Source organism: Nicotiana tabacum, chromosome 15, assembly GCF_000715075.1.
Source record: "Nicotiana tabacum cultivar K326 chromosome 15, ASM71507v2, whole genome shotgun sequence".
In the NCBI taxonomy this organism is placed as follows: Eukaryota; Viridiplantae; Streptophyta; class Magnoliopsida; order Solanales; family Solanaceae; genus Nicotiana; species Nicotiana tabacum.
Window position 1 is genome coordinate 21,914,207 of NC_134094.1, and position 69,630 is coordinate 21,983,836.

The 69,630-nt window shown below is 38.0% G+C and overlaps 3 protein-coding genes and 1 long non-coding RNA gene across 5 annotated transcripts; 3 read left to right on the forward strand and 1 right to left on the reverse strand.

Annotated features, from left to right (window-relative positions):
• The first annotated feature begins 3,755 nt into the window (after positions 1-3,755).
• Positions 3,756-8,509, forward strand: LOC107765640 (cytoplasmic 60S subunit biogenesis factor REI1 homolog 2). Its single transcript, XM_016584306.2, has 5 exons — positions 3,756-4,006; positions 6,646-7,242; positions 7,324-7,493; positions 7,800-8,018; positions 8,098-8,509. Exons 1-5 carry the CDS (start codon positions 3,902-3,904, stop codon positions 8,255-8,257), a joined length of 1,251 nt encoding a protein of 416 aa, XP_016439792.1. The 5' UTR covers positions 3,756-3,901; the 3' UTR covers positions 8,258-8,509.
• Positions 8,510-9,596: 1,087 nt separating this feature from the next.
• Positions 9,597-33,129, reverse strand: LOC107765639 (protein KAKU4). The gene is made up of 11 exons (XM_016584304.2): positions 32,743-33,129; positions 29,945-30,000; positions 27,397-27,473; positions 18,563-18,681; positions 18,311-18,438; positions 13,451-13,624; positions 10,813-11,029; positions 10,655-10,734; positions 10,431-10,518; positions 10,198-10,291; positions 9,597-10,125 (listed from the first exon to the last, which is right to left on the reverse strand). Exons 1-11 carry the CDS (start codon positions 32,996-32,998, stop codon positions 9,810-9,812), a joined length of 1,605 nt encoding a protein of 534 aa, XP_016439790.1. The 5' UTR covers positions 32,999-33,129; the 3' UTR covers positions 9,597-9,809.
• A 4,385-nt stretch (positions 33,130-37,514) lies between these two features.
• On the forward strand, positions 37,515-41,872 carry LOC107765638 (uncharacterized). 2 transcript variants are annotated; one of them, XR_001643473.2, is made up of 4 exons: positions 37,515-37,684; positions 38,007-40,025; positions 40,184-41,079; positions 41,150-41,872. It is a non-coding gene; the product is annotated as an uncharacterized LOC107765638 (long non-coding RNA). The 2 variants fall into 2 exon arrangements; XR_001643474.2 differs by having other exon boundaries at positions 37,516-37,684; positions 40,223-41,079.
• A 4,846-nt stretch (positions 41,873-46,718) lies between these two features.
• On the forward strand, positions 46,719-50,612 carry LOC107765637 (U3 small nucleolar RNA-associated protein 18 homolog). The gene is made up of 2 exons (XM_016584303.2): positions 46,719-46,957; positions 48,752-50,612. Exon 2 carries the CDS (start codon positions 48,770-48,772, stop codon positions 50,429-50,431), a length of 1,662 nt encoding a protein of 553 aa, XP_016439789.2. The 5' UTR covers positions 46,719-46,957; positions 48,752-48,769; the 3' UTR covers positions 50,432-50,612.
• Positions 50,613-69,630: the final 19,018 nt, after the last annotated feature.

A 69,630-nucleotide genomic window follows, 5' to 3' on the forward strand; every position in this document is an offset into this window, starting at 1 on the left:
AAACTTTTCAAGCCAAATTCCTCTACGGACCTCAAAATAATATTCTGGACACGCTCATAAGTCCAGAAATACCATACGGAGCTATTGGAATCGTACAAATTCAAATCCGAGGTCGTTTACACATAGATCCATATCCGGTCCACTTTTCTAACTTAAATTTTTAATTATGAGACTAAGTGTCTCATTTCACTCAGAATCCTTGCCGGACCCGAACCAACTAACCTGGTAAGTCATAAAACAAGTATAGAGCATAAATTAAACAGTAAATGGGGGAACGGGGTTATAATACTCAAAACGACCGGCTGGGTCGTTACACCTGATTTCTTTTTTTATATCTCTAATAACCTAACCTCTTGATTTTGACCCTTTTATTATATTTTACGTCAATATTAAAGAATACTAAACATGTAACGTTGTGATATGTCTTGCTTGAGCATATTATATTATATTATTTTAATAAAATTATTATTACCACTTTATTTATCATCTCAAATTCAAATAAGTCTTATTCTTCTACCTTTTTAGACATAATTGTTTCTCTTTTTTGTTCCTTACTTATAGTTTTTGTATTATTTATTATTTAATATTGTTATACTGTAATGTGATGTTTTATTACCCTTTTAATAATTATCAATAAATGTAAAAAAATTATTCTTGAAATTTAATATATTTTACACTATTATCCTCTTATTTCGATATCTTTCATAATTTAAATCTATTAATAATATTTTTTAGTATTATTTAATAATTTTATTTATTTATTTTTAAATAAATCTAAAAATATAAGTATCCTCTCACTATCTCTATTTTCCTCTATATACATTCTCTTCCCTACTAAGAAAATTTAATTAGCTTTTTACATAAATATTTTACCTATACTCAAAATAATATCATATTTTATTTTCAAATATAACTTTGAATTAGTCTAAAAATTAATACATAATTTCTTTTATAGTGTTTCAAAGCTATTAAGTTTTCTTATAATTATTTTTTATATAACGTGCATTTATTTTATTTTCCCTTTTAGTTTCAAGAAACAAATTTGACTTTTAATTTTCATTTGTGAAATGACCTACATGAGATATTTATTTAGTATATTTAAATTTTTAATTTAGTATCAAAATTTTATTTTTCTTTATCTAGCAAGACTTTAATTCTGTGGTCATATCCGTATTTTGAGCATTTTTATCGTAACTTTAAGAACTTTTTAATCTCAAGTTCAAACAGTCTTTTCCTTTTATTTTCAATATAGATTTTTTTGAATTTTAATTATTTTTTCTTTTATCTATTAGACTTTAGTTATGTGGCCTTATGCACATGCATGTCATTTCTTATCATACTTAAACAAAACTTTCTCATCTCAAATTTAAATAAGTTTTATCCTTCTTTTTTTGTATGATAAAACATTTGATTTTTCTCTCTATTTGTTCCTTAGTTTGCTATTATATTATTCAATACTTAATATTATTACATTGTCTTGTAGCTTTTCATTAGCTTATTTAGATTTAATATCCATTTTTACCATACTCATTCTAATACAATACAAAAAAATATAAAAATATTTCAATAGTAACTTTGATTCTATTGCTCATATTTCAAAGTGTGATTTTTCTTATCATATTTTTTTATAAAATAAAATCTTATCTCAATTTTTTACAATAGTGGTTCCACTATCATTTATTTCTACATAATGCTTCCAAAAATAAATAAAAAAAATATGGAACGGAAGAAAACGGATCATGTTGTTAGTAAATAATTACTAAAATAGAAATTCTTATTTTTGAAAAGTTTTGGAATCTATTTACAATGAAAATAGGAGTCAATCTTAATTGATTTATACCTTTAGATTAAATTTGATCAAATCTGATTTGACTTAACTCTTATTAGATTTTGTCCTAAAAGTACCAAGTGATTTTTTTCAGTACGCCACTTAAGTTTATATTAGCTTGACTACCGTCTTTTTAATATAATATAGATATAGATATTTACTTAGCTGCAACTTGGATAATCTTAAATATATATATATATATATATATATATATATATATATATAGAGAGAGAGAGAGAGAGAGAGAGAGAATTAATTATACTTTATGTATATTCTTTCGTATAGTAATCCATTTACCATTTATCCAAGTGTTTAAAATTTGTTCTTGTTAAGTTTAAATTTTTAATTATATAAGAAATATTTATTTACTTATAAAATATTTGTTTTCCTGATTTTTCAATATTAATGTGACTTTATTATTCCTTCTATTAAAATATTTTTAATATTTATTTAAGTTTTTCTCTTACTTTATAAATAATTTTTATATTTTATGTAAGATCATATTTTTGTGCTTGAATTTTTTTAATTTTTAAAGTCTTCAAATCTTTGATATCTTAAGTAAATTTTAGTTTTATTAACCTACTCTAAAGTATAAATAGTCATGGGTTATCTCAACTTACGTCTTTCTATTTTTCTTATTTTTTATTATAGTTTTTAATTAATTCTTTACCTCCATATTTGTAGCTAATATGAAAGAAAATCTATGAGTGGATCAATATATATATATGGATAGGTATAGATATAGATATATGTATATATATTAAATTTGTCTAAGGTATATTTCATTCAACTACTTCCATTAATTATGTTCCATTTATAATTCTTAATTATTAATGTTGTCCTAAAATTGCCAAGTGGCTTCTTTTTAGCTTGTCACTTGGCTTAAACACAATGCATACTACCCTCCTTTTAATATAATATAAATTTTTAATTATATAAGAAATATTTATTTACTTATAAAATATTTGTTTGCTTGATTTGTCAATATTAATAAGACTTTATTATTCTTTCTATTTAAGTTTTTCTCTTACTTTATAAATAATTTTTATATTTTATGTAAGATCATATTTTTGTGCTTGAAATTTTTTAATTTTTAAAGTCTTCAAATCTTTAATATCTTAAGTAAATTTTAGTTTTATTAACCTACTTTAAAGTATAAATAGTCATAGGTTATCTCAACTTACGTCTTTCTATTTTTCTTATTTTTTATTATAGTTTTTATTAATTCTTTACCTCCATATTTGTAGCTAATATGGAAGAAAATCTATGAGTGGATCAATATATGGATAGGTATAGATATAGATATATGTATATATATTAGATTTGTCTAAGATCTATTTTATTCAACTATTTCCATTAATTATGTTCCATTTATAATTCTTAATTATTAATGTTGTCCTAAAATTGTCAAGTGGCTTCTTTTTAGCTTGCCACTTGGCTTAACCACAATGCATACTACCCTCATTTTAATATAATATAGATAAGTAACTTAATTGTATTAGTGGTGAGCCGAGGGTCTATCGGAAATAGTCTCTCTACCCCAGGATAGGGGTAAGGTCTGCGTACATATTACCACCCTCCCCATACCACATTAGTGAGATTATATTGGGTTGTTGTAACTTAATTGTGTTAATATTTTAAAAATATTATGTTCGCACATAGACCTTATTTCAAAATTTTGAAATAGTAGGTGGAGATCATTTTAGTTAACTTCCAAATACTATTTTTTAACTTAATTTCAAATAATACAATTTTTTCAAATATCATCCATTTTATATCCAAACTCAATAAATTTCAATGAGCTAAATTTGATAACTTCCAATTGTTTGGGATAAATTTAATATTAACTCAAAACACAAGGACCAAAAGTGCCAAAAACCCTTTCCCCCGTAGTATCTGGCAAATACGTTTGTGCTTGCGACAGCATTTGGTTCAGAGTATCTCTTCCTTAATTTGGCCGACCTGCGATCAGCCGATCACCGCCAAACAACTCCTTACGCTGCTATATATGGAGCCTTCAATTTCAAAACGGAATTCGACTCAAACAAAGAAGGAAATAGAAAAAGATTTCAAATGCGGGGCTTAGCTTGTAACGCCTGTAACAAGGAGTTTTTTGATGAAAATGAGCAAAAACTTCATTACAAATCTGAATGGCACCGTTACAATCTTAAACGCAAGGTACTTCTAATACCCTTTCTCTTATTGTTTTTTTACATAAAGATTCTTTCTTTTTTTATAGTTTATTTAATGGGATTTCTTCTTTCTTTTGTGTTTTACTGCCTGCAAAAACTCTGTTTTGTTTGTTTGGTTTTTGTTTTTTTTGTTTTTTTTTACTTTTTAATGACTGATTATGAACCTTATCATGTTTGCTACTACTTGAAAATGAATACTAGATTTGGTTCTCTTGGAGTTTTTGTGTTGATCATTTTTTACTTGAATTATCTTTTTGCTCATTTAGAATGATTTTTCTTGCATAAAGATTCTTTTTTTTTCTCTGTATTTTGATGGTATATTTTCTTTCCTTTTTGTTGTACTTTGTTGAATGGTGTGATTAAATTTTTAGATGAGAGAATTAAGTTTTTAGGTGAGGTGTTCTGTTTTTGCTATTGATGCAAGTTGAGTGAGGAACTAAAAGCAATGATGATTAGAGAATTGCATTTTACCAAATTAGGATAAGTGTTGCATTAATCACCCGAGATGCACAGGGATTTCGGGTATTGTAGGCGCACAAGAGTAGTGGAGGTCGAGGGGGTTATGCGTAAGATGCACAGGGGTAGAGCTACCGGGCCAGATAAAATAACTGTGTAATTTTGGAAGAATGCGGGTAGGGCAGGTTTGGAGTGGCTCACTAGGCTGTTCAACGTCATTTTTAGGACGAAGAAGATGCCCGATGAATGGAAGTGAAGTAGGATGATTCCTCTGTATAAAAACAAGGGCGATATCCAAAGTTGCAATAATTATAGGGGGATTAAGCTGCTAAGCCATACTATGAAAGTTTGGGAGAGGGTGGTCGAAGTAAGGGTGAGGACCAGTGTGTCCATTTCTGAGAACCAGTTCGGTTTTATGCCAGGGCGTTCGACTATGGAAGCCATTCACATTGTGAGGAGATTGGTGGAGCGGTATAGGGAGATGAATAAGGATGTGCACATGGTGTTCATTGACCTAGAGAAAGCATATGACAAAGTCCCGAGAGAGGTGCTCTGGCGATGCTTGGAGGCTAAAGGGGTCCCGGTAGCCTACATTAGGGTGATTAAGGACATGTATGATGAAGCTAAGACTCGGGTTAGGGCAGCGGGAGGAGACTCGGAACACTTTACGGTTATGATGGGGTTGCACCAGGGATCAGCTCTTAGTTCATTCCTATTTTCCTTGGCGATGGACACTTTGACGAGATACATTCAAGGTGAGGTGCCATGGTGTATGTTATTTGCTGATGATGTAGTTTTAATTGACGAGACACGGGGTGGTGTTAACGAGAGGCTGGAGGTTTGGAGGCAAACCCTAGAGTCTAAGGGTTTCAAGTTGAGCAGGACCAAGACGGAATACTTGGAGTGCAAGTTCAGCAACGGTACCCAGGAAGGGGATATGGAAGTGAGGCTTGATACGCAAGTCATCCCCAAGAGAGATAGTTTCAAGTATCTTGGATCTATAATACAAGGTAACGGAGAGATTGATGAAGATGTCACGCATCGTATCGGAGTAGGATGAATGAAGTGGAAGCTCGCTTCCAGTGTCTTGTGTGGTAAGAATGTACCGCTGAGACTTAAAGGTAACTTTTACAAGGTTGTAGTTAGACCGACTATATTGTATGGAGCAGAGTGTTGGCCGGTCAAGAACTCTCATACCCAGAAGCTAAAAGTAGCTGAGATGAGTATGTTGAGCTGGATGTGTTGGCATGCCCGGTTGGATAAGATTAGGAATGAAGTTATTCGGGAAAAGGTGGGAGTGGCCCCTGTGGAGGATAAGATGCGGGAGGCGAGGTTGAGATGATTCAGGCATGTTAAGAAGAGAAGTATAGAAGCCCAGTTAGAAGGTGCGAGCGGTTAGTCTCGGTGGGCAGCATGAGGGGTAAAGGTAGGCCTAAGAAGTCTTGGGGAGAGGTTATTAGGCGGGACATGGCGCAGCTGGAGCTGACTGAGGACATGGCCCTAGACAGGAGGGTGTGGAGGTCAAATATTAGGGTAGAAGGTTCGTAGGTAGTCGAGCGTTTCTCTTTGTCTTACTCAGTTCGCTAGCATTAGTGTTAGTATGATATCTTTTATCCATAGATGGCTATTAATACCTAGAGTTTGACTGCATTCTTGGATTCAATCTTATTTCATCTTGTTGTTATTCCTACTTGTTGCAATTACCTTTTCTTTTTCAGTCATTCTCTAATTGAGGGTCTATCGAAAACAGCTCTGCCCTTCCAGGGGTAGGGGTAAGACTGCGTACATCTTACACTCCCCAGACCCCACTTGTGGGAAACTACTGGATTTTTTTTTTTGTTGTTGTTGTTGTTGTTGTTGCATTAATCACCCATTTTAGAATTCTTTAGTCTAATGGTAAGAGCGTAGCTCGTGATGTGTGGGTTAGGCGCACATCACGGGTTCAAACCCTGTTTTGACCGAAGGTTGGTATTTACATGAAGAAGAGTAGAGGAGCGGACTCATTATCCACTTAGTTTCGAACTGTGCACTAACTGGCTCTCGGGGATTACCGGTATAGAAAAAGCGCTTTCGTTTTAGAATCTGGCGAATAATTTGTGTCGTCGCCGTTATTTTTTACGTTGTGCACGGATAAGAACTCATTGTTGTGTTCCTTGACTTTTATCTCAGGTTGCCAGAGTTCCTGGGTTGACAGAGGCACTCTTTGTAGCCAGACAATCTGCACTTGCAGAAGAACTTGCAGAAGAAAATAGAAGATTAAGTGAAACTCCGGTGCTATATAGCTGTGGTAATTGTGGCAAAGAATACAGAAGCTGTACGGCTCATGCTCAACATCTGCAATCTAAAAGTCACCTAGCACGGGCTTCGCGAGAGCTAGGTCATCATGATGAGAATAGCTCTATCATCAAGCCTCTTCCACGCCAACCTTCACGTGAGCCTTCCGACAAGGCAGACGAAGATATTAGCGGAAGCGATGAAGGCGAGTGGGAGGAGGTCGATTCAGAAGAAGAGATGGTTGGTGGGGCGACTGCCTCGTTGAATCAATTAAAGATGAATGGAAGTACTCCTAATGGTACTATTGATGAAGATAGTGATCTTGATGAATGCATTGATGAGTTGGGTCCGTGCTGTTGTTTCATGTGTGATTTAAAACACGATACGATAGAAAGCTGCATGGTCCATATGCACAAGAAGCATGGGTTCTTCATTCCTGATGTCGAGTATCTGAAGGATCCTAAAGGCTTCCTCACTTATCTTGGTCTCAAGGTAAATATTTTAGGTATCTTTTTTCTTTTCGTTTCTTCAAGTTTATTTTGATACTTATGTATGCATTCTTTATGCCCTCAGGTTAAAAGGGATTATATCTGTCTGTATTGCAACGATAGATGTCACCCTTTTTGTAGTTTAGAAGCAGCTCGGAAGCATATGGAAGCAAAAGGTCATTGCAAAGTGCGTTATGGTGGCGGTGGTGATGATGAAGAAGCGGAACTAGAAGAGTTTTATGACTATAGCAGCAGGTATGCTTGGTGATAAGATAGTTTCCAAGAGGGCAATGCAGCCTATATTTAACGGGTTCAAGTGAACCCGATATTATCAATATCGACACGCAACATAGATATATGTGAGAATTCGCTAAAATTTCAACTAATATTGATTCTGATCCCATGATTTCAAAAAATAAAATGTGTTAAAGTGCCAAGAACCTTAAAAGTTGAACTCGTCAAATTTAAATCTTGAATCCACCTATGGATTAGAGTATCATGCATGTAATTTTCATTCTCTATTTGTTGTCTCTTTGCTAAGACTTCTATTTCATGTTCTAGCTATGTGGATGCAAATGGACAGCAACTTGTTTTGTCCGATGATGTTGACAACAGTGTGGAACTTGGAAGTGGTGGATCTGAACTCATCATAACCACAAGAACTGATGATGGAGCGTCTGTTAAAGCACTTGGATCAAGAGAGTTTTTGAGATACTACCGCCAGAAGCCAAGGCCTACGCGCGCTAATGATATAGCTTTAAGTGCTGCCTTAGCCTCGAGGTATGTATTTGACTTGTTACATGGCACACATTGACAACTAATATTAGTCGTTTGAGCAAACAATCTTTTCTCGTCTCAGGTATCGAATCATGGGTCTAGCAACCGTGCAGTCGAGGGAGCGCATGGTTAAGATGAAGGTGTTGAAGGCCATGAATAGATGTGGCGGGGACGCAATGCTCTCTAAGATTGGCATGAAAAGCAATGTCATTCGTAACCTCCCTAAAAATACACCATATTAGTCCCTTCCATATGAATGCACCATATGGTTTATTTTGCAATATTTCTATGAGTGCTATAATATTATCTAGCAAATACTGGTTTTTGGATTACACCATATAGCAATGTTGTTTTTCCTTCTGAGACAGTTGATTGGTAGACTCCTTGCTGGAAATTGGTAGGTAGATTGATTGAACTAGCTCCAGGGTTAAATTTTTGCCTGGCTGGAGAACAGGAAAGTGAAGTTGATGAAGAGTTATAGCCTGTTTGGCCAAGCTTCTCCAACTATTTTTTTCAAAAAAAATTTGTTTTTTTTTTCAAAATTGAAGTGTTTGGCCAAGCTTTTAGAAGGAAAAACAAGTGCTTTTGTGTAGAAGCAGAAGCAGTTTTGGAGAAGCAGAAAAAAATAGCTTCTTCCCAGAAACACTTTTGAGAAAAATACACTTAGAAACACTTTTTAAAAACTTGGCCAAACACAAATTACTGCTTAGAAGTGCTTTTCAAATTAATTAGCCAAACACAAACTGTTTTTCACCAAAAGTATTTTTGAAAAAAGCGCTTTTGGAAAAAAAAACTCTCAAAATAAGCTGATTTTTCCAGCTTGGCCAAACAAGCTATAATTCATCTTGCTAGGTTATCTAATATGTATTAGGTATATTGATCTTGCTAGGTGAATTGGGAATTTTTTTGTTTTGGTGTGGAAGTTTCCAGCATCATGCCTTCTTTTATTCTTCACGTCTTTTATGGTCATTTGTAAAGTTTTTTTATTGCTTTTTATTATATTTCGTTAACTTCTATAATAGCATTTCATGTATTTACATCACTTCCTTTAACAAATGTTTTCCCATAAAAAGAAAGAAAAACAGAGGAAGGAGCCAAAACTAAGGAAGGAATTTGTACGATTAAAAAACAAAATACTTGTACAATAGGAAAGAACCAAATCCAAGAAACGAATGATCTCGATATTGCAAATGGATTTGATGACAGAAACTCATGGACGAGCAGGTTAAAAAAGAAAAAGGCAAAAGGCAAAAGGGAAATAATTTAATTAAATTGCTTCTGATCCAAAAACAATCTCTCACCAGATACATTGAGTAGTTAAATCTTGATTGTTTGGGATTTAAAATCTAAACCTGAAACATCTGAAAAGGCATGAACTCCCAAATACCCCCTTAACAAAAATCAATCCTCAGAACCCAAATTGGAAATTAATAGAGATTTGCCTCCTGGTTAGATTTAAATGCTATATAAAAGCATACTTTTGCGATTCAACAGAAAAATAATTTTGTTACAGAAAACCTGGAAAGCAACATCATATTTTTGTGCTAATCGACACAAAACACACACACACAGAGAGAGAGAGAGAGAGAGAGAGTATTGGTAATAGTCCCCTACACGAACTTAAGAATACAACTACACAACGTGGTCTACAAAGAAAGGAAAAGATGAATCAAGGATTCTCCTACAATAGCTTAAATTAATCAAGTATACTCCTACAATTGCTTAAATTTCTCCTTCAAGCTAATATACAGAAGCTTCAGGTCTACAAACTGCCTGGTCTACGTATCCCATCATTTACCTCTTTGCTCTCGTCTTTCTCACATTTCTGACTGGTCTCTTTCCTTGTTGCTTCACAACTTTGCCATTCTTTGCCAACTCACGTACCAAACCCGGTTCCTCCTGTGATAATTCTTCACTAGGCATCGAAGCAGCTGGACTGTCGGTTGTTTCGTTCATTTCTGGTACATCCACAGCAGATTCGCTAAGAAGCTCACACTTATCCTCGACTTGGGTAGATTCAGTCAATTTCTGCTGAATCGACATTCCTGGTTTAGGCTTCTCACCGCCGACATGCACATTGTTTTGTCCTGATGTTAGACCTGCAGACAAACTGTCGACAGAACCAGCATTATTGCGGTTCCAGCTACAGAAAACTAAAAGAGCTACGCCATTAATTTTTTACCTAGCTTCTATTTCTATAGATGCATATCCATTAGAACTTTGTGCTGCATTTGTTTGAGTCACCTCATGTGCATCAGCGCCAGTTATACGAAGACCTGAACACGTAAAAACAGTTAGATGTGTAAGAGAAATTGTCCTGGTAAGAAGTAAATAGTTAACTTTTGAACCCATTACTTCGAATTAGCTTCACATCATAAAACCAACAAACATATTATAAAGAATGGCCTCAAGTACCATCACTGTGCTCTGAGGGGAAAGCTGGACCATTGGGCCTGTGCGATTCACAAGCAGCATGCTCGCCAACCCTACTTACCTCAATACCCTGTAAAGCTTGAATAGTATTAGGACAAGAGTATAAAGCGAACATGATATTCTGTTGTCCATACGAGATGCTATATTTTTTTAGTCCATATGTTGCAAATACTGAATAAGGCAACTGAAACCCCTAAAACAATTACCTGATCATGGAGCTGAACGGAAGAGGCAGGATTTAGAGGCTGAGTGATATTTTCTCCATCATCTTGTGTTATTTCCACATCTGAAAGGGGAAAAGATGAGGTTCTACAGAAAGCGAGTAATTTGCAGCAGAAAGAGGCAAGATTAGAGCTTAACACACCTGACCACTTAATTGGTACATCTGACAGTTTAGTAAGTCTCAAAGAACTTGAGCTATTTATCTTCTCTCCGGTACTAGTTCCTGTCAAATTACCAACTGCAGATTTTGGTTCTGCCTTGAAAGGGCGAGCACGTAACAGATCCTCGGTTGCTTTTGACCGTACTTTTCGTATTTCATCATGAATATTCCATGAGCCAGATGCAAAAGAATTCTTTTTCTGTGATCCAGTTGCAAAACACATATCAGAAGATAGCAACAAAAAAAAAAAAAAAACCAGTGTAATCCCATAAATGGGGTCTGGGGAGGGTAGTGTGTATGCAGACCTTACCCCTACCTTATAAAGATAGAGAGGTTGTTTCCGATAGACCCTCAGCTCAAGGAACAGTAGAGATAAGATAAAGCAACCAAGTAGTAAACAAAGGTGACAACAATGTATTATGGTGACGAGCGTGAACGACACAACAACAACAACAACAAACACAACATGTAATAATAAAGACCAATGACTAAGATAATATAAAAATAGTCTTAGTACTACTGGTAAGCCTAGGAGGAAATAATAGAAAATTGATAAAGTAAAAAGGGTTTACTACTGCTTGGTAGCTGTTGCATCATCTTTGGCAACATGACATGCCCGATTTACTAAGTTCAGAAGCATGGAGCCTCCTTCAAATCACTACTCAAGTCATAAAGTGTGATCAAAGGTATAGCTTGGACGATGACATAATATAAGATAGAGATTTCCGAGGAAAAAGGTATTGTCGAGGGAGGAAGGTTTTAACAAAAGTGTTTTACCTATCAACCAAATTCAAACAAACACGTCAACTGCGCACAAAAAATGGAACACTATCTAAGCAACAACTAAACAGGAAAGCAGGGGCGGATATACCATGTATCCTACGGTGTGAACCCAGTAGCTTTTGTCCAAACCTTGTATATGTATTAAAAATCCACAAAATATCTATAAATATCTGATTGTGGACCCAATTATTATTGTACATTAACTTAAGGTCGTCATAGGAACCCATAAACTTCAAATCGTGGATCTGCCTCTGCTGGCAACCATTAGGAGAAAAAATTCACAGTAAAAGCACCAAGACGTTTTTGAGAAATTCTTGAAGTCAACATGATAAATCTCCGAAGAACTTTAGCTACCTTTATTATAAGCAATAACCCAAAAATCAAATAATGCAAAATTACAAAACCGATCATAGTTCTTTCAAAATGAAAGCAACACATAAGTGCCTAGGGAAAATGAACCACTCATGAGACAACAATGCAGTAGGAGACACCAAAAGAGAGAGAATGCAGTAGGAGGGAGTAATGGAAATTTTATAAGCCTTTTAGAAGTTTAGTCTGCCACCTGACAGAGGTAGGAAGTTTGGAATGGGAGAGACAAAAACAGTCATCACAGAGTATCCGAGTACTTCCCTCCACCACCTCCCAAAAAAAAAAAAAAAAGCAAAACAATTCCGAAATTTGTAGATAAAGAAAAAGGAAAGTAAAGCAGAATTGTAATAAAAAGAAAGCAGGAAAATAAAGAACCATTATTCGACACCAAAATATCAAATAGATGCACCATGATTTAGCCCTCTAGTATACAAGGAAAAGTGGAAATGACAAGCATGAAAGGCTGGATTTATGACAGCTATTGCATCCCCTTCCATTCTATCCTAGGCCATAATTACTCATTCTTTACTTCAGGCATAGAACATTAGAATTCTCCTTAGCATCCCTTCTTCACCTAATGATAAGATATGCTCTTATTCAAAAAACGAACTCAACTAAATGGTATACAAGACATTAAAGCATCATCAATTTCTAACGACGATATAAACTAAAAAGCACCACGCTTGTGAGTACTCCTCTATTTCTGTCTGGCGATCGGTCAGCATAAATATGCTTGGATTCACACCATATGATATTAGTCAGTATATACTGTTAAAGCATGTGACCATCTCATCTAAAAGTTTATAATGTTAAAGAGAGCACACTTCTATTATTTAGTTATCTCATCAATACACCCCCTCATGTGTGGGCTTGATTCTTTTCATCGCCAAGCACGTGGAGATTTTTTTGATAATGGGTGGCGGTGAGACTAGAAGCCAGAATCTCTTCCTCTCTCTGCTACCATGTGAGAAAGAGAAAATACACGGGAGAGGGAAGCTTCATCATTCTCCTAAGCTATTGGATGTTTAAACAGTACAAACAATTTTCTAACCTAAGAAACAAATTAAGACTACATGACTACAATTAAACAATATCTCCCTAATTGATTCTAACGAATATACACAATATTCTCAACAGCATCTAAGCAACCTTTCTTCTTTGTCACCTTCTCATCTTATTTTTTCAACTTTCTAACAAGAAAATAGCACCAGTCTCCAATTTATTGCTTTTCAAATCCTTCAAATCAGTTCTATCTGAAATAACTAACCAAATTTCGGCTCTTTGAACCATCAAATCTTGCAATGGTAATTTAGGACATTGTTGTCTAATGTTAGCAAACCAAGGTTTAACCACCATTCCATAAATATTATTTCTGAACCATAACCACCATTCCATACATAAGGGTGTACATCCTCCAAATTGAAGGTGAAACGGCAGCAATGAACGCGATTCCGAAATCTTCAAATACCTTTAAGGAAGAAGAAGAATCCCCAGTATACGGTGTTCCTTCCTCAAAGAGCTTTGCCTTCAGATGTGAGGGGGTTCCAAGTCCACTCTGATCAACAGTAGGAGAGGCCCATGGAGGACGAACCTTCATATATGACCTAGCCATATCTACCGGTGAGCCAAAAGTATCATCCACCTACGTTACACAAGCAAGATATCAAAGACAGCATCAAGACAAGTTATTGCATAGGCTCCATTGCGTATCACATAGCTGACAGCAGTAAAAATTAGAAATCTTTGTTCAGGCAAATATTACATAGGAAACAACTAGCAACAATAAGCTCCTTAACGTAAATGATGAGAGCTAGAAGTAGCATTAATATTACAGATAAAATACACATATAAACAATGATTCTGATAAAGTACACATATAAACTACGCAACTAATTCAAGACTAAGCGGGAAAGAGACTGTCTCATTTTTCAAGTTTCCAGAATCAATTTATACTCAACACTACAATGACCTCTTCTTAAAGTTTTTTTTTCGTATTTACAAGCTAAAGTACGTAGAGACTCAAGGAAAATAAGCTTAGTGTTACGCGGCGCCTTCCTGAAGTTCCTTGGAAGGGCGACGTAAGGCTAAGCAACCGATGTCAGTACGGTTGCTATGCGCCAACTGAGGTTCCCTCCGTACGCTAGACTAGATTGTCAGTGTCGTACGGGAAAACCAATGTCGTGAGCAATTGAGCAGCGGAAATGAGCAATGATGATGAAAGATGATGATTGTATTGATGATGATGATTGTATTGATGATGATGAAAGATGATGATTGTATTGATGATGATGATTGTATTGATGATGATGAAAGCTATTACAAAATGCAATGCGGTGTCGGGGGGGGAGACACTAGTACAGAGAATTGTTTGAATGCTTTGGTTCCCTTTAATAATGCTTAAAAAAAATAAACCAAAGTTACATGCGTTGACCTATGAAAGCTGTAGAAACACACTGAAAATGAATGAAGTAAAACTACTCTATAATTACAATGAAAAGGACTTAGTCTTCTACAAGGTGGAAGCAAGTCCGATGACAGCAACTTTGCCTTGAGCATCAAGGTCTGCGCGCGCATTGCTGTTGGCGCGCGCGGCACTATTTGGATTTGCCAGCGGCTGGGCGCTGGTGCTTGGCATTGGATCTGCGAGCGGGGCACTGTCTGTGCGTGCGGCGTTGTTGGCAACATGATGGTTTGTGCTCGCGGCATTGTCGGTGCGCGCGGCACTGATGGCATTTGCCAGCTGCTGGGTGCTGGCACTGATTATTGGTGGGGCGACAGAGACGCATGCGCGCTTGTCACTTGGCGCTGCCGAGACCACGGGGCCGACCGTGGCGCTAGGCGTTGGGAGGCTTGCCAGGACACCACGGGGCACGTCCAAGGGGTCATGGGTTGATGATGGAAAGCAGCCCATGACATTCTCCCCCACCTGAGTTGGCGATGTCCTCGGAGCCTTACTAACCGGATGATGATGATTGGTTAGGCTCTTGTTGGCTGGGAGGTCTGTTCCCCTCGGTGTTGTGAGGTGGCTTTCTGAATGATCTTCCATGTATTTCTGAAATGCTCGGAGGCGGCTGACATGGAAGACTGGATGGATTTTCCACCAGGCTGGTGTGTTCAGCTGACATGAAGAGTCGAGCTATATCTTCTGCCGATATGTTCTGTGGGGCTGCGATGAAGGTAGCATACTTGGGAAATTGGTCTACTACCACCATAATGGTTGCAAGATTGCCGACCTTGGGTAATCCTGTGATGAAATTCAGGGAAATGCTTTCCCAAGGTCTCTGTGGGACTGGTAGCGGCTCCAAGAGTCCCGCTTGTGCTGAGTGATCTGACTTGTCCTTTTGTCATGCTTGACAAGTCTTCACACACTGAGGGGCGCCATGAGTCGCTAGATGCCGATGATCTGATGTTTGATTGATGATGTTGAGGGCAGCCGGAACCGTAGGTTCAGGTCTTTTGATTCCCTTCTTTGACTGCATGGCCGAGATGTTTTCAGCGGTCATCTTTATGGGTATGCACGGTATGGTGCGGGGTTTGGCCCCATTGTCTCCCATCATTAGGAGCATGTTGGCATATGGTACCGGGATGGTGTTGGTTTGCATGAGGAATTCCAATCCCACTATCAGTTCGAAGTCATCGATGATAGCTATGCGTAGGTCGAATGTTCCCTTGTATGGGCCAAGCTTCATATTCCACTCACTGGGGAGATGGAGAGTTGATAGCCTTGACAAGACCCCTACTCTTTTTCACCGCTAGACCGAGGCGTTGCACCTGAGTTGAGGCCAGGTAGTTGTGGGTAGCACTCGTGTTTATCAATGCTCGAATAGGTTTGCCGTTTACTTTCATGTCGACGAACATTAAGGTCCTCTTTTGTGTGGTGGGAGGCCTCTCATCTGCCTTTTCTTTCCCTTTCTTGACGATTGGGCATGCGTTCTTCTTGGGGTTACCAGCACTGGTTCCCGCCAAGGTATTATGAATGAAGCCAACAAATGCGTTGAAGGCACCTACTTGTTCTGGGCCGTCTGAGTCGTCAGTATCTGACTCGCCTCCAACAGTCTGTTGAGCATTGATTTGTGTATTGGGACATTGATTGTTCCAATGTTCCCCGCCGCAATGACGGCACTCTGAAGGGGGCTTTCTCCCCTGATTGTTGTTGACTGAAGCAGCATTGTTGCTGCTTGAGGAAGGAGTCTTGGATTTGGATGCACCTCGATCTCCTCCGTTTCTGTTAGGGCCACCGTTGCTAGGTTGGCTCACGTTATATCCCCCTCGGACAGGCGGCTGGGACCTATCCTTCTGAGTTACCAAATGATAATCCCCAAGGCACACTCTGCAGCTTGAATGGCCTTGGGCAGGGTATCTACCCTTTGTCTTTGCAGCTCCATACGAGCATGAGGTTTCAAACCTTCTATGAATGCAAACAGTTTGTCTTTGTCCCCCATATCCCGTATGTTTAGCATGAGTGCGGAGAATTCTCGCACGTAGTCCCGCACCGACCTGGTGTGGCGGAGTTCACGCAACTTTCTCCGTGCGTTGTATTCCACGTTTTCGGGGAAGAACTGCAGGCGTATGGCTGCCTTCAGTTCTGCCCAATTGTTGAGAGTATCTTCACTAGCCCTGATGGCTTCGTATTTGACTCGCCACCAGAGTTTTGCATCGCCTTGAAGATACATGGCAGCAGTTGCTACCTTTTTGGATTCTTCCAACTGTCCTACGGCATCGAAGTATTGTTCGATGTCGAAGATGAAGTTTTCCACTTCTTTAGCATCCCGGGCTCTGTTGTATGGCTTTGGCTCCGGAATTTTAAGCTTTTGTGGCATGGGGGCAATGTTCATGGCACCCCTGATTTGGTTTTCGCCTCCTTTGAGCAGGCTTTGAAGGGCAGCATTAACAACATTGAGCTGGCCTGTCAAGTTGTCGATGGTTTGCTGCATGACGGTCAGTCTGTCTGCCTCTAGTTCCCGATGGGCTAAATCCTCGGCACGCTCCTGTTGGAGATCCTCGAATTTGCCATGAATTTCGGCTGCCTCGACGGCTGCCGTTTGCCAGTCTTCCTCAGAGTCGCGACTGATGTTTGCTATGTCAACTTCGGCCTGCCGCATTCTGCGGTCCAGGTCGTCCAACCTTTGCACTAGGCTGGTTTTTAGATAAGGCAATGTATCCACGATGGGCCGTAATGCGTCAACCGTCTCTTGAAGGGTCGTGATGCGATCCCCGTAATTCACCATGGTCAGAAATGGTGATGATGGCAATGAGTTCCCTCGTCCGATGTCGAGCCTAGGCTCTGATACCAACTGTTACGCGGCGCCTTCCTGAAGTTCCTTAGAAGGGCGACGTAAGGCTAAGCAACCGATGTCAGCGCGGTTGCTATGCGCCAACTGAGGTCCTCGCCGTACGCTAGACTAGATTGTCAGTGCCGTACGGGAAAACCAATGTCGTGAGCAATTGAGCAGCGGAAAATGAGCAATTGATGATGAAAGCTGATGATTGTATTGATGATGATGAAAGCTATTACAAGATGCAATGCGGTGTCGGGGGGAGAGACACCAGTACAGAGAATTATTTGAATGCTTGAATGTTTGAATGCTTTGGTCCCCCTTAATAATGCTTAAAAAAATAAACCAAAGTTACATGAGTTGACCTATGAAAGCTGTAGAAACACACTGAAAATGAATGAAGTAAAACTACTCTATAATTACAATGAAAAGGACTTAGTCTTCTACAAGGTGGAAGCAAGTCCGACAGCAGCAACTTTGTCTTGAGCATCAGGGTCCGCGCGCGCATTGCTCGCGCATTGCTGTTGGCGCGCGCGGCACTATTTGGATCTGCCAGCGGCTGGGCGCTGGTGCTTGGCATTGGATCTGCGCGTGGGGCACTGTCTGTGCGTGCGGCGCTGTTGGCAACATGATGGTTTGTGCTCGCGGCATTGTCGGTGCGCGCGGCACTAATGGCATTCGCCAGCTGCTGGGTGCTGGCACTGATTATCGGTGGGGCGACAGAGGCGCATGCGCGCTTGTCACTTGGCGCTGCCGAGACCACGGGGCCGACCGTGGCGCTAGGCGTTGGGAGGCTTGCCAAGACGCCACGGAGCGCGTCCAAGGGGTCATGGGTCGATGATGGAAAGCAGCCCATGACATTAGGTATGTGAAAGAGAGGACAGAAATCTGGTCAAGAAACTACAGGAAGACATTCGTGCCAGTGAAGAAAAAAATACTGTAAACAATTTCAAGTTAATAAAGCTGGAAAATCATAATGTAGTAAATTAAAATAAACCATGAGATGGTTGCAAAATGAAAGACTTACACAGAGAGATAAAGATTTTACTCACGTTTTTAACTCCAGAGCTTAAACCTCCGTGAGTAATATCTAAACCCAATCCGTCTCTCTTTTCCTCTCTCTTTTCCTCTAACCATTTCCTTGCTTCTACAATTGCACGACTGCTGAGATCCAGCGTATCTGAATGAGACATAGATGACTATTCAGCTTTTATGCAAACACTCTACGGGAAGAACGGCAGCCATACCACATGAAAGATTCTTTGAATTATTTTTTGAGAATGAAATATTCTTTATGTTATTACCATCTGCAATTGCTTGATCAGGTATTGCGGAGCGCAAACCAAAGCTGCCTTCTCCTTCTAGTGATGAAAAATCAACAACCCTGGAGTTGATGATTGTTACTAACCTATCACGCTCCTTCCTGCAAAGTTAACATTAGAATAAGGTCGAGAAAGAAATTTAAACAAAAATAACCATCTTTTTTTCCGCCCTCTTTTTTCTATTTTTCTCCCCATATTTTGCTCGAATGCTACACATGCATGTCATCTGACTGTCAAAGGTTGGAGTCCTATTCAATTTTCCATTCAACTTGCATCAATCCACAGCAGTATTTAAGGACAACTCGCAAAGGAACGATTATATTGAAGACAAACATACAAAGAAGAAACTGTCTTTTTTTTTCTATGAAAAACATAGACATGCATACATTAAAAAGAAGCAAAAATATGCAAACTGTATGCTTATTTACAAACGTACATGTAAAGGGATGAATGGACTTTTTAAGTGAAAGTGTTCTTCAGTTCTAGGGCAAGTACAAGGTAATAGCATCTACCACCATATTCAATGCAAAATGGGCAATCACCAGTATTACATGAGCTCAGCTTCTGGTATGACACTTACCACAAGATGTAGCTGTTGAGAGAGCCCTACCCGCTTTATCTAGTTGGACTTGCTTATCGTATGTACTAAACATGAATCCCATTTTCCTCAAACCTGCTAATATCAAGTCTAAACCTTTTCTTCCAAATCGCTAGCAGCCCAGACCTGTTTCTTACTCGTCTTCCCCCCACCCCCACCCCCACCCCCCTAGTGCAGAAAGAGGAAGAGCAACCACATTACTATATTCTTCCTTGCTCGTCTTCTTCATTTTCTTCCCCAACAGAAAATTGAAATTCCAAACTCCATATTCTGTATTATCTCAGATTCAGAGATTACTTCAAATTTCGGAAATGACACAAGTAGGCAGAACAATTTCTTGCCACAGTAGTTTACTGTTCAAGTAACCTCAACTGTACATTTTTATTACTTTATTTGTCCGGTCCAGCTTGCACACCTTGACTATTCCACCGAGTACTTGCTACCTCCCACCAGCACATGTACGAGTAACTCTGCTCACTAAGTCTTAGGTAGATGGAAAAATATCACCTAGTGTTTTTTGTCTCTGTTGGGATTTGAACCCTAGTCTCTAAGGTTTACACCCACTTTGTTGACTAGTAGCTCACACCCTTGCGTGCATTTTTTACCCTTTGATTACTACTTAAGACATCATGTGGTAACAGTTGCCAGATGTGCTGGGAAATCTTTCTTCTGTTCAATAATTACTACATCCAATTTATGTGACACTTCCCATTTTGGATGTCCCAACACACTCCTACAGTTAGAAATATCCTAGACGACTTTCACATCATCAAAGTTAAAATTTGATTTAGCAATTCAGATTTAAAACACAATACATGGTATCCATCTACACCAAGTTTTCAACTACTACTTTCAAGCTTTTTTCAACTTTTTACAAGTAACTTCTTTCAACTATTGATAATAGAATATACAAGCCAAACTAACTTTTTAATCTCTGAACAGAGTCAAACATGCTGCATAAGCTGTGACAGACCATGTAATTGACAAGTATTAGAAATATATATGCAACTTGTTTTTATTAGGAGAAATAAGTATGCAATTAACATTCGTAAATCAGCTTGAGAGAGCAATATACATAGGTACTTTGCTAGATACTCTAACCTTTATGCAGCTATTGAAAGATTTTCCTCACTGCTCACTTTCTTTCTAGATTCTATATAACTTTCTTGTTATCCAATTCCTTCTTTTTAGTTTTTACGCAATCATAACATTTTCTTCATTCTTTCAATATTTGAAGTACACAATTAAAAAAAAAGTTGTATTAAAATCTAACACCCATTCAATTAGATAGTCTAAGCATCTTACTTTGTTAGATGGTAGGTCGTAACTCTGTGTGTGTGTGCGCGCGCGCGCATGTGTATGTGCGTATTTTATTCACTGAAGATATGACTACGAATTGATCTTCTAAATCTATTGGTATTTGGGTTCAGGAGCTAAACTAGCTTCAAAATTATATCCCACTGAAATTTAGGACAAGCATGAGGGTCTTCCTCTTGTTAAAACCAAACAAGATATGACGATAACAGATACAAAAAGAGAACCATATGGTTCAAAAATGACAAAAAGGGTTAAAAAGATATGAAAATAGGTGTCAGTTGATAGTACTTCAGAACACAAAAGAAAAAAGAACAATTTCAAATAGAATGGAAAAAGAGAAACGTAGCTCTAGGAAGAAGAGACGTTCTCTCAAATATTGCTAGATCTCTTGAGCATCAAGTGAAAGAGTAAATGCACTTATTCCTATGCATTGGAGGCATTGCAAACCATTTATATATTAAGAACTATGCCAATTGCAAAAGAATTTCAGAACCAGCTAACCAATTAAACATATTATGCTATCCCTGGAACTCAAACCATAAACAACAACTCAACCCCAAAATCAGACACAAATGACACCCATTTTCATCAAATTGCAGAAATTTTATAAATAAAAAAATAAGCCTGAACAAGGAAAACTCATAAAAAGTTAATCTCTCTTTTTCCCTATCTTTTGAGAAGGGTAATAAAAGTTGATGTTTGAAAAATTTCCCGATGACTTTTTTCAAGCCGACCTTCTGATGGAAAAGAAAATAATCTTTTTCTGGCAGGGGAGAAATCCTTCGAATTAGCAGACATCAGAGACGGTCTAACTCGCTGGCTCGTCCTAATCGAGCGAGGACATCGTTTCACTAGCAGGTTGAAGATAGATGATGAAAACCTCAGATGGGTTTGTGAAGCCCTCAAATCAGCAACGAGGAGTAAAGGAAACAGATGCAAGAGATGGGGAAGGAAAATACAATCGTATGTGTACAGAGTGTACCAGAACTTCAACATCTATGGTCGCTTTGTGCGAATCGAGTCTTGGTTGGGAGATAAGAAATCAATGGTGATTATCCCGGAGTCAGATTATAACTGGGGTTGGGGAGATGTGGCGGAGAAAATACTCAGGTTTCTGGGTAAACCACACAACCCAGTTTTAAACTGATTTGTAAGCATTGATAGATCCTATGTTGTTGCAGCTGATAGCAACAAATGGCCAGAGCCAGCACAGCATTCGAAAGAGGAAGATAATACTGTCAGAGGTGAAAAACTTCAGTTCCTTTCTAGCTGTTTGGTCGGAACATTCAATGACCCTTCAATTCGAGCCCAAGATGTGAAGTCATTCAACCCTGGTTCATTCGTAGATGGGGAATTCCAGCAGGACTCAAAGTTACACCACTCACCCACAATCAGTTCCTCTTTGAGCTCCCTTCTAGGCAGGAGGCGGAGAGAGTCAAAACAGGTGATTGGTTTTGGAATGGAAGGAGATTGTCTCTTAAATGATGGTCACCAATGGTAGATTCTAGACCCAATATACAGCAGCCAAAGCAACGATGGATTAGGGTTTTTGGCATTCTCTTACATGCATGGTCAGAGAACACCTTCAAATCCATTGGTGATAGGTGCAGGGATATATTGGTGTCGATGAAGATACCAAGAAAAGAACTCATTTTTTCTGGGCTCGAATCTGTGTAAAGATCTCAGAATTTGCAATACCTGGGAAGTTTGAGTTGAAGGTTGAAGATGGGATCTTTGAAATCGCCATTATCAATGACGGCCATACCAGTCCAGCAATCGCCGGAAAAGAAACAGTGGTACGGGTTATTGGCCAGGTGTCTGTTCCAAAACCCACAACTGCATTGAGTCCCACAAAAATAGTAGCTGACCAAACTACTACTAGGCACATGCCTCAGCACGTGGGGCCCCTGAAAGGCATCTTAAAATCACAGCCAGGTCCCTCTAACACTAAGCCACTTCATAAGTCACATTTTGTGGATCGGGCTTATTATAAAAAGGGCCCAATAAGAAGAAAGGCTAAAAAACAGGGCAAGGGGAAAACAAATGGAGTGGAGAAAGATTGGGCCGGCCCAATCTTTATGTTTTAGCCCTACTCTTTTATGTCATATGGCCAGCTCACCACAGGCCTCCTCTATCCAGACAGAGATGGAGCAAACCCTAGAGCTCATCACTGGAGCATCCGAGGAAACTTCTCACGAGGCAGACGATGAAGCAGACCAGTCACAATGCATGTCAATATCATCGCTCCCACGTTTGAAGCTGACATTTACTCTGGTTAGTGCTTCTGAGTCGGACCTCTCCTCCTGCAGTCAGTTTTTGCCACTTCCCTGGTACGAGGGTAGCTCTCAGAACAACCACTCAATTGTTGATCCTTCTGTGATTGAGACAACACAGTGGACAAAAATTGTCATGGCCAAGGCTTGCAAAGCTTTTGGTATTAATGTCTCGAGTTTTGAACATGAAATCCTTAACATGATATTGAGGATGGAACAGAAGAGGAAGGATCAACTTCAGCTTCAAAAAACCAAGGCAAGGGCAGATAAAAAATCGAAAAAGAAAGGGAAAATTGAGGTAAACAACCTTAGGGGTATGATTAATTATGAAAGAGGTAGCTGCAGTTCAGGAGAAAGGCTTATGAGGGGTAGGAAACAAAAAGCTCTTTCAGAATGAGAGTTAAAATTATCAGCTAGAATGTGTGGGGGTTACATGATAGTGGTAAAAGAAACACTATTAAATCTCTGGTGCAAAAGTGGAAGCCAGACATTTTGTGTATACAAGAAACAAAATTGGAAGACTGTTCAATTGCGATGGCAAGGAGCATCTGGGGTTCAAGATGGGTAGAATGGGCAGAACTCCAGGCAAATGGTTCTAGTGGGGGAATAACTATCTTTTGGGACAGGAGATTATGGACTTGTACTGGTGTTCAACAGGGTTTCTATTCTTTATCCACAATGCTTGAAGGGGTCCAGATGGATCTTAGGTGGTGCTTCACTGGAGTCTATGGGCCTCACTCCAATCGGGAAACATCAGATTTTTGGGAGGAATTGGCTGCTATAAGGGGCTTATGGAGTGAACATTGGGTGATAGGCGGAGATTTCAATGTATGTAGATTTGAACATGAAAGGTTCAACTGCATAAGAAGATCCAGAGCTATGAGAAATTTTTCTGACTTCATCCAAGATATGGAATTGATTGATCTCCCACTCCAGGGAGCCAAATATACCTGGTTTAGGGGAGAAGACTCTGCTCAAACATCTAGGATTGATAGATTCTTCATCTCAAACGAATGGAATGACACCTTTGGCTCTGTGAAGCAATTAGCTCTCCCAAAGGTTATATCAGATCACAGGCCAGTAGTGCTGGAAAGTGGTGACTGGTCAACATATCCTTCCTATTTCAAATTTGAAAATATGTGGCTACAACACGAGGGTTTCAGGGAAAAAATTGCAGAATGGTGGCAGAGTTACATGGTTAATGGTACCCCTGACTTTATCCTTTTCCAAAAGCTGAAACATTTGAAGAAAGACACATCCATATGGAACAAAGAAGTATTTGGCAAAATAGAAACAAGGAAAGCCAGAGCTTTGGAGGAACTAATGCTACTGGAGCAACTAACTGAAGGTAGGATCTTGTGCCCAGCTGAAAAAACAACAATGTTGAACTTAAAGATTGAACTACAGCAGCTCGCAAAGACAGAGGAGATTTCATGGAGACAAAAATCCAGGTGCTTGTGGCTTAAAGAAGGGGATAGGAACACAAAATTCTTCCAAAGAGTTGCTAACTCCCATAGAAGATACAACTGCACAGGCATGCTAAAGGTGGACGATGAAATCATTGAGGACAAAGATCTTATCAAAGGTGAAATACTCGAGTACTACCAGAATCTATACTCTGAGGATGAGGATTGGAGACCTACAGCACATTTTGAGGGTCTAGCGCGCCTAACTCCTGAAGAAAGGGTGGGTCTAGAAAATGCATTTTCAGAAGAAGAAGTGAGAGACGCTATAAACATTTGTGCTCCTGACAAGAGCCCCGGTCCAGATGGCTTCACAATGGCCTTCTATCAGAAGTCATGGGATACCATCAAGCATGATGTACTTGCCGCCATTAACCACTTCCATCAAAACTGTCACATGGTTAAGTCTTTCAACGCATCATTTATTGCATTGATCCCTAAAAGAAAAGGAGCTATAGAGCTAAGAGATTATAGACCTATAAATCTCATAGGCAGCATTTACAAGATTGTAGCTAAAGTGCTAGCTGAAAGACTCAAAGGGGTGATAGAGAAGCTTGTTTCTGGTCATCAAAATGCTTTTATCAAGGGGAGGCAAATAACTGATGCTGCTCTTATAGCAAATGAAGTTTTGGACTGGAAAATGAGAACTGGGGAAGCTGGACTTTTGCTCAAGTTGGATGTTGAAAAAGCTTTTGACAAATTGGGTTGGTCTTATCTATTCTCAATTCTTAGAGAAATGGGATTCGGAGAGAAATGGATCAAGTGGATTAGATACTGCATCACCACAGTCAAGTACTTCATTCTTGTTAATAGAAGCCCAGTGGGATTCTTCTCTCCAAAGAGAGGGATTAGACAGGGGGGCCCTCTTTCACCCTTCCTTTTTATATTGGCTATAGAGGGACTCAGTAAAATGCTTGAAAAAACTAAACAACTACAATGGTTTGAAGGGTTCTCAGTGGGTAACAACAGGAGCTCTCCTATTTCTGTGTCACACCTTCTGTTTGCAGATGATACACTCATCTTCTGTGGAGCAGATAAGTCTCAAGTCCTCTACCTAAACATTACTCTTATGATATTTGAAGCTATGTCTGGCCTGCACATTAATATGCTCAAGAGTGTTATCTATCCAGTGAACTCGGTCCCAAATCTGCTAGAACTAGCAGACATTATGGGTTGCAATACAGGCTCCTTCCCTACCACATATTTGGGTCTTCCTTTAGGTGCCAAATACAAGTCCACTGAGATATGGAATGCAGTAGTTGAAAAATTTGAGAAGAAGTTGGCTACATGGCAGAGGCAATACATATCTCTTGGTGGTAGGCTTACCCTTATCAATAGTGTATTAGATAGCATACCCACCTATTTCATGGCACTTTTTCCTATCCTAGCAAAGGTTCAAAAGCAATTGGACAAAATAAGAATGAATTTTCTATGGGAAGGGAATAGCATCAGTCACAAGATTCACCTAGTGAAGTGACACAAAGTCACACTTCCGAAAGCACTTGGCGGACTTGGAGTTAAGGACCTCGCCTTACATAACAAAAGTATGTTGATGAAATAGCATTGGAGGTTTAATCAGGATGATGATGGCTTATGGAAGGAGGTTATCATAGCAAAATATGGTAGACTCAACCATTGGTGTACCAATAGAATTAGAACCCCTTATGGCACAGGATTATGGAAGAGCATACACAATTTATGGGGAGCTTTCTCTAATAACGTACACTTTCAGATTGGTGACGGGGCCACTACAAAATTCTGGACTGAAAAATGGATAGGGGACTCAACACTAAAGGAAGCTTTTCCAAATCTCTTCCTTGTTGCAGGAAATCCAGAATCCTTTGTTGCTCATAACAGAGAAGGCAACACATGGAGCCCGATCCTCAGAAGGAACCTGCAAGATTGGGAGGTGGAGGATTACATAGACCTGCTAAAGTTATTGGAGAGCTGCACTATAAACACTCAGCTGAAGGACACACTGAAATGGGAAAACGCAAAGGATGGAACTTACTATGTCAAGGCAGGGTATGCTAAATTGTGCTCCAACAATATGATGATTGATCTATGGCCTTGGAAACTAGTATGGAAGACAAAACTGCCACCCAAAGTCTGCTGCTTCAGCTGGTTGGCCTTAAAGAATGCATGCCTCACCCAAGACAACCTTACCAGAAGAAACTTTCAACTGGCCAACAAGTGTTACATGTGCCAAGTTAACTCAGAATCTGTTAACCATCTTCTCCTCCACTGTTCAATAGCCACAGACATATGGAACATGTTTCTCAGTATTTTTGGTCTACACTGGACAATGCTATTCTCTGCCAGAGATGCATATGTGAGCTGGACCTCAAGGGAAGTTGGCAGAACCATCAAAAAAGTCTGGAATATGGTACCTGCAAGCATTTTTTGGTGTATTTGGGTCGAAAGGAATAGTAGATGTTTTGATGGATTATCAACTTCAATAGGTTGCTTAAAGGCTAGATGTTTGGTTAATTTGTTTCACTGGGCTAACCTTACTACTATAAAAACCTCTGATGTTTTCTTGGACTTTGTCAGCTCTCTAGTTTTGTAGCGCTTAATTGTAAATGAGCTGTCAAACTCACTTCTTTTGTAACTTTTGCATCTTCTTGATGCCTTTAATGATATATTCCACTTACTTCATAAAAAAAAACACCAAAAAAGGCCTCTAATAAAATATAAAGAGAATGTTTATCATGAGTGTGAATCATGGAAGAATCATGAGTCTGAATCACGAAAGAATCCAAATTTGAACTTCCTGTTATCCTTTTCCCAGAAAATTATACAAACTACATCAGCATGACGAGTTTCAAATGTTAGCAAACCCTAGAAGAACTACCAAACTGGCCAAAGGGAGCAGACAAGCGATAGAACAATAAAATTAACTTTAAGCTCCGCATCAAGTAAACTTAGGAAGCAATAAAAAAAATTCAAACAAATCAAGGCCAATATGACACTCGCATAAAAAGCTAAGATATAAAGTTAAAGTTCAAGAATAAGGTAAGTGAACTTCCACAAAGACTGTAGACGGAAAGACAGGAAAAATCACAGAAAGATAAGACACAAGTCTCATACAAAGAATATAGATCAATTTAACACTAATAAAACAGAAATTTCAGCAGACTAAATAAATAAAAGGTTTGTACTAACCTTGAAAATGTCTCCTGCATAAGTAGCTGCTCAATTAGGTGCTTCGTTGTACTTCTCTCTCCACTTAATTGAGGATCCTTCATTCCAAAAAGAAAGTTAAAAAGAGTATAAATATTTCTTTTTTGATAATCCAAAAGTAATTAATCATATTACACCAACTTGGTGTCGAAAACTTTGCAAGTAAATCTTTCGTTTTCAGCTCAAAAGTATCTACCCAACTCTACAAATGGTATTTTCCTTTTCTACAAAAAAAAAAAAAAAATGACGAGAAAGGGGCCTTTTTATTCTCCATGATGTGTTCAAAAGTGCGTCTATTTCTCTCTCTCCGTTAAACAAAAAAGGACATGTTGCAATTACAACTCGTGCTTCCTTCCTAGCCTTGTTCATCCTCTTCAATGTTCTACTTGCTAAGGTACTCAGTACTCAGTAGTGTATTCAATAACACTCAATTTATGCCAAAAAATACAAAAGTCCATAAATCATGAACATACTAGTAATGCATATACATATGATCAACATCCTCTTCTTGTTTTTTTTTTGCATAAAGATGCGGTCTCTTCTCTACATTATTGTTATGATGGCGTTTCAAATGCACAAACTCATAGTCGTGACAATATGTTGATGGAAGGTGATGGGACAAGGTAGACCTAGCCACCTAGGGGAGTAAGAGAATGAATTTTATGAGACGGATTCTCAACGATGGACAAGGTAGACCTAAAAATACATGAAGAAACGTTGTCTTAAAAGACCTACAATCTCTGGAATATTATGGAATTGGCCAAGAATAGAACACTATGGAGGAAAAGGGTCCATCTAGACGATACCAACTAGTTGGTATTAAGGTTGAACTATTCTATCACACTTACTTAAGGTCTAGTATTTACCAGGAATTTTATTCCAGTTAAAGATTTGTGTCCGTGTACGGATAAGCAAGGTATATAGGTAACTTCTTGCTTTAAAGAACCTCTAACTTGCCTCAGAAAACAAATAATTTAGTACTAAATGAAATGGACATGAACAGAATGCAATGCTTACAGAGTATTCACATGACCTAGCTCAACTAGTTTGGGACTGAATGATAGTTGATTGATTATTAGGAAGACATTCCATGTTGAACACCATGCAATAGACCTTTCTCAAGACACGAGTTGTATATAAATTACCATGTAGGCATTTCATATCCTTCTAAAATCTTTCTGTCCGTGATGACCAATGGAAGGATATGAAATGCAACAACAACAACCATTGGTCATCACGGACAGAAAGATTTTACAAGGAAACTATATTTTCTAGATCAACCAACTCTTTCCTGCGATTAACTTAGGAATCAATTTAAGATATAACCATAAAATCTTTATGAAAAAGTCCTCCAACTTGTCCAGTTCCTGGCCACGGTAAGGTCTCCTGAATTGTAGGTTCCACGATATGTTAACATTATTCCTGGTTAGGAAATTTGCCATCATTATAAACTTTTTTCTGTGAAACATAATTCACTTTCAATTTCCTAACTAAAATTAAGTAGTCTCCGATTCAACTTGCGCACAACTCGACTATTCCACTGGGTATCTCCTACCTCTCATCGACATAGGTATCGAGTAACACTATCCACCAAAGCTTAGGCAGAAGATACAAATCACCTAATGTTTTTTGTCTCTACTGAAATTTGAACCCTATTCTCCAAGTTTGCATTCACTTCATTGACCACTAAACTACTAGACCACTCCCCTCACAATGTTTTTCAACATATTTTCCCCATATGAGTACTTCTATTTATATAAGCCTATATGAGTATGTCATCTCTTCTAAAAGTTATTCACTCATACCACTCCCGTATTTTATAACAATTATGCTCTCCCATGAAGTATCATCTTTTAATAGCAAATCCCCATAGACACTTTCCTAACCGTGCTTTACTTTTTGGATAAATTCTAACTGTGCTTTATTGAAAGTAGTTTTTTTTGCGGTTACCTAGGCTTACTTCGAATAAAGGGGTAGTCACCTAGTTCCATTCCACAGGAGGATACTACTTCACTCCACTTGTGTAGAAATTCATGACTAGTTCTTCAGTTCTTGCCACTACTATTGGAATACAAAATAGAGAAAGATAGTATGTAGGAATATTGGATTATGAGGACTATCTTTCCTCAGAGGTAATAATCTCCTAACAGCACAGCTCAAAAATGAAAACAGGTAAAAATGGTCCTCTATTTTTCTCCTTTACATTGACAGAGGGCAGACAACAAAGGCGAACCACATTAATACATGCTAACCAACTCACCTATCAAAAAAAAAAAAGAACATCCAAACCAACGGTATCCCCATTAAAAAGGAAACCCTATATGCTACAGATAACTCTCATCCAAACCAACCGAACAAACTAGTATCACAAGGAGAAATATGGTACAAAATCACAAACACTTAAATATGCAACAGATAACTTTCACCCAAACCAACCGAACAAACTAGTATCACTAGGAGAATCATGGTACAAAATCACGCAATTCTTAATGCTTGAAAATCAATAACATAAGCAGATTTGTGAAATTACCTTGCTTAACTCATCCACTTCCAAGCCAATATCATTATGTTCTCTAGCATCATCCGCTACAATAAAAGCCAGACGTCAAGCTAGTCGAGGAACAAATAGAAAATGAGAGGACAATCCCATGAGAACTAGTTTTATCAGCCACTATGGTATTTGAATTATACAGAGATGAAACAATGCTAAATTGTCAAAGAGATAGTTAATAGTACCGGCACAAGAGAGCTTTACATATTTAAAGCTTGAATGAGGCATTCTTCCTACACATGTCAAGACTATATAATGAATGCAAGGGAGTTTCAAAATTCCAAGTGGCACATAGAACAAGCAATGCATCTCGACATGCATAACTCATACGCGGGATATTGCGAGCAATTTGATTTGAGGCAAAACCATAGTGCAATCGGCGTTAAGGGCTGCACCAAGTACAGTAGGCGAGATTTTTCCTACTACCTTTTACTTGGGGGGGGGGGGGTATAACAAGTCTCACCGCGTCTTTTTCAGTGCCCACTTTATTTAAGCGCTAAGAAAACCACACCATCTTGTACAAATGTTTAGACAAATACCATATACAACCTTTACTACATCTATATTTTTAATACAATTCACATGTGCAACTAGTACTTTTTTCCAAGTGAGGTCAATTCAGTCGAACCGCTTAGCTGAATGTGCATCAGTCAAGCGCAAAAGAATTGCTACACGCTTTTACTTGTCATTCCCTTTTTAAGTAACAAACGGGTCTCCTTTCTTCAAAAAGACAAGATAAATAAAATCAAATACTCAAAGGCAAGGCAGAGTTATAAACATGCAGCACTCACAGGTGTAATACCACCTAACCAATACATTAAGTCACGTCAATGTATCAAGTGGGTTTAACCTTTACTACATATACTATACTATATTTATGATTTTTAAGGCACGTATTTGCCTCGGGGCTTTGGTCTAATGGTAAGAGCGCAACGCATAATGTGTGGGTTAGGCGTAAGTCACGGGTTCAAACCCTACCAAAGACAAAAGCATAGTAGTTAAGCGGAGAAGGGCAGAGGAGGGGTCCATAATCCACTGAGTTCTGAACCGTGTCTCACCGCCCTTGGGAATTTCTCAGTTATTAAAGAAAATGTATCAAGCAGGTTTATCCTTTACTACATAATACATATACTAAATTTATATTTTTTCAGTACAAATTACATATGTAAATATTATTGTTTTCGCTGACCAGTGTTGTGAAGAGCGTGAAGCGAGGAAAAGCGACAAGCCCTTTTCGCTTAAAGCGAGAAGCGAAGCGCTCGCTTTTTTGAAGTGAAGCGGAATTTAAAAAATATATTAAAATAAATACTGCATAGACAACACATGTAACTGTAAGAAAAAATGGGCAGCATTTCAATCTTTTTATCACTGAAACAGTGCAACAAAATGAAGAAGAAGAAGAGTAGAAGAATGAGAAAGAAGAACTAAAGGGAAAAAAAATTCGCTAGCATTTCGCTGCTATTTGGACGCTGAAACAGTGAAAGAAAAAGAAAAAGAAAAAGAAGAAGAAGAAGGAAGAAGGAGGAGGAAGAAATCACATACCTGAGACCAAACTTGATGATCTTGAAGTGAAAAGTGTAGAAAACTTAAACCCTAGGCCGCCTTTTTCTTTCTCTGTTGTTGTTGCTCGATAGTGTTATAAAAAAAGACAGTTTTTTTAATTAAATATGTTGGTAGCCCAGTTATAAAGAAAAGCGCTCGCTTCTTACGCTTCGCATCGCTTCTCGCTTTTTCAGGGGAAGCGAGCGCTTTTGTAAATCTGCTACGCTTCAGCTAACAGAAGCGCCAGATACCTCGCCTCGCTTCGCTTCTCGCTTTAACGAGGAAGCGCTCGCTTTTTACAACCATGTCCCTGACTACGCGGATTCAATTGAATTCCCCTTTTCACTGAACATGCATCCACATCTATGTTACAAGATGTCTGTGTCCATAAGCGGATTCAGGATTTTAAATTTATGGGTTTTAAATTCTAGGATAAAACAACAACTTGGTTCGAGATAGATTATTTAGACATATAAGTGAATTTCTTAGCACAAATCCAAGATTTAGACCAAAGGTATTGCCAAACTCGTAACTTCAAAGAAAGATCCCCCCTATCAATGTCATAAAGAATGCTCAAGAAATCATGTCAGGTTCGGGCATTAAACCTTTATAGTCCAAACTTCATACTCTTAATTATCAGTTCCATAGTTCTTTAAAAAAAAAATAACCTTTTGAGAAGTTATTAACGAATACTCAAACAAATACAAAAACCATGAAAAGATAAACTTTTTACATAATACTCAAACAAATATCAAAGAGACCAAAATGTAAAAAATAAAATATAAAATTCCACTACTTTAACATGAATGTTAAGTGGTATTTTGAAATCTATCCCTTTTTAGATGACGAAAAAAAATTAAATGTACTAAAATCTCTCACATACAGACTAAACTAAAAACACCTAGCAGAATACTATAACATTTCCAGCAAAGTTGGTATTTTAAACAAAAATCGCAGAAATTAAGCCAACCTACTATAATTTATTTACAACACAAAAAACATGAAAAGAGGAACTTCTTACAAAGTACTCAAACAAAAAAAACAAAAAAAAAACAATTATAAAAAAAAAAATTAACACCAAAATGCAAACATAATACTCAAACAAACATCAAATAAAGGCACCAGAATGCACAAAAAGGGAAAATTCACTACTTTAAGATGAATATTAAGTGGCATTTCGTAATTAATCACTTTTTAGATCACAAGAAAAAAGAGAGAGATTTGAAGAAGAGTACCAAACATGGAATCAGCGTCGGAGGAAGACGAGGAAGAAGAAGAGTCGGAATTGAATACAGATGTTAAAATCTTCGCGGCGCCGGAGAGAATCGTACGCGTCGCCGGAACAACACGGCCGGTAAGCCAATTAGGGCTTTTAGGAAACGGTTGCTGTACTTCCGGCGGCGGCGGTGGTGGTGGTGGACGGTCGTATGGACCGACGGCGTATCTCTTTCGCCTATTCGTCACAATTTTTCCTCCGGAACGGGAATCCATGGCGTGGTAATTTCCCCAGAGTGAAAGCGGGTGTTTTTTTGTTGGTTTTCTGCGTTTTTGTTTTGTCTGAGAAAGAGAGGTTAAGGGGATTCAAAAAGAAGTTGCATTTTCAGGTTCTTTCTTGTTATCTGTTGGCAGTTTCTTTTTTCTTTTTTTGGTTTCTTCTGATTGTGCTTTTTTTTCTTTTTCTTTTTTGGAAGTTAAAACCGAAAGCTTAAAAAAATAAAATTTTGAGCATAACTTTTGAAATCCGAAATTTATTCAGTTAGCAAACGAGGACGAGTAAAAAAGAGAATGGCTAATACTCCGGGGTCATTTGGTTCACGGAATAAGGTGATATAAAATTTAGGATTAAATTTATATTATATTTAAAAAAGGCCTAAATATGACACTCAACTAAGGTTGTCCAACGTCCCATCCCATTCCGGTCCTGTCCCGTCCCACTTAATTTTAAACGGGATGGGCCCATGCTAAACGAGACACGCGATGGGACGGGATGGCCATTTCGTCCCGTTTATCCCGTCCCATTTCATCCCGTTTTGTCCCGTCCCGTCTCGCCCGTCCCGTCTGTCCCGTCCCGTCCCACCTGTCCCGTCCCGCATCCCTTTTTTTTGAATTATAGTCGTTGGGCAACGGCTATAATTGCAAAAAGAGCCGTTCCCAACGGCCAAAAACAGCCATATTTGGCCCCACCCCACCCCCAAAACATCCCCTTACCCCCCAAACTTTTAATATAATCCCTAAATTTATTAAATTACACTTTGGCCCTATTTTCTACTATAAATATCCCAATCCTTCTTCATTTCTTCCCACAAAAATAAATCATTCTCTCTCAAATCTCTTACATTCTATCTATATTATTCTCTCAATTTTCTCGCAATCAAGTGATAAGTTTCAAGTATTTGGACAAATTTTTGGAGCAACTTTCAAGCTTCAAATTAATTCTTTACGTATTTGGAGCAATATTTTGGGCAATTTCTTCAAGTTTCAATATTTAATCACGGTGCACTCGTTCCATCTCCTAATTTTAATATATATTTTTTGCGCATTATTTTAGTGCTTAATTTTTGTGTTTACTTTACGTGTTCTATTTTCGTATTTCATTTGTGTTTTTAATTTTTGTGTTAACTTTTTAAATTTAATTTCGTATTTAAATTATGGCACCTAAAAATGTATTTGGCGTATTTAAAAAAACTAGTAAAAAAAATAGTAAAGGTGAAAGTAGTAGTAATCCTAATCCTAGTCCTAATCCTAGCCCTTCTCCTATAATTAGAAAACATATAGATGAAATGACTCATGTTGATGAAACTTTATTTTTCCAACCCCGCATGTTATAATATTAATTTCGGAGAACAACTAGATCATGAAACTTTACAAAGACAATTTGATAATGATATTTTTATTGAGGACGAAGAAAATGAGGATGAAGAAAATGAGGAAGAAGAATTGGATGAAACACCCACTAGTCCCGCAACACAAGCTCCAACTCAGAGTCAATCTCGGTCCGGAGCTTTATCCCTTGTACCTCCTGTAAGGGATAAGCCTAAGGGTGAACGTCCCAAAACATCACTTGTATGAAATTTTTTTAAACATGATAAAGTCAATCAACGTGCTACATGTGAAATATGTAAGCAACGATTTGCGCACACCAAAAGTGGTGGGACGGGGGGTTTATCTAGGCACTTAGGTAGGGACCACAAAGCTTTATGGATACAAGCTAAAATAGAAGCCGGACAAATACCGGATCCTAGCACCGGTACTAGCACTCCTAGTGGATCTGGCGGGGGTTCAAATTTTTTACAACAACAGCTTGACCCTGCTTCTGGTACTATTTTACGCCCCTATAACAAAGATAGAGATCGTGAGAACTTAGCAAAAATGGTGGATATCTGTGGCTTACCTTTTACTTTTCCTTCTCACCCTGTTTTTGTGCATTAAATACAAGAAACTTATAATCCTGCTTTTCAAGGTTTTTCTAAGACTACAGTTATAAATGATGTTTTTAAATTTCAAACCGAATATCTTCAGTATATTCGTTGTGTATTTTTTTACTTAGATTGTAAAGTGTCTATCACATCTGATATAGGTCGTAGTCCTAATGGTTGTGATTATTTAACTGTTACAAGTCATTGGGTTGATCATCACTTGAACATGCAAAAACGTATTATTGGTTATAAATTTGTTGATTCAAAACACAGTGGAGCATATATTGCAACTACTGTTCTATAAATACTTGATTTTTATGGACTCATTGATAAAGTTTTAACTATCACCTTAGATAATGCTTCTGCTAACACAACTGCAGCAACTAGCTTAAGAACTAGACTTTGTCCAATTAATCCGGTAATTTTGAATGTTAGATGTGCATGCCATATTTTTAACTTGGTTGTAAAAGATGGTATTAATTTATTTTCTGATGCTTGTAGTAAAGTACAACATGCTTGCGGCTATATTTTTCGGGCTAATAAAGCGAGTAGAATTCGTGAATTTGCTCAACAATGTGCTAGTGCTAACCTTCCATATAGAAAAGTTCCAAAAGATATTTGTACTATGTGGAATTCTACTTATGAAATGCTTAAAGTTGCTTATGATTATCGGGTGCCTATACAAAAGGTATTTAATATGCATAATGGTATCCCCGCTAATCAAATTGTTGATTCTGATTGGGATCAGATCAAAGAGCTTACTAAATTTTTAGAAATTTTTTATTATGCTACAAAATAATTTTCTGGTATATATTATCCTACTATTACATAAATATTATGGTATATTTGTGGAATTTCTGTTGTATTTGGTAAGTATAAAACTAATCCAACTTATGCACCGGTCATTAATGAAATGATTACAAAATTTTAAAAGCACTTTTTTCCTATTCCCCAAGTTTATTTAATTTCTACTATACTTAACGCATCTTTAAAATTAAGAGGTGCAAAGGGACTTGTTCGTAAAATTTATGAGAATTTACCAATTCAAGAAAATGAACAACCATCTCTCGAAGAATGCCAAGCTAACATGTATTCTTATGTTAGATCAATGTTTGATAAATATAAATCTATGAAAACAACAGGTGGTGAAACTGCTCCTTCTACTTCTAAGTCTAGAGTAGAAGTTCTATGGGAAGATATGGATGATATAACAGGTTTTGATTCCTCTATTGATGATGAACTTGATTCTTATCTTAATCAAGGATTGGAAAGTATTAAAGACGAAGAAGGCAACGAACAACTTTTGGCATGGTGGAGGGAGCGTGGCAAGGCTTTTCCAACACTTTCAATAATGGCCCGAGATATTCTTGCTATTCAAGCATCATCAGTAGCATCGGAGAGTGCTTTTAGCGCGACAAAATTTCAAATCGGAGATCATAGACATTCATTAGCGGAGGACAGCTTAGAGATTTTCGTATTATTCAGAGATTGGATTAATTCAGAAAGAAGAAATCTTGGTTTTGAAAAATTAACCACTAGGGAAAAAGAAGAATACAATGAGATACTTAGCACTGGGAGCGATGACGGCATGGAACTCATGGAACATCAATCAACATTGCCAATTCCAGAACAATGTCCGAGAGAAATTATAGATAAGTTACAACGAAGTTATATTAGAGCTTACAAATATTAGTATGATAATTTGTTATTGGCTACTAAGAGGCCTAGTTCAAACAGAACCCTTCCTAGAAGGTGGTTGCGTAGATTAGGTACTCTTCAAAAGAATTATATTTGTATGTGATATTTGAAAGTTCTATTAATAAAATAAAAGGCTTTAAGCGTTGAATTTGTTTTATGAATTGTCTTACACTCTTACTTAGTTACTTAATGGATTAAAATTATATTAAATAAATTATAACTCTATTATATATTTATAATTGCTAGAATATTTTATTACAAGTCTTTTGTTTTAATATTTTATAATTCTTTACTTAGTTTTCTAATTTTTTTTTAATTTTTAAATTTATTAAATAAGTCAAAAAATTAGATGTTGCAAACTTTAAAAACTTAGTCATTGTCAAAAGAATATCCGTTGCCAAACTCAATGCTTAAATAATTTTTTTTAAAAACGGCACTTAAGGCCCGCGAACCCGTCTCGTCCCATCCCGTTTGTTAGCGGGACGGGATGGGCCTACCGTCCGTCCCGTCCCGTTCCGTCCCATCCCGTTTGTTAGCGGGACGGGATGGCCCTACCGTTTCGTCCCGTTTGTCCCGTCCCGTCCCGCCACCGTCCCGGCTAAATGTCGTCCCGTCCCGTTAGACAACCATACACTCAACTAACATAAATGACATATCGATGTCATCCGTTAAAATGTCGATATTTTCATGACACTAACGTTAGACTTTTGGCCTATTGATGCCATTGTCCACTAACGGTTCCAATATTTTAATTTTAAATTATAAGAATTGTTTTTTTGACCTCACTTTTGCCACGTATATTTATAGTATATTAGTGAATCTCCTTAACTTGACCCTACATGTCTTTAACCCTGGTTATGTATTATTAACCAAGCCCAACCCGCTAAAATCCAACCACATAACCCAACCCCTAATTCATTCACTTTAGTCATCTCTTTCTTCGAACAAACCCCTTTCTCAAAATCCCTCTTTAGTTTTATTAGGATTTCGGATTGAAAGCAGGCTATTGTCAACAGTGGTTTCAAAATTCGATTTTGTGGGAAGATTGATGTAAATTATCAAGGTTAGTAGCATATTTAAATATGGAAAAAGTTATTTAATTTGGTGGGTGGGGTTTAATATGGTGGGTGTAGATTTTGTTCATGTGTGGATTATTGCGCATGTGGGGTTACTTATTTTTGTCTGTATAAATGAAGTGTAAATCATTGTTTATTCTTTGAAGTTCCATCCTTTTATGTTTTTATTTTTTTTCTATTGCGGTCCCCAAAATAATTGTATTTCTAGGGTTTTATTATCCTTGTATTTTTTAATAGTCGATAGATAATGCTAATGTGGTCGCTCAATTTTCTGTTTTCTTTTCCTTTTGCATGTGAACTTTGTTGAAGCATGACTGATGACTGATGGGTGAATGGCTAATTTCTCCAGAGTTATTGTATAGTAAGAAGTTGGTCCATATGTGGAATAGGTTTGGCCTGGATTTGTTGTCTTATAAAGATTTATGTGAAGAGTCCACAAAAGAGTTAGGGTTTACTAATGTGAAACGGCTTTTAGTTGTTGGGCCCTCGGGTAGGTTCTATATAATTGATGGAGATGATGGTATCAGGGCGGGCTTTACAGTGCGTTATATGTTTGGAGTTCAAAATTGTAAACTTGTTTGTTGTAGATGAGTTAGATTTGACTGTCCATACTCAAAATATTCCGCATCATACTGAAACATATCATGTAGATGTTAAAGCAGTATCTGAAAATGAACATGTTATTGGGGATTATGATTTTGATGTTGATGCTACATCTAATGTTGATTATGATTCTGAAGGACTTGAGGTTATTAGCAAACAAAGGATGAGGGTAGTTGTTTGACCAAAAAGTATAACTTTCGGCTGAAACTATTATATTTACGTAATAACGGGTTAAACCTAGTTAATGATAATATCTCTAGATGCGAATCTTGAAAACGGGTGTGAGGTGGGATAGATCCAATAAGGGGTTGACAATAACAAGCATTAAATAGTCATAAAGTATAAGCAATAATGGAATGAAGAGTGGCTGATAATAAATAGCAATAAATGGAATTTGAGTAAATAGGAGGAGTGATTCACCCAATAAATAATGAGCTAGGTGATTATTCCTTCTCACAATGATGAGTGATAGACAGATCTTAGAACATTCAAAATCTTCTCGGATCTGATGGAAAAGTGTAGGATAATATGAATAAGAATCTTGATAAAAGAGTGTTCTTTGTATCTTTTCAAGAGGAAGGGAATCGTTTTGCAAGGTCTGCTCTTATCATAATGAATATCACATGCCTCTATTTATTAACCTTTTCTATTTATATGAGACATACTCCCAGTAAACCCTAGCAGTACAAGTGCAGAGAATATTCAATGGAATATTCTGTTTAATTCCCTATTCTAATAAATTAGTCGTTACAACTCTTTCTGCGGTGCTTGACATCGGCCATCATTTGCATATCGACCACGAGCCTCAATATCTCCTGGTCGACCTCGGATGACTCTTTTCTCGATGTTATTTTGCCCTAAGTACTGAGACAGATTTCGACTTATACAGTAGTAAGTGATAGGTTGGAGAATTTTAAGGAGTTGGATAAGGGTATGACATTTAAGGATATTGTGGAAGCTAAAAGGGTAATGAACTATTATGCAATTGCTAATGGGTATGGCTTGAAGATTGAAAAAAACAAATCCTATTAGGGCTAGATATATTTGTGATGTTGGATGCCCTTTTAGATGTTCTATCTCAAGGTATAAAAAGACTAATGAGTTTAGTATCAAAAACTTGAAAGCAATCCATAATTGTGATCCTTGTTATAAAAACCCAAGGACTGATGCTAAGACATTAGCACAATACTTTAATAATAAACTACAAAACAATCCCAAGTACACTATTAGGGATATGAGATAGAAATTAGAGACTGATTTTAAACTGGTAGTGACAAAATTTAAGATTAAAAGGGCTAAGGTGATGGCCCTTGAGAAGTTAGATGGGAGTTTCAAGGATGAATATAACAAGCTTGACGCTTATGGTCAAGAACTAAGAAAGTCTAATTCTGGGAGTGATGTTGCAATCAACATATCAAAGGATAATTTGGAAGAAGGAAAAAGAAGGTTCTTGAGATTGTACATATATTTCCAAGCTTTGAAGCTATGCTTCAAAAGTGGATTAAGACCACTTATTGGTTTGAATGGTACTTTCTTGAAAGGAAAATACAAGGGTCAGCTATTGGTGGCCATGGGACAGGATTCTATGAATCAGTTCTATCCACTTGCATGGGCAGTGATTGACAAGGAAACAAGCAGGACATGAAGTTGGTTTGTTGAGCTTTTGAAAAGGTTTTGGACCTAAATAATGGGGCTGGAGTGACGTTTATACTAGACATGAAAAAGGTACCAATTTTCACTTCTGAAATTCCAATTCTGTTTTTTCTATTTTTAGTTGTTATAATTCTTTTTTTTGTCAATGCCTTATGACTTCTTTAGCTTTTGGTTGTTCTAATTCTATTTTTTTTTTTGTCAACGTCACATGGATTATTGAATGTTGTAAGCACTGTACTTCCTTATGCTCATCACATGTATTGTGCTAGACACATTGAAGCCAACTGGTTAAAAAAAATGGAGGAGTGGAAAAATGAGGAAGTTGGTGTGGTGGCGTGCTTGGAGTACTTATGAAGAAGAGTTTAAAGATCAATTGTTGAAGCCTGGGGGATGTCAATGGATGCTGCAAGGGGCCTGATCAACTATCTACCAAAAGCATGATATAGAGCCTACTTTGATACACAGTGTAAAAATCTAATGGTGGACAACAACTTTACTGAGTCCTTTAATGCATGGATTCTGGATGCTAGACATATGCCAATTATCAAGATATTGGAGGCAATAAGGATCAAGGTCATGAAAAGGCTTGCTGATTATGAAGGCAAAGCTATGTGCTGGAATGCAAATTTCAGTCCACCATGTATGAAATTATACAGTGACTATAGGGCAATATCACATGCTTGCACTTTGAACTTTAATGGAGACTATGGCTTTGAAATCACAGAAGGTAAAGACAAATATACTGTGAATCTTGAGAAGAAGAGATGTACCTACAGGTTGTGGGATTTATCTGGGATACCTTGTCCCCATGCTATTAAGGCATTAATGTATGAGGAGATTGAACCAGTGACACAAATACACTGGTGGTATAGTAATGAGGCTTATTTGCTGACATACAAGTACAATTCAGCCTATTAAAGGGGTGCAATTCTGGAAAGTTCTGCCTAGTCAAGCCATAGAGCCACGTGAAATTGTCAAGATGGTTGGAAGACCCAAAGTAAAGAGGAATAGGGTTGCGGATGAAGCTTTGAAGAGGAAAGGTGAATGGGGCAGTTCAAGGAAGAGGATTATAATGACATGCAGTAAGTGTGCATATGAAAATCATAATGCAAAAGAATGTTACAAGGTAAAGATTTATATAGTACTATTTCTTGTTATTTATGAAGCATGTACTGACTATTGTCTTTGGTTGGCAGAGTAATAGTGTTAGGCTGTGTTCAAAGAAGAGGAAAGACTTGGACAATACCCCCACATTGACATCTTCAGAAGATGAAACACGAGAGCTTGGACAGAGCTGAATGTTTAGTGAAGCATTCTTTGAAACTGAAGTGGGAACACAACGGTCAGTCTTTAACACTCAAGCTCGAACACAAGAGTACAACATTTATGGACCTGGTATTGGAGATGATGAAGACCTAACAATTAGGCTGATGGTTATATTTAAGACTGTCACAAGACTAACCATGAGAAAGGTACACATGAATCTAACTGGTATAAGAATGATTCAATTTACTTGAGATGAAACAGGTGCAACAACACCAACGAACCTGCTTTATTCACCAACAAAGGCTACTTGAAATGGAAAACCAGCAATTACATCAAGCCAGCTTCAAGCATAAGTTAGAAAAAGAAGTACAATATGAAGGCAATAAAGGGCCAGGGAGAACCAGCAAATGATTGAAACAAGCATTTTAAGCTACTGTTTGTTTTTTGTGGATTAAGTTTTTGTAATGTTCAATTATACAGCTAGACTGTTGAAGCATGGTGGTATTTAAAGGTTAAACTGGTTGACTATTTGGCTTTTTGTTGTTACATTTAGTTTAACCTTGAAATATCAATTAGATTTTAGTATTATGTATTTTGAAGACAGTTGATGTTAGACATCTTATTTAAATGTCAGCTTTGATCAGTTTAGTTTAGCTTCTATTTTAGTCAGATTATTTTTTAAGTCAAGATCAATGTAGATGTATTCATATTGGACTGTTATATGTTCAAAATGATGTTCTTAATACTGGTGTTATATTGAGGCTTCGAAGTCAGTTACTGGAGATGGCCAAGTTCAAAATGAGCATGTCCTGAAGAGGACTGTCCTAGAACTAACAAAGCAATGATCATAACAAACAAAAGACCAAACTATAGAATTCTAATAACATGGAGTATTACCAAGACAACGAAACTAAAAATTGAAGCCATTCATGAGGAGAAAATTCTTCTTTTATTACATGAAGTCAAACTTACATAGCACAAAAATATACCTAACATAACAAAAGACCAGACTATAGAATTCTAAGTAAGGGTGTCATAATACCGGCCGAACCGAAAAAATCGGCCGAACCGTGAATTTTAATTTTTCGGCTCGGTTTAATCGGTTTCGGTCGGTGCACGATTTTTAAATTATTAATTTTTTATTTTTCGGTGCGGTTTACGGTTTTGGTATTTCGATTTTCGATTTAACTGAAAAACCGAAATTTTGGGTATTAGTTATTACCCATTTTAGGCTGAAGCCCAATACCTATTTGAACTTTGAAGCCCAATTTAGTTTACCCAAACTCAAACTTACTGATAGTCTGTCTAATACCCAAACTCATCGGTTACACTGACTAAATCACTAATACACATTACACTTAGTTACTTCCCAATTCCCATTTCCCAAACCTAAATAAAGAATTAGATTTAGGGTTCCCAAACCTACATCAATTGAAAAGTTTGCCTCTTTGGTTCTTCCTTCTTCCTGTGCGACTGTTGCGAGCCTGCGACTGCTGTGACTCGTCGTCGCCGAGACACCAACTGCTGCGACTGCGACTCGTCGTCGCCGACTGCTGCGACTTCTTCTGAGTTCCTATGAGTTCTGCGCCTTCTTCCTCAGCTCGACTGTGACGCCTTCTTCCTCAGCTCGTCGCTTATCCTTCATCCTCGGGTTAGTGCGGGTTCTTCTGAGTTCTGAGTTGAGTTGGGTACCGTCAAACACAAACCACTTCTGAGTTTTGTATTTTAGTTCTTTTTTTCCTTGGAATAATTTTGAACAAAATCAAGTTTAAGTTTAAGTTTATGAAGAAAGAAAATGTCTTAGTCTTTTGTGTATGTTGATTTTCAATTAGTCTCACTGTTAGTCTTTTCTGTATGAAAGAAAGAAAATGTCTCACTGTCTTAGTCTTTCACTTCAGTATATTTCAAAATCAGGTCTAACCCTAAAGGATATGAACAACTTTACTTTAGTATTAAGCACCATAATTTCTCTCAAAATTTCAAAAAGAAATCAAGTACACCAATAAAATAATAAGCTGCTCGGAAGTTTCTGCCAAAGGAGGTTTCTAGGTAGATGGCCAACCTAAAAAGCAAAGGATTTGCTTTACATACCACTACAATAAATAAGTACTGTAAATAAACTCTAAAGTTAAAAGAGAAAGGTAAAGATTAAACAACATGTTTCCACTTCTCTATAGTCTATTCTCGATTTCATTTATAGTGTAGTTTCAAATTAGAGTGTTATTATCAGTAAAACTCGTATTAGACTGTCGTCTGCCACTATCTTTCTCTGTTGCTGGGATGGACGAACATCAACTAAATGACAATTTGTTGGGCTGTCTTTCTCAAAAGTCAATATGACAATTTACTGTTGGGCTGGACGAAAAGCAAATAAATTCCAGCCTTGTTTATTGATGTTCCTACAAACCGTAAATACTTGTTGTTCCTATAACAGTTCGAAAAAATAAACCGGAAATAACCGAACCAAACTTTGAAAAAACCGCACCGAACCGTAAATAGTTTGGTTTGATTTGGTTATTAATATTACAAAATCGAAAACCGATAAATCGAACCGTACTTTCATAATAATCGACCGAACCGACTGACGCCCACCCCTAATTCTAAGCAACAAACTATGTCCCATATGATCATTTCATAACTCATGCTGCCATGAACACAATAAGGCAAGCAAACAACAAAATCAACTGCCAGAATACTTTTTCCCGCAACTCCACAATCTTCGAGGTATCCTCAACAGCAGACGCTTCAAGTGCATCCAATCTTTCCCTCAACTCTGGTATCGTTTCAGCATCAATAACATCAGGGGCTTCAAAATCGGCTATCTTCTTCATCAACCTATTTCTTCAATTTTAAAAGCTTCTAATTTTCTCCTTTGACTGCTAATGACGATTACAGCTCTTGTGGGAAATTCAACATCGTCCCATTCCCAATAAGCACAACCTTGTTTTTGCCAAACAATTGCACAATAAAATCACCGATTATGTCCCAATAAAATATTACACCATAAAAAAATAGAATGCTTAATGTTAATTATACTTACTTAGGGAAATTGACACTTGTAAAAACGTCTCCCAACATTCATAGGAGTCGCCGTAAAATGATACGCTACAAATCCACAACGACACTTCCTCTTTGACTTTGAGTCAATTGAGCCGCTCGACCACGCAGACATTTTGAAGAGTTAACACGAAAAATGCACTATGAAGATGAATCGTAATTGAACAATAGACCTAAACCATATTAAGAATTTCAGGATGATAATGGAGAAATTGGATTTTAGATTTTGTAGAGGTTTGTTAATTTTTTTTTTTTGGGGGTTGTGGGGGTGTTCATCGAGCTAGGGTTTAGTTTTGGGTTATGTGGTTGGATTTTATCGGGTTGGGCTTGGTTAATGATACATAACCAGGGTTAAAGACATGTAGGGTTAAGTCAATGGGATCTAGTAATATCAATACATGTGGCAAATGTGGGATCAAAAAAATAATTCTTATAATTTAAAATCAAAATCTTGGAACCGTTAGTGGACAATGGCATCAACAGGACAAAAGTCTAACGTTAGTGGCATGGAAATATAGACCTTTTAACGGATGGCATTGATAGGCCATTTCTGTTAGTTGAGTGGCATTTTTAGGCCTTTTCCATATTATGTTTGATTTGTGGTATTAGTCAATCCCAGTATGAAATTATATCACAAACTGAGATTAAATTATCCCATCCGAGATTAGTTATCCTGAGATAAAGTTACGAAATGATCACCTTATCCTTCTTCCTTTTTAACTGCAACTTTTTAATTTTTTTACCAGGTTTAAAATAGGAAACAAAATGTTATCCAAGCTTATCCACCTTCAAACCAAAACACACTTTCAATTGTATATGGTATATCCCATTTTTAATCCAATGAACCAAACAAAATAATAGCATTATATAATTCAAAGGATTATTAATCCTAGGATTACAATCCCAAGATAACCTTATTCGCGAACTAAACGATCTCGTAGGAGTCGTCTGGTAGGTGTATAAGAATGATACTGAATATGGTATATTAGTAATGTTGAAAGTACTTATGATAGGATTAATTTTTACCGACTGTTTGGTTTGATATATTAAAAGGGCAGTTTTGTCTTTATACATGCTTATCCATGTATGAATAGGGTGTACAAATAATACAAACATTAGTTATGCATAAGTTGAAAAACACTACAAAACAAGGGATTAATAATACCAAAGCTAATACATATATTATTTTCCTTAATACGTCCTACCAAACGACCACTTAATTTTGAAATGTGTAGTTTTAACTCGGGTGGAAGTTTAAAAAAAAGTAGGACTTTTAAAATTTATGATCTTAAAAGCTTAAATAGTAAGAGCTTTTGTGGTACTTTCAATTTGTATGGCCATAAAAATTTCTCATTAAACGTACAATTGGTAAAAAATTATTTTTAAATATATAAACGTACTATTATTTTTTTAAAATGGAGGGAATAGTTGTTAGTAACCAACGGGATAAGTAAATAAGATTAAGGGGTTACAATAAGAATTTTTTTTGATTTTTCACATAAGGAAAAATAAATTTGAGATGAAATTCTACACTAAATACTATTAGGCATCATATCCATTTAGCTAGTGATGCTCGCATATATTATGTGGAAAGTTGTGTATTCTTGCTATTGCATTTAAAATAAATATGAAATAAAAATAAATATAAGATCAAATACATGAATAAGAAGACTTTATATGTTAAGAAACTCTCTTAATACAAAGAGCTTTATTTTTTTTAGTAATTCTCTTTGTTGTAAAATCCAAAATTTTTAAGCCAATATACATCATAAATCTTATTAGTTATAATAAATAAAAATGTAAAGCTTTTATAAAATCAAATCCAATGTCCTTGTACTTTTTAACGTTCTGGCGTGTATGTGTGGGCATAATACCGGCCGAACCGTGAATTTCGATTTTTCGGTTTCGATTTAATTGATTTTTTGGTCGGTGCACGGTTTTTAAATTATTAATTTTTAGTTTTTCGATCCGGTTTACGGTTTCGGTGTTTCGGTTTAACCAAAAAATCGAAATTTTGGGTATTAGTTATTAATCCCATTTTAGGCTGAAGCCCAATACCTATTTGAACTTTGATGGTTACACCGACTAAATCACTAATAAACATTATACTTAACTAGCGTTTGGTCATAAATTTCTAAATTTGTTTTGAAAAATCTGTTTTGGATGAAGTTTGGCTTGAAGATGAAAATGTGTTTGGACATATGTTTTCAAAATATATTTCTCAAATTTATTTTGGAAAAATATGTGTATTATTAGGGATTTGGCCCAAAAACAGCTATTGAGCTGGTTTTGAGATTTGAGATTTTATCAAAATATAGGCAAAATTTATGGTCAAATATGTGTTTGACAAATAAAACCTAAGTTTATTTTTGACAAAATATACGGCGAAACGGCTGCTTAGTCACTTCCCAATTCCCATTTCCCAAACCTAAATAAAGAATTAGATTTAGGGTTCCCAAACCTAAGTCAATTGAAAAGTTCGCCTCTTCGCCTCTTCTTTCTTCCTGTGCGACTGTTGCGAGCCTGCGACTGCTGCGACTCGTCGTCGCCGAGACGCCGACTGCGACTCGTCGTGGCCGACTGCTGCGACTTCTTCTGAGTTCCTGTGAGTTCTGCGCCTTCTTCCTCAGCTCGACTGTGACGCCTTCTTCCTCAGCTCGTCGCTCATCCTTCATCCTCAGGTTAGTGCGAGGTCTTCTGAGTTTTGAGTTGAGTTGGGTTCCGTCAAACACAAAACACTTCTGAGTTTTGTGTTTTAGTTATTTTTTTCCTTGGAATAATTTGAACAAAATCAAGTTTAAGTTTAAGTTTATGAGGAAAGAAAATGTCTTAGTCTTTTGTGTATGTTGATTTTCAATTAGTCTCACTGTTAGTCTTTTGTTTATGTTGATTTTCAATTAGTCTCACTGTTAGTCTTTTGTTTATGTTGATTTTCAATTAGTCTCACTGTTAGTCTTTTGTGTATGAAGAAAGAAAATGTCTCACTGTCTTAGTCTTTCACTTCAGTATATTTCAAAATCAGGTCTAACCCGAAAGGGTATGAACAGCTTTACTTAAGTATTAAGCACCACAATTTCTCTCAAAATTTCAAAAAGCAATCAAGCACACCAATAAAATAATAAGGTGCTGCTGGGCTGGACGAAAGTCAACATGACAATTTGCTGCTGGGCTGGACGAAAAGCAAATAAATTCCAGCCTTGTTTATTGATGTTCCTACAAACCGTAAATACTTGTTGTTCCTACAACCTTTTAAAACCGAAAAATAAACCGGAAATAACCGAACCTAACTTTGAAAAAACCGCACCGAACCTTAAATACTTTGGTTTGATTTGGTTATTAATATTAGAAAATCGAAAACTAATAAACCGAACCGTACTTTCATAATAACCGACCTAACCTACCGACACCCACCCCGTAGCATGAGCTCTAGAAGGACAAATATGCTATCTCTTAGTACTATTTTTGAATTAATTTGCATTTTTCACTTAATCAATTGATATTCAAAGTTAATTGATCGTATTAAATAGTTCTTTATTCTCAGGACTGAAACTTGAGATCAATAGAGAAATTTCAACCAATTCACCATATCATTTGGAAGTGAACTATTTACATCCTAATTCATAATAAATCAAAAACCACATTTCAAGGGCTTATAAACATACTCGACTTCAATAATTTTTGAATATCTTGATCAAGAGATGGCCATATCCCCCGCTTTTCCTAGAAAAACAACTTGAACCGGAAACCTTGACTTGACCCGAGCCCGTTCCCTGTAAAAGAACAAACATAAGCCCTAATTCGAACAGCTCCTTTTTTAACAAAAAATTAGGCAAAACCCTCTCTTTATACATTTGCTCCTCGCCGCCCATGTAAGTTTCTACCTTTATTTTGAAAATTGTATGAACAGATTTTAGGTTAGTTACAAAAAAAATTGTGGTTGCTTCTATTTTTGAGGTTTTGGTTAGATTAGATTATGGTGCATCTTAATCGAAAAAAGTACCGTGTTTGCTTCTGTTTTTCTTGTTATTCTTTGTGATTTTTACTGCTTAATCTTTGGCCTTATTTGCTTTGCCATTTAATAACGGCTCCACAAGTAAGAAAGTAAGAATTAATTAATTAATTGACTGAAAATCTGAATAAGTAGTGGGTGAAGAGCACCACTAGCTCACACTACACATTTGTGAAGTGGCTCCAAAATTACGATGAACATATATATACATTTTATTTATTTGAGTTTAAGTTCTAATGCTTTAAAAAATATTTACACAATCAGGCCACTTAAAAGGTAATTGCAGCTAATTTGATTTGTACACTGATTGTGTGAAGAAATTTTACATTGATGGTGTAAAAATTCATTGCACTTTCAAGGCGTATAGGTTAAGTTTATTTTAATGGGTTCAAATGCATTGCTTTTGTGATGTTTAATGTTTTTTAGAAATTGACTGTACTAATTTGGAGTCTATCTATATTTGCAGTGATATCAATCTTGGGAAATGGCGAGCTTGATATCGCAGAATGCTTCTCGTACAATCGGGGTTGAAAAGTCTAAAAGGAAGGCTAAGAAGGAAGTAAGTGAGAAAGAAAGTAATAGGAAGAGAAAGAAAGAGCAGAATGAAGAGAATAATGAATTAGAAGTCGAGCAGGAGAAGGAAATGAAGAAGCTTGAGAACTTATTGTTTGGATCCTTGTACAACCCTGTTGGGTTCGGGAAGGACGATGAAGAAGAAAGGAGAGAAGATGGCGAAAACGATTCTGCTATGTTCTTTGTGGACCGGTTTGCGGATAGTACGTTGTCTGTTTATGAGGGGGATGCACAGCTGGTGCAAGAAGGTATTAGTGTTGTGGAAAAGGAGCGGCGGAAACCTGTGTGGGTAGATGACGAAGAAGAGAAGACTAGTATAAAAATAGCAAGTGTGAACAGACTGAGGAAGCTTAGGAAAGAAGAGGGCGAGGGTGTCATTTCAGGTTCCACGTATGTGGCGAGACTAAGGGCCCAACATGCTAAACTTAATCCAGGCACTGAGTGGGCCCAAATTGATTCTCAAGGCAGAAGCTACAGTTCTGATGATGAAGATTCTGACGAGGAATGTAAACATACTGAGGGCTACGGTTCAAAGAATGTCAAGTTGGTCGGTGATATTCTTCAATCAAACGAAGATCTTGTTGTTAAAAGTCGCACGAAGTTGTTACCTGGGCTTCTTGAATATTCGAGACTGGTTGATGCAAATGCAGCTGATCCTTCAAATGCACCGATAAATTCTGTTCAGTTTCACAGGAATTCTCAGTTGCTCCTTGTTGGTGGGTTGGATAAAAAACTCAGATTTTTCCAGATTGACGGGAAACGAAATACAAAGATACAGAGCATCTTTCTTGAGGATTTTCCAATTAAAAAGGCATCTTTCTTACCCAATGGGTCTCAAGTTATTATATCAGGAAGAAGAAAGTTTTTTCATGTCTTAGACTTGGTCAAAGCAAGTGTAGATAAAATAGGTCCTTTAGTCGGCAGGGAAGAAAAGAGCCTGGAAAGTTTTGAGGTTTCTCCTGATTCAAATACTATTGCTTTTCTTGGTAATGAAGGATACATTTTGCTAGTTTCCTCCAAAACAAAGGAGCTAATTGGGACACTGAAAATGAATGGAACTGTTCGCTCAGTGGCTTTCACCAATGACGGACAACAATTATTGAGCTCTGGTGGAGACGGCCAGATTTACCATTGGGATTTGAGAACAAGAACTTGCATTCATAAAGGTGTTGATGAAGGGTCCATAAATGGTACGGCTCTTTGCACTTCACCAAATGGTAGTTTGTTTGCTGCTGGTTCAGACAGTGGGATAGTAAATATTTATAACAGAGAAGAATTTTTTGGGGGAAAGAGAAAACCAATTAAGGCTATTGAGAATCTCACCACGAAAGTGGATTTTATGAAATTTAATCACGATGCTCAAATATTGGCCATCAGTTCTAGCATGAAGAAAAATAGCTCAAAGCTAATTCACATTCCATCATTTACAGTTTTTTCGAACTGGCCTTCTCCAAATCGAGCCGTGCACTATCCACGCTGTTTGGATTTTAGTCCTCGCGGAGGATTCATGGCTATGGGAAATGCTGAAGGAAAAGTGTTACTGTACAAGTTGCATCACTACCATGATGCGTAGTTATTTTGTTTCATACTGTTGGCATTATGAGCAACAGATGTTTTTGTTAGCATAGATGTAGTTCAAAGGCATGATTTATTTTTTCCCGTTCAATTTCTGATGTAACAGTATTATTTAAAGTATGGCAAGTTTATCTATGATTTTGTTAATTTTAGTAAATGGCTTTTTACCCCTCTTACTTTCAGCAGAGAATTCTTCAAGTGGTCTTCCCTGATTGTGGTAAAGGTTGAATGGTTCTCTCCAATTCCTACTTTCAGTTACTATTGATGCAATTTTGTGCAATTTATTACATACAATTGCAAATGGTTTACCATTTGAAAAGTAGTTGTATTTGTACGAGTCCTGTATATCTGCTGCATATCTTTACACCTTAAATCACATACCTGTCTGTGGCTCCGCGTGTTATTCTTATTTCGCCAAAAAGATGTTTCTGTAGCAGTTATCTTCTTGGTCTTTGGCTGTAACTTTCTGAATGTTGTGTTTGTTGCATTGCTACTTGATTCAACAAATACAACTTAAATAGCTGATGCCGTGCAGCAGCTTATGCGTGTGAAATTAGACTACTGCTTTGGTATTCTCAATGACAAAGCTAACTACTTTATTTTTATGGTTAAAATGTCAGGAAAATATTGGTTTCTGATTGGTGTGTCCCAAGACAATAGTCTTCCAGATTTTCTGTCAATATCTAGATCAGTAACCAGTACACTTTGCATCACCATTTCCACTCTTCCTGATTCACTAAACTTTATTATAAAATATGTTTTTTGTGAATAATCCATAGAAACTCAGTTACAGGATCAGATCTCTGGTAAGGAAAAGAGAAAAGACAACAAAGCTACGGGAAGAGATAGATGTACAGAAAACCAAGGAGACAGAACTTGACAAAACAATCTACATACCAGGTTCATTTATTCATCATCATAAGTTTAGAAGTTTATGTGGATTCAGCTATGGTGCAGGTCAACAATGCTTGCTGCATGTCTCATAAAATAAGGTTTACTCTGTTTGGAGTCTCAGCATGTCTGAGATTACTGGAAAGGAATGTCAACCAGCGAATATCATGTGGTTTACTGGAGACATGGTTCTTCAACTAATGAATGGCATCCTTGATCTTTCCGAAGTTGAGATCCTGAATTATCATTTTTTCTTTCATTCATGTTCTTTTGTTGTTCAGTGGTGCTTAAAATATTCATTTGGATGTTTTGATGAGTAGTAAATCTTTTCTTAACTAGTCTGGGACAGTGAAAAGTTTGATGAGTTTTTTTCGTCTACATACACAGATAAAGTTCAATTCCAGAATTTAAAATATACAACAACAACAACAACCCAGTATAATCCCACTAGTAGGGTCTGGAGAGGGTAGTGTGTACGCAGACCTTACCCCAGGACCCTGGGGTAGAGAGGCGGTTTCCGATAGACCCTCGACTCCCTCCCTCCAAGAACTCCCCACATTGCTCTTGGGGATGGGGTGACTCGAACTCACAACCTCAACCTCTTGGTTGGAAGTGGAGGGTACTTATCACTAGAGCAACCCACTCTTGTCAGAATTAAAAATATGCAAAGCTTAAAAAATTAAAGTAAACTGTAAAGGCAGGTCTGTACCTAAAATGACATTTTCAAAATCAAAATGGCGCATTTTTATCTGGAAGTGGCTGAAGGTAAGTGGTCTTTTTGCAGTTTATCTTTCCTTTGGACAAGCCAAAATTTTCTCTTATCTGTGAACATTTCTTGTCCTATTCTGTTGGAGTATATTTCTTCATTTCAGTAGTAGTAGATTATACATTGCTTGAGCAGCTTGATTTTCCAAATGATAGTAATTTCGTAATTCTTCTTTAGGAATAATGAAATCGGAAGCAAGAAGTTCAGATCAAGGGAGGTGTATGTCTTGCAAACTTCAGCAGCATCAGTGCACAAAGTATTAACCTTCGAAGGCCATGTTTCAGATGATTTTACCATTGAGGTGAGAGCTCTATCATGAAACGTTGAACTGATGCTCATAACCCTTAAATAGACCCCAATCATAAGGGTAATATAGCAAAGAAAAGCTTCAAAAAAATGTTCTCTTGACATATTACATATTCCTTCTCAATTTATTTGAATTAGCAGATGGAAATAACCATTTGTATTTCCCTTTTTGGGGATTTTATGTGAGTTGTATCTTTACTGCATTTCAAAATTGCAAATATGAGACATTAACATGTCTCCATTCCACAGATTATGTGACATTAATATATTAATATGTACCAAGCTGGTCATCATATGAACTAAGTCATTGGCATGATTTATTAATACTTCATTGGATTTCACTTTTACTATCGGTGTAAGATTTATTACACTATCAGATTCTAGCTTTTTACCATTGTCAGACTTAGATGAAGAATTTTTTACACTACCCGTGGTTGCAGGTAATCTAACCTGATAGTGTAAAATAACTATACATTGTCGGTGCACAAAAGTAAAAATCTACTTCATTTCTGTTCAAAGTTTCGTTTGAATGTGTTCCCGAAGAAATAGAGAATGGGCGAGGGGATGTGCTCCCTTACACGTGTAAAAAGGGAGTGTGATTAGCTTTGAGTACGTATAAACTATACTAGTGCTATTCAATGAAAAAGGAGATGAAATATGGAAGGAGATCATTATCTCAGAATATGGTAAAGAAGATTTCTGGATACCAGGAAGGATTTAAGACCAACTATAAGTTGTGTCTGGAAACAAATTGCTAAACTATAGTCCAAGTTTCATACTCTTACTAAACTGAAGGTTGGAAATGGGTGTAAAATTAGATTTTGGTCTGACTTGTGGCTAAAAGATCAACAAGTTTCTTATTTTATACCGCAAGGGCAGTCCGGTGCACAAAGCATTTCGCGTTCACGCAGGGTCCGGGGAAGGGCCGCACTCCATGGGGGTGTGATGTAGGCAGCCTACCCTGATGCAAATATCATTGGTTAATTCCACAGCTTGAACCCGTAACCTACAACATTTCTGCGAATAAGCAATGTACAATGGCAGAGTGTTATACAAATTCTGGGTGGCAGTCACATTTTAGGAGGAATCTCAATATTAGATCATATTACTATTGATGCTAATAAATTGGACTCCCTAATTTGGACAGCAACTAAAGAGGGAAGCAAGAAGCTGGTCACTGGGACCTTACTTGGCCATGTAATTACCTTACCTTATTCTCAAAAGAAACTGCAACATAACAATGAGAGCGACGACACAAATTTCCAGTGATCTCTTACCTAACATATGCGAGCCTTATTAGCGCATACCAAGGTGAGATCTTTGATTGGGGTGAAGTCGTAGACTGTAACTATCGATTAGCCTTGAAGGGGACAATGGAATTCACTACCCGACTAGTCTCCCCAGAGGCGGGAGGTAGAGGGGTGCAAGGGGGTTCAAATTCGTCCGAAAATTCTACTATATACATAAGGTAAAAATCTATATTTTTGCTTATATATGAGTGATTGAATTCCATTGGCATAAGAACATTCTTTTTGAATCCTCTTGTTTGAATTCCTAGCTCCGCCACTGAATCTCCCTACACCTTGTGCCACCTTGGTAGCACAAAAAAAGGGTTCCGTAAACCAGAGATGTACAAATATAGTAAAAGAACATTGCTAACTCTATTAGTTGCAAGGCGCATTTGCTGTAATTTTATGCCTTTTTGGAGTTTGCTAGGTAATGCCTTACAATATTCAAGGATACCGGTGCCCCCAGGACTTAGGTCTAGTGGTGCGTAGCACGTAATGTGTGAGTTAGGCACACATTAAAGATTTGAACTTTGTTGTAAATAAAAGTCTGATATTTAAATGAAAATATATATAAAGCGAGCTAAGTCCTTCTGTTGCTTTTTAACTATCAGTATCCTTGGATGCCCATCAATAAATACTACTTTACTTTATCAAATAAATCAATCAATCAATCAAATAAATAAATAATCAAATGTATCTTCCATACAAATTGGCGAAGTTAAAGCTCTGAGCTTTCTACAACTCAAGTAACTTCATATTTGTCCCAGGCAATTTTTTTATTTGTTTGTGGCCTAAACAAATTATTACTTTATGATTTCTGTGAAAGAGACCCTTGACAGTATCTTCTCATTATGTTTTCCAACTTGTAAACTTCAAATAATATTTTTAATGCTAGTTAGTTATTATCTTATCATCTTATTTTGTATTTTAATGCTTATTTGTTACTTCTTTTCTGATGTGAGCTGAGTGTTTATCAGAAACAACCTTCCTACCTTCACAAGGTAGGAGTAAGCTTTGTATACACATTATTTTCTCTGGACCCTACCTGTAGTATTATACTGGGTCTGTTATTTTTGTTTAGTTACGGTGATTAATTTTGAGGAAACAAGTGTTAAATAATCCCAAAATATTTTTGAGATTAATTTCCGATGAACTTAGCTTCCATTAGAAAGTTCAGAACATTACCCAAATATCTAATTTTAAATAGCCTTAGTGCTATTTTGTGTGTGTGTGAAAATCAACAAGTCAACAAAAATTAAATTCTCAATTATAATTTTAAATGTCTAGTGAATTAGTGCCAAATTTTTTAAAAATTGAATCCATAAAATTAAAGTCTTGGATATCCATTTTTCTTCGCTCTAGTAGGCAGTGACTCGAATAGTTGAATGCAATCTTTCAATAGATTTTATTTATTTGTTTACTTATTTATTTTATTTTTAAAGAACTAGTCATCAATCAAGTAGTGTTGATTAATTCTTGATGGGAGAATCCAAGTTACAAAATAATTACCTAAGCTTTAACTAACAGATTAAAAAAAAAAAACTTCTGAATAAAGAAACAGATAGTATTATATATTATAATATTTTCCTTTGCAGTTAGGAACAACTTCTGAATATTTCAAAGTCAATTCTCAAGTCGTCCTGAAAAAAATCAAGTGAAGGATCTTTATTTAAAAATAAAAAAAGAAAAGAAGTAAAGAAGTCCCACGTTATAGTGACTTCTGTGCTTTGCATAAATGACTAACGTACATTATATTTTATGTTAGTTGATTCATTTTTAATTGATATATAGACTTCAAGTTAATATTTTGACATTGAAATCGAATCATAACTGCAGGATAATAAGGACTTACCTTTTATACAAAAGCTCTATAAATCCTACTCGGTTTTCACTATAAAAGAGAATAAAAATAGTATCCAAAAATCATTATAAAACTGAAATAAGAATAAACTTTTAATCTCGAGTTCAAATTATAACCCTCTTTAATGAATTGAGACGAAATTTAAATTATTTGGCAGTGTACTGTTAATAATATATTAGAGTTACTCGTACATATATACGATTTTTAATTTCTCCAAGTTAACACGTTGAATACTTTGAATTTGGTTTATGTAAAGACCGGAAACTAGCTAGAATTTGGAGTTTATATGTTTGAGGTTTTAAGTTATTGAATTTTAAATTAATAGTAATTTATATATATTTAATAAATTTTAAAGATAAATACTTATCCGTAAATTATACTCCGGCACCGCACCTGACTAGAATCATGGAATTGGTCAAAAGTCAACTCTTATAAGGGGAGTAAAAATAACAAAATCACAGTAGTTTAGATTTTAGAAGATGTCTCTATTTTGATTAGCTAAAAAAAACACCATCAATCTCAGACGTGACTAAGCTGAAGTTACTCTTCTCAGTCAAGGTCAAGGACCAAGTGGATATTTTATTCATAGTGCATACATATTTACTAGTAAAACGGTACAATTGAATTTATACGTGCGGTTTCTAGACAAGAGAATTAATTCGATCCTGAAATAATAAAAGAATTAACGAAATATGCAATACTTAGCCTTGAGATGAAGATGAAATAGTAGAAACAATAGTTCCAGGAGCAAGGCTTCTGGACACAACAATAATGAAATCAAGAAATAAGAAAGTAAAATTATATAAAGCTTTGAATAAGTTATAGCGCAAGTTTGCCAGAAAATTCGTATCCAATGATAACAAAGCTCACTATTTATAGCTACATCTAGGGAACAAGGTCCTAGGATCATGCCCTTCTTTAATGTCAATTATGAGGGCCATTGAAGAATGTGTAACGGCGGGGATGAATGACAAATTCTTTGTAACGACTAGTGTACTAAATGCTGTAGAATATTCTCCATTAAATACTACCGGATGACAAACATTTACTGCATCTTTGTGAGCATCATTCTTTCCGGTAACAAATAGAATAATTGTCTTCAGTTTTAGCTATCCTCTACCTTCGGTTCCACGTGTCACCCTCTTATGCAATAACTTAGCATAGCGTATTTTACCCTATACAGATAGTCCCCCTGCTTTCCGGTGACATAACTTTGTGTCACCGGGAAGTTGGTAGTAACATTCTTTTTGGTGGAAATTTCTCTGACCCATCTCAAAAGTTTCTCACTGTTGATTAGATGCACGCCACTCCACATTTAATGCCCTAAACACGCGTCATCCCACGATTTAACATAACTTTTGCCGATTATCGAGGTAATTATGGCCACGAATTTAGCCGCATAAACCTTTACTTATACATATCAATCTCCTTTATTCATACCTCGTAATTCTTTAAACTCTCTTCATGCAATTTGTACTCTATTTTTCAACCTTTATTTAACTCTCCTCATACGAGAAAAGCTTTTCCTTATTCTATAACATATAATGGCTTCTTCTTAAAAAACAATCAGTTCCTCAAAGAACAAAAACAAAGCCGATGAAGTCGCTCCTCCTACAGTGAGCACCATTATCCCTAGAAGTCTTGTCACAACTAAAGACTTCGAAGAGAATTTTCCTTCTGTTAGTCCTCGTACATGGGCCGTTAGCAGATATCCTTCTTCCGTCCATCCTTCCAGCATTCCTGCTGTAAAGGAAGATTGTCGTTGCCACGATTTGGACATTATTGCTCCTGATTTGGCAGAGCGGGTAACCTTACCCAAGAAAGGTTTCACGTACTTCTATATGTATTATTTTGGGGACGTTTTCTCTTAGTGGAGAGCTTGACTCCGTTATTGCGGAGTTTTGCCTCCGCTACCAGGTATGTTTGGCGCAGGTGAGTCCCTCCGTGTGGAGGACGATCGCTTGCCTTCGACGCATGTGCCAAGAAATGGGGGGGGGGGGAGGGGGGGGAGCTATCCCTAACTTAGGTGATGAACCTTTATTCCCCCAAGATCTTCCGTGGAGGGATGACTAACTTCAACAAGCGAGACCACCATACACCGTTATCCAGCATGGATGATGATAACGACTGTGGGTGGATGGAACAGTTTGCTTCAGTTGCCACCAGTGACATCATCCCGACCTCAGCTTCTTTCTTCTCGGAATTGTGGAACCACACTCGTAAGTATACAATTTGCTTATGATTTTGTTAAAAATAGTTCCTCGTCATTATTAACTTTTCTTTCTTTACATGCCTCAACGACTTGGTGGGTTCCCCCTAGGATTGGGGGCTTGAACTAATGGGTTCAGAAAATTTTGAATGTTACTACGCCCGAAACCCGCTCGTGGAAAGAGCTGTCCCTGAAATATGGGTGGAAGGCCAAAAATCACGGTAAGTTGAACTCATCATATTCTTACCTTTTCTTATGAAAAGGTAGTCTAATTCTCCTCTCATGTTGAATATAGGTCTACCCTAGGGCTCATTTGTCATCCCTGGAGAGGACGTTTTGGCTGATCCTGCTGATGCAGCGAGGCTGCTGCAGAAGGCTTTTTCACAGATAGGCATCTACGGGCTTGCTTCTGGTGCAAGTGCTTCTTCTCGGAGTCCCCGACAAGAGAACAAGCAACAAAAAAAGAAGGCGTTCCTCCGCGGCCAAGGGAAAGAATAAGAGGGCGAAGAATGCTGCCCCCGAGTCATCTCCGAGAGTCATCTACATAGAAGACGACGACCTTCCTCAACTCAACAGACTGCTCAATCTGTTGAGTTAGTTACACCAATCGAGGATGATGCCTCGGTGCTCTGGGGAGAGTTTGAAATGGTGAAAAATGCCAATTCCCGTTTCCAGTCGCTGCGCTCGGTACTGTGGGGCTGAGTACCGGGTCCCTGCCATCTTTGGTTGACGAGCAACCAACAACCGCGTTGCGTTGCATTTGTCGCTGCAGCTTCTCACCCTTCAACACCATCAACTTCATTTCCTTCTTCACCAACTCTTCCACCAATAACTGCTACATCATCTCCACCGGCCACATCTGTCAGAGAAGAAGATGTTCCTGTCCCCCAGTCCCTAGCTCATGGGAATTTGGGGCAAAATTATGTTACCCTATCAGAAGATCCATAAAGGAGGAGGAGCGTTATTCTCTCGGTCTTCACCGGATGCAACTTGCTATCCCGGCCGGTGGAACTTACTAACTGTCTGAAGCCTTTGGCTTCAGAATAAGATTGGGAAAAGATACATGCTCTCTCAGGAGAATGCATGTTGAACAATGCCATGCACAACGCCGCATCGGTACACTCTTCATTTCCTTTGTTATTTCTCCTGTCTTTGATTGAATAAATATCTTGAGTTCGCCTTTCTTGTTTTGCAGGCCAATTTCCTTGTTTCCGAGGGCCTCCAGGCCAATTTAAGGTATATATCTCAGATCAATGATGAAGAATATAACAAGATAAAATAATTTAATAAATGCGCAACAATGATCTACACAATTTAAAAATATAATCTTTCCCATTTAGCCCGTGTAAACACTCGTCTCCTCGTGTACACGACTTTCAACATATTTCAATAATCACATTAATATCAATTCTAGGGAAAATTTCCCACACACAAGGTTAGACAAGTCACTTACCTCGACTTGCTCCAATTTAACCAAGTAGTATACTTTTTCCTCGATTTTTCGATTCTGGTCGACTCATATCTAGTCATAATTAATTCGATACAGTCAACAAAAATTATAGAATTAATTTTGTAAGAAAATACTACATTTTTCAATAAAAATCCGAAATTAACTCAAAAATAGCTCGTGGGGCCCACGTCTCAGAATCCGGCGAAAGTTACGAAATATGAACGCCCATTCAACCACAAGTCTAACCATACCAAAATGACTAAATTCCAATAACAGTTCGACCCTCAAATCCTCAAATCTATCCAAGAGGGTTTTCAAATTTTTCCAACTTAAATTTGAAATTAAATGTTAAAAACAGTGATAGATTCGAGTAATCTAACAAAGATTGAGTTAAAAACACTTACCCCAACGTTTTCTCTGAAAATATCTCAAATATCGCCTCAATCCGAGCTCCAATTCGTTAAAAATCAATTTTCAGAACTTAAACATTCTACCCAGGCCTTTACTCATTGCGATCGCGAACATCCACACGCGATCGCGAAGCAAAAATTACCACTCCCCAAATTAACTCTACGCAATCGCGTATATCCTCACTCGGTCGCAGGGCACAAAATTCCCAGCTCTACGCGATCGCAGTCCTCTTCACGCGTTCGCGAGTCACAAGGTCTCAAAGCTATGCGATCACCTCCCACTTCACGCGACCGCGAAGCACAAAACTTAACAGCCCTCAATTAACCTTACGCGATTGCAAACAATGCCACACGATCGCGATGCACAGCTTGCCAAACCTATGCAATCGCGGTTGGCCTCATGCAATCACGAAGAACAAAATTAACACTGCCTCAACTAAGCGTACGCGATCGCGAAGAAGGTTTAAAATACCAGAAATCGGCAGCTACCAGCAGTGCCAAAATGAAGGAAAATACTCCGAATACCATCCGAAACACGCCCGATCCCCTCGGGACCTCAACCAAATATAACAACAAGTTCTAAAATACCATATGGACTTAGTCAAGTCTTCAAATCACATCCAACAACACTAAAAACACGAATCACTCATAGATTCAAGCCTAATGAACTTTGAAACTTTCAATTTCTACAAAGAACATCGGAACCTATCAAATCAAGTCCGATTGACCTCAAGTTTTATACACAAGTCATAAATGATATAACAGAGCTATGAAAATTTCCAGAAATAGATTCCGACCCCGATATCAAAAAATCAACTCCCCGGTCAAACTTTCAAATTTAAATTCCTATTTTAGCCATTTCAAGCCTAATTTCACTACGGACTTCCAATTAAAATTCTGATCACGCTCCTGTACAAAATCATCATACAAAGCTGTTGGAATCATCAAAATTCTATTCCGGGGTCGTTTGCACATAATTCGACATCCGATCACTATTTGAACTTAAACTTTTTATTTTTTATCAAAATTCCATATCTCGGGCTAAGGACCTCGGAATTTGATTCCGGGCATACGCCCAAGTCCCAAATCACGATACGGACCTACCAGAACTGTCAAAACACCGATCCGAGTCCGTTTGCTCAAAATATTGACCAAAGTCAACTCAGTTGAGTGTTAAAGCTCAAATTCACATTTTTCCATTTTTTTCACATAAAAACTTTTCGAAAAATTTTATTGACTGCGCACGCAAGTCGAAGAATGATAAATAGTGCTTTACGAGGTCTTATAACACATAATTAATTATTAAATTTAAAGATGACATTTTGCGCCATCACATTCTCCACCTCTAAAACAAACATTCGTCCTCGAACGGAGTTAGAAGAAATACCTGAGCTGGTGAATAAGTGTGGATAACAGCTGCACATATCATGCTCGGTCTCCCAAGTCGCCTCTTCGATCGGATGAACCCTCCACTGAACCTTCACGGAAGCAATGTTCTTTGACCTCAGCTTTCGAACCTGCCTATCCAAAATAGCCACTGGTTCCTCAACATAAGATAGATCCATGTCCAACTGAACTGAACTGAAGTCTAACACATGAGACATATCGTCGTGATATTTCCGAAGCATGGAAACATGGAATACCGGATGAACCGCAGAGAGACTAGGTGGTAGTGCAAGTTTGTAAGCCATATCTCCAACTCTCTCAAGAATCTCAAAAGGCCCAATATACCTAGGGCTCAACTTGCCCTTCTTCTCGAACCTCATCACACCCTTCAAAGGAGAAACCCAGAGCAATACCTGCTCACCAACCATGAATGCAACATTACGAACCTTCCGATCCGCATAACTCTTCTGTCTAGATTGGGCTGTACAAAGTCGATCCTGAATCAACTTAACCTTTTCCAAGGCACCCTGAACCAAGTATGTACCCAATAGTCTAGCCTCGCTCGGTTCGAACCAACCCACTGGAGACCGGCACCGCCTACCATACACGGCCTTATACGGAGCCATCTGAATGCTTGACTGGTAACTGTTGTTGTAAGCAAACTCCGCAAGTGGTAGGAACTAATCCCAAGCACCCCCAAAATCTATCACACACGCACGAAACATATCCTCAAGTATCTGAATAGTGCGTTCGGACTACCCGTCCGTCTGAGGGTGAAATGTTGTACTTAACTCTACCCGAGTACCCAACTCACACTGTACTGCCCTCCAAAATCGTGAGGTAAACTGTGTACCCCGGTCAGAGATGATAGATACCGGTACACCGTGAAGTCTTACAATCTCGCGAATATATACCTGAGCCAGCTGTTCTGAAGAGTAAGTAGTAATCACAGGAATGAAATGAGGTCAGCCTATCCACAATCACCCAAACTGCATCAAACTTCTGCTGAGTCCGTGGGAGCCCAACAACGAAATCCATAGTGATCCGCTCTAATTTCCATTCTGGAATCTCTAACTTATGAAGTAATCCACCCGTTCGCTGATGTTCATATTTCACCTGTTGACAATTTAGACACCGAGATACATACCCCATTATGTCTTTCTTCATCCGCCTCCACCAATAGTGTTGTCTCAAGTCCTGATACATCTTTGCAGCACCCTGATGAATGGAGTACCACGAACTGTGAGCCTCCTAGAGAATCAACTCACGCAAGCCATCTACAACGGGTACACATAGCCTGCCCTGCATCTGTAGTACACCGTCATCTCCAATAGTGACTTCCTTGGCATCACCGTGTTGAACTGTATTCTTAAGGACAAGCAAATGGGGGTCATCATACTGACACTCCCTGATACAATCATAAAGAGAAGACTGAGAAACCACATAAGCCAAAACTCGGCTCGGCTCGGAAACATCCAACCTGACAAACTGGTTGGCTAAGGCCTGAACATCCAAGGTTAAAGGCCTCTCTTCTACCGGTAAATATGCTAAGCTGCCCAAACTCTCCGCCTTACGACTTAAGGCATCAGCCACTACATTGGCCTTCCCAAGATGATAGAGAATGGTGATATCATAATCCTTAATCAACTCCAACCATCTCCGCTGCCGCAAATTAAGATCCTTCTGTTTAAACAGATGCTGTAGACTCCGATGATCGGTGTAGACCTCACAATGGACACCGTACAAATAATGCCGCCAAAATTTTAAGGCATGAACAATAGCTGCTAACTCTAGGTCATGTACATGATAATTTTTCTCATGCACCTTTAACTGTCTGGACGCGTAAGCAATCACCCTACCATCTTGCATCAACACTAAACCGAGACCAATACGCGACGAGTCACAATACATAGTATAAGATCCTGTACCTGTAGGTAATAACAATACTGGGGCTGTAGTCAAAGCTGTCTTGAGCTTTTGGAAGCTCTCCTCACATTCCTCGGTCTACCTGAACGGAGCACCCTTCTGGGTCAATTTGGTCATAGATGCAGCAATAGAAGAGAAACCCTTTACAAATCGGCGATAATACCCAGCCAAACCAAGGAAACTCCGGATTTCCGTAACTGAGGACGGTCTGGACCAACTCTGCACTGCTTCAATCTTCTTTGGATCTACCTTGATCCCCTCGCACGAAACTATATGACCCAAAAATCCCACTGAATCAAGCCAGAATTCACACTTTGAAAATTTTGCATATAACTTCCTTTCTCTCAAAATCTGAAGCATAGTCCTCAGGTGTTGTTCATGACCTTCCCGACTCCGGGAATACACCAGAATGTCGTCAATAAACACAATGACGAAGGAATCAAGATAGGGCTGAAATACACTATTCATTAAGTGCATAAATGCTGCTGGGGCGTTGGTCAGCCCAAAAGACATCACAAGGAACTCGTAATGACCGTACCGAGTCTTGAAAGCAGTCTTCTGGATATCTGGCTCCCGAATCTTCAATTGATGATAGCCTGAACGTAAGTCGATCTTAGAGAATACTCTGGCACCCTGAAGCTAATCAAATAGGTCATCAATACATGGCAATGGATACATGTTCTTCACGGTATCCTTGTTCAGCTGGCGGTAATCAATACACACCCGCATAGAACCATCCTTCTTCTTTACAAATAAGACAGGAGCACCCCAAGGCAATACACTAGGCCGAATGAAACCCTTATCAAGCAACTCTTGTAACTGTTCTTTTAATTCTTTCAACTCTGCTGGGGCCATATGATATGGTGGAATAGAAATGGGCTGAGTGCCCGGTAACAAATCAATGTCAAAATTAATATCCCTGTCGGGTGGCATACCCGGAAGATCCGCTGGAAATACATCGGGAAAATCCCTTACTATAGGAACTGAATCCACGGTAGGAGTATCAATACTAACATCTCTTACATAGGCCAGATATGCATCACACCCCTTCTCAACCATTCGTTGAGCTTTAAGAAATGAAACAACCCTTCCAGGAACATGATCCGAGGTACCTCTCCACTCTAGCTGCGGTAGACCTGGCATAGCCAACGTTACCATCTTGGCGTAACAATTAAGAATAGCGTGATACGGCGACAACCAGTCCATGCCCAAAATAATATCGAAATCTACCATCCTGAGCAATAATAAATCATCTCTCATCTCAAAACCACTGATAACAATTAAACACGACTGATACACATGGTCCACAATAATAGATTCACCCACGGGTGTAGATACATAAACAGAAGAACTCAAGGAATCACGTGATATGCCCAAATACGAGGCAAAACAAGATGACACATAAGAATAAGTGGAGCCTGGATCAAATAAGACTGATGCATCTCTACGACAGACCGGGATAATACATGTGATAACAGAATCAGATGCAACAACATCTGTCCTAGTAGGAAGGGCATAATATCTAGCCTGGCCTCCCCCTCTAGGGCGACCCCTACCTGCCCGACCTCCACCTCTAGCTGGATGTGCAGGTGGAATAGAAACTGATGCAGTAATCTTGGCCTGAGAAACCTGATGACCCTGTGGAATAGGTGGGGCCTGAGAAATCCGTGGAGGTGCACCCCTCCTAAATCTAGGGCAATCTCTCATAATATGACGAGTATCACCACACTCAAAACAAGCCCTCGGAGGACGTGGCTGCTGGGACTGGCTCGGGCCTGATCGACTAGACTGCCCGCTGAAAGCACCCCGTATAAGAGGTACAGAAGACACTGGTGGTGCATAATATGGAACCTGAGGTCTGGGAGTAGTTGGAATACCACTGGAAGCTGGAAGTGCTGAATGAATAGGATGACTCACATAACCTCTACCATGACGGGCTGCAACTGGGGCACGAGAATTATTATATGTGCCAGAATCTCAGGGTCTCTTAGCTTCCCTCTCTTCCCTCTCCCGAGTACGCATACCTTCCAATCTCCTAGCAATTGACACCACCAGTTGGTATGTGATGTCCATCTCTAGCTCTCGGGCCATACTGTATTTGATACTAGGGTGAAGACCCTCAATAAATCTGCGAACCCGCTCTCGAACAGTAGCAACTAAGGCTGGTGCATGCCTAGCCAAATAACTAAATCGGACCGCATATTCTGACACGGTTATAGAACCCTGGCGCAACTGCTCAAAATCTGCGCGTCATGCATCTCTAAGACTCTGAGGAACATACTCCCTCAAGAACATATCTGAAAATTGAGTCCAAGTAAGTGAAGCTGCCTCAGCCAGACTATCCAACTCATATGCCCGCCACCACTGGTAGGCTGCTCCTCTAAACTAGAATGCCGTGAAAGAAACTCCACTGGAATCCACAATACCCATAGTACGAAGGATACGGTGACATTCCTCCAGAAAACCCTTAGCATCCTCTGAACCTAGACCGCTGAAAGTGGGAGGGTGGTACTTCTTATACCTCTCGAACCTGAGCTGCTCCCCCTCTGAAACTGCTGTCCTAATCTCAGGCCGAACTGGGACAACATGCTGCACTGGTATAACCTCTGGGGCATGGTCAACTTGGGCCCGTGGCTCTGGAGTATGGGAGTCTGCGCTCCTCCCCCAGCCTGAGATGTGGCAGGAGCAAGTGGAATTAATCCTGCCTGAGCTAAAGTGCCAAACATGCTCAAAAACTGGGCAAGAGTCTCCTGAAGTGCAAGAGTAGTAACAGGCGTCTCAGGTGCCTGCTCTACAACTGGAGCTACTGGTGGCTCTGGTGCAGCAACTCGTGCAGGTGCTCTAGTTACACCACGTGGTCTTCCTCGGCCTTTGGCTCGGCCTCTGCCCCGTCCCCGGCCTCATGCGACTCCAACATGGGGCGCGGGTGTCTGATCATCAGATCCAGTTGTGCGTGTCCTCACCATCTGTGAGAGAATAAAAAGACATTTTTTTAGAACTTTGAAATTAACAAAGGCGCACGATAAGGAATCAAAGAAGTGAATATTTCCTAACAGTTCCATAGCCTCTCGAAGATAAATATAGACGTCTCTATACCAATCCGTAAGACTCTACTAAACCTGCTTGTGACTCATAACACCTATGAACCTAGTGCTCTGATAGCAACTTGTCACGACCCCAAATTCCCTCCGTAGTAGGTCGTGATGGCACCTAGTCTCTAAGACTAGGTAAGCCTATCAATGCGGAATAATCATAAATATCTGAAATAAATAAACTACAATTCAAATAATTACAACTCCCAAAACCGGGTAGAAATAAGTCATAAGCTTCTAAAAATTTATTCTTAATGTCTCTATGTATTAAGGTCTAAATAAAAATAAGGAAGCAACATAAAAATGATAGAAGGGGACTCCGGAGTCTGCGGACGCTGGCATATATACCTCGAAGTCTCCGTGCGCAGGTAACTCACTAACGTCTAGACTGGTAAGATGTACCTGGATCTGCATAAAAAATATGTGCAGAAGCGTAGTATGAGTACACCACAGCGGTACCCAGTAAGTGCCAAGCCTAACCTCGGTAGAGTAGTGACGAGGTCAGGCCAGACACTACTGGAGAATAGATAATGACATGAAAAAATGTTTAAACAATTTAATAAGATAAAATAATAATAAAAATGAATCAAGTATTATGTCACATTTAATTACACCAAATAATGGCAAATAAATACCTCGTGGAAACAAAACAGAATTTCTTTTCAACATTAAGAAAAATCACAATAAAAATCAAAGGCAACTACGGCCATAAATCAATATCAACAAGGGCACTACCGAGGTACTGCCTCGTAGTCCTAACTCATAATTAAATTCACAATATCTCATTTTTTTATCTCACCGCGGGAGCCTTCACAATTTAGTTGAAAGAAAATATTTTTTCCGAAATAGCATCCCGCGTTTTAGCCATCCTTATCACACCGCATGACTTCTAGTAGTTCCCCCCTACTAGCCACGCGTATCAAGCCACCCTTATCTCACCGCATGCGTTTTAATACCCAGACCTTATACCACCACATGCGTATCAATATCACAATATATCACTATTTGCACCTCAAGTGCTCAAATAATGTAACTTGCAAAAATAATTCAACAACAATATTTTTTCACAATAAAGAACTCATGACTCCATCACAATGAGTACAAAAATCTTATAAAATAATCAAGAATAAATAATTCAGGAAAATAATATTTCAAAATCTTTAATACGTTGCTTCAATATCAAATTTTAAATGTCAAATACTTCATATTAATAATGTTTGATTTAAAGAAAATCACCATTCAAATAATGCACAGAATAAAAGAAACCAAGTTTTAACTAAGCAAGTATAACAATTAGCAGGAAAAGGTCAAACAAATTTGAGGTATATATCTCAAATCAATGATGAAGAATATAACAAGATAAAATAATTTAATAAATGCGCAACAATGATCTACACAATTTAAAAATATAATCTTTCATATTTAGCCCGTGTACACACTCTTCACCTCGTGTACATGAATTTCAACACATTTCAATAATCGCATTAATATCAATTCTAGGAAAAATTTCCCACACACAAAGTTAGACAAGTCACTTACCTCGACTTGCTCCAATTTAACCAAGTAGTATACTTTTTCCTCGATTTTCCGATTCTGGTCGACTCGTATCTAGTCATAATTAATTCGATACAGTCAACAAAAATTATAGAATTAATTCTGTAAGAAAATACTACATTTTTCAATAAAAATCCGAAATTAACTCAAAAATGGCTCGTGGGGCCCACATCTCAGAATCCGGCGAAAGTTACGAAATATGAACGCCCATTCAACCACAAGTCTAACCATACCAAAATAACTAAATTCCAATAATAGTTCGACCCTCAAATCTATCCAAGAGGGTTTTCGATTTTTTCCAACTTAAATTTGAAATTAAATGTTAAAAACAGTGATAGATTCGGGTAATCTAACAAAGTTTGAGTTAAAAACACTTACCCCAACGTTTTCTCTGAAAATCTCTCAAAAATCGCCTCAATCCGAGCTCCAATTCGTTAAAAATGGAAATGGGACGAAGTCCCATTTTCAGAACTTAAACATTCTACCTAGGCCTTTACTCATTGCGATCGCGAACATCCACACGCGGCCGCAGAGCAAAAAATTCCCAGCTCTATGCGATCACAGTCCTCTTCACGCGTTCGCGAGTCACAAGGTCTCAAAGCTACGCGATCGCCTATTGCTTCACGCGATCGCGAAGCCCAAAATTTAGCAGCCCTCAAATAACCTTATGCGATCGCAAACAATGCCACGCGATCGCGATGCACAGCTTGCCAAACCTATGCGATCACGGTTGGCCTCACGTGATCGCGAAGAACAAAATTAACACTACCTCAACTAAGCCTACACGATCGCATCCCAATCTTTGCGATCGCGAAGAAGGTTTAACATACCATAAATCAGCAGCTACCAGCAGTGCCAAAATGAAGGAAAATACTACGAATACCATCCGAAACACGCCCGAGCCCCTCGGGACCTCATCCATATATACCAACAAGTCTTAAAACACCATATGGACTTAGTCAAGTCTTCAAATCACATCCAACAACACAAAAAACACGAATCACTCATAGATTCAAGCCTAATGAACTTTGAAACTTTCAATTTCTACAAATAACACCGGAACCTATCAAATCAAGTTTGATTGACCTCAAGTTTTGTACGCAAGTCATAAATGACATAACAGAGCTATGAAAATTTCTAGAAATGGATTCCGACCCCGATATCAAAAAATCAACTCCCCGGTCAAATTTCGAAACTTAAATTCCTATTTTAGCCATTTCAAGCCTAATTTCACTACGAACTTTCAATTAAAATTTCGATCACGCTCCTAAGTCCAAAATCACCATACGGAGTTGTTGGAATCATCAAAATTCTATTCTGGGATCGTTTGCACATAATTCGACATCCGGTCACTATTTGAACTTAAACTTTTTATTTTTCATCAAAATTCCATATCTCGGGCTAGGGACCTCGGAATTTGATTCCGGGTATTACGCCCAAGTCCCAAATCACGATACGGACCAACCGGAACTGTCAAAATACCGATCCGAGTCCGTTTTCTCAAAATGTTGACCAAAGTCAACCGAGTTGAGTTTTAAAGCTCAAATTCACATTGTTTTCCATTTTTTTTCACATAACAATTTTTCGGAAAATTTTACGGATTGCGCACGCAAGTTGAAGAATGATAAATAATGCTTTTCGAGATCTTAGAATACAGAATTGATTATTAAATTTAAAGATGACATTTTGGGTAATCACACGACGTTAGCCTCAAGTCCATTAGATCCACTATGGGAAAACATTTCTACCGAGGTTAACCAACTTAAAGAATAACTCAAGCGCCATACGACTTCCCTCGTTATTGAAAAAACTTATGTTATGTACAACATGAGGAGAAAAACCTTGGAAGAGGCTAAAATGGGTATTATTGACTTTGATGCCGAAATCGCTAAACCCCGTGAGCTAGAGTCATCTGCTAAAAGGGTGTCTCCCGGCAAGGCATGATGCATCTGGTTCTTCTAAATCTGGTTCCGAAACTTCGGGAACTGAAGAGGAACTGGAGGATAAAGATGTTGAAGGCCAAACTGATGAGGGCCAAGATGTTGAGCCATCAGCGG

Excerpts from the sequence above, each read along its gene's own strand:
- LOC107765640 (XM_016584306.2), top strand. The coding sequence starts at position 3,902 with ATGCGGGGCTTAGCTTGTAACGCCTGTAACAAGGAGTTTTTTGATGAA. Across the intron at positions 4,007-6,645 it reads GTTACAATCTTAAACGCAAG|GTTGCCAGAGTTCCTGGGTT; the intron begins GTACTTCTAATA and ends CTTTTATCTCAG. Across the intron at positions 7,494-7,799 it reads TTTTATGACTATAGCAGCAG|CTATGTGGATGCAAATGGAC; the intron begins GTATGCTTGGTG and ends TTCATGTTCTAG.
- LOC107765639 (XM_016584304.2), bottom strand. The coding sequence starts at position 32,998 with ATGGATTCCCGTTCCGGAGGAAAAATTGTGACGAATAGGCGAAAGAGA. Across the intron at positions 18,682-27,396 it reads ATGCAGGAGACATTTTCAAG|GAAGGAGCGTGATAGGTTAG; the intron begins GTTAGTACAAAC and ends TTAACTTTGCAG. Across the intron at positions 10,126-10,197 it reads TCTATAGAAATAGAAGCTAG|TTTGTCTGCAGGTCTAACAT; the intron begins GTAAAAAATTAA and ends TTCTGTCGACAG.
- LOC107765637 (XM_016584303.2), top strand. The coding sequence starts at position 48,770 with ATGGCGAGCTTGATATCGCAGAATGCTTCTCGTACAATCGGGGTTGAA.